The sequence below is a fragment of the Zeus faber genome, assembly GCF_960531495.2.
Source record: "Zeus faber genome assembly, chromosome: 4".
In the NCBI taxonomy this organism is placed as follows: domain Eukaryota; kingdom Metazoa; phylum Chordata; class Actinopteri; order Zeiformes; family Zeidae; genus Zeus; species Zeus faber.
In genome coordinates this window covers 22,976,246-23,048,334 of record NC_137191.1, presented here as the reverse complement: position 1 = coordinate 23,048,334, position 72,089 = coordinate 22,976,246, and the positions used below count along the sequence as shown (strand labels likewise).

The 72,089-nt window shown below is 44.6% G+C and overlaps 5 protein-coding genes across 5 annotated transcripts in view; 4 read left to right on the top strand and 1 right to left on the bottom strand.

Annotated features, from left to right (window-relative positions):
• Nucleotides 1–13,984, bottom strand: part of pds5a (PDS5 cohesin associated factor A) — a 39,049-nt gene extending 25,065 nt beyond the window's left edge. The window contains 2 exon segments of the mRNA XM_079999790.1: nucleotides 12,957–13,112; nucleotides 13,871–13,984. Coding sequence (XP_079855916.1) covers nucleotides 12,957–13,082 — 126 coding nt within the window. The 5' untranslated portion in view covers nucleotides 13,083–13,112; nucleotides 13,871–13,984.
• Nucleotides 13,985–21,293: 7,309 nt separating this feature from the next.
• On the top strand, nucleotides 21,294–35,494 carry n4bp2 (NEDD4 binding protein 2; the record flags this gene model as incomplete). The annotated part of the gene is made up of 16 exons (XM_079998807.1): nucleotides 21,294–21,528; nucleotides 22,842–23,862; nucleotides 23,968–24,092; nucleotides 24,225–24,313; nucleotides 24,820–24,896; nucleotides 25,012–25,134; nucleotides 25,401–28,231; nucleotides 28,375–28,460; nucleotides 28,548–28,593; nucleotides 28,754–28,959; nucleotides 30,633–30,757; nucleotides 31,050–31,176; nucleotides 31,294–31,470; nucleotides 31,987–32,155; nucleotides 32,746–32,869; nucleotides 34,624–35,494. The coding sequence occupies 16 exons, from the start codon at nucleotides 21,294–21,296 to the stop codon at nucleotides 34,667–34,669; spliced, it is 5,607 nt and encodes a 1,868-aa protein (XP_079854933.1). The 3' UTR covers nucleotides 34,670–35,494.
• A 7,504-nt stretch (nucleotides 35,495–42,998) lies between these two features.
• On the top strand, nucleotides 42,999–47,586 carry rhoh (ras homolog family member H). The gene is made up of 2 exons (XM_079998540.1): nucleotides 42,999–43,112; nucleotides 45,973–47,586. Exon 2 carries the CDS (start codon nucleotides 46,442–46,444, stop codon nucleotides 47,027–47,029), a length of 588 nt encoding a protein of 195 aa, XP_079854666.1. The 5' UTR covers nucleotides 42,999–43,112; nucleotides 45,973–46,441; the 3' UTR covers nucleotides 47,030–47,586.
• Nucleotides 47,587–50,271: 2,685 nt separating this feature from the next.
• chrna9a (cholinergic receptor, nicotinic, alpha 9a) lies at nucleotides 50,272–53,762 on the top strand (the record flags this gene model as incomplete). Its single annotated transcript, XM_079998469.1, has 7 exons — nucleotides 50,272–50,317; nucleotides 50,577–50,722; nucleotides 51,285–51,439; nucleotides 51,730–51,910; nucleotides 52,184–52,535; nucleotides 52,650–53,272; nucleotides 53,592–53,762. 7 exons carry the CDS (start codon nucleotides 50,272–50,274, stop codon nucleotides 53,760–53,762), a joined length of 1,674 nt encoding a protein of 557 aa, XP_079854595.1.
• A 13,365-nt stretch (nucleotides 53,763–67,127) lies between these two features.
• On the top strand, nucleotides 67,128–68,845 carry LOC307229495 (D(1) dopamine receptor-like; the record flags this gene model as incomplete). The annotated part of the gene is made up of 2 exons (XM_079999493.1): nucleotides 67,128–68,403; nucleotides 68,721–68,845. The coding sequence occupies exons 1-2, from the start codon at nucleotides 67,305–67,307 to the stop codon at nucleotides 68,843–68,845; spliced, it is 1,224 nt and encodes a 407-aa protein (XP_079855619.1). The 5' UTR covers nucleotides 67,128–67,304.
• Nucleotides 68,846–72,089: the final 3,244 nt, after the last annotated feature.

The window sequence follows — 72,089 nt, the reverse complement described above, 5'->3', positions numbered from 1 at the left end:
GTGTTCAGTCTGGGACATATTGTGTGTAATCACTTGACATTTCACTACATATATGTATGAAAGTATGTATATGTATGTGACGAATAAATCGCTTGAATCAAATGGACACACAAAGCCGATGGCCCAGCTAGCTTTTAAAGACGGGCCGAGGTTAAAAACCTACTGTGTGTGCGTGTGTGTGTTTATATATGGCGGGTGAGTTATACAGGGTGAGGGCGGCCTGCCAAGCACAGCGGTGCTCCCTCAGCAGCCAGCCAGGCTGGCTGGGTGGGGGATGGGCGCAGCTCCAGCAGGCTGCAGAATTGCACTACACCCTCCTCCTCAACCCACACCTCCTCCCCACTAGCATGTGCTCCGTCATGCTCCACAGAAACATCCCCAATCCAGTCGGGGAAAGCTCCCTACACAGAGACGTGTCTGTGTGGGCCAGCTTTTGCCGATTAGAATTGCTCAATAAGGTGTGTGTCTTCCAATCCCTCCACCGCTCACACAAAAACACACACACACAGACCCCCCCCCCCTATTCTATTACTTTGAGAAGCACCCAGTTGCAATTTTTCCTCAAGTTTTCAATAACAATAGTCATCTCGATCATTTTTCCACCTACGTGAAAATAAAATGAGTTTGACAATTTTCAGCTGCAGTGCGCCTCTCCCATTTCTAATGCGTGAGCAAATAAATTTGTCTGACTGAGGCTGATCTTTTCCCACCAGCCAATCGGTTAAGTTCAGGTGTTAGATTGATGAGTTTAAAGCAGGGGTGGGCAATTAATTTTTACGAAGGGTCACATGAGAAACCTGAGCTGTGTTGGAGGGCCGAACCAACAATAACTTGATTCTGCTCAATATTAATTTTCTCCCATTGTAAAAAGCAGCAAATTATATATTTTGATTAGCTGCTACTTGTAATCAGAAGAATAAGGATATTCTGTAAATATTTATATAAATATATGAAATAGTGGTATCGGTCAAATAGATTGGTCAGATACTCCTACAGAAGTAATAAACAGTAAAAGGAATTCAGTTTCATTTTATTTTTAATGTTAATCTTTACAAATACTGAAAAGGTGTTTTGCAGTATAAGCCATTGGTCAACTTGATACAAAAAGCTATAATAAGTGCTTTTAATGTTTTTCAGTTCATTTTACTTGTTCAGTAAAATCCAGTCCGTCTTGGGCTTGAACAAGTGCATTAAAATCTGGCTGAAGGTCTGAGGTAGATATAGGAACTGAGAGGTGATCAGTGATAGAGGATCTGTATCTGGATTTGTTGAACTTCATCACTGAGAATGTCTGTTCACATACGTAGGTAGATCCAAAGAGGACTAGTATCTTCTGTGCATGCCTCCTCATGTGTGGAAAGTTCTCCTCTTTGAGGGAAGAGTAAAAATCAAGCAGTGAGACTGATCTAAAGGGCTCTGCCAAAAAAGTGTCAGACTGCAGGTCAATGAGTTCCATCTGAACATCACTGGGTGCATTATCCACACTGCAGGTGAAGAGAGAAGAAGCCATGTGCATTTCACTCTCAACTGTTAAAGTCTTGAAATCGCCTTGAAAACTCAGCATGCAGTGCTTCTAACATGGATGAGTACCAGTGGAGGTGATCAGCTGATGGTGTGGCTTCCTTCGGTGTTGGCAAGTGGGTGAGAATGTTGTCCTCCATTTGGCTTGAGAGAAGCTGCAACTTTCTCATGAAAGGCTTCACTGCGCTGTACATTTCATCCACAAAAAGGCCCTTGCATTGCAGTTTGACATTTAGTTCATTCATTAGTGCAGTCACATCTACAGCAAAACCAAGGTCTGCCATTCAGTCTGCGTCTGAAAGCTGTGGGATGGCATTTCATTTCTTTTCACAGAACTCGTGAATCTCTTCTCTCAGGTCCCAGACACTTTTCAGCACTTTGCCCAGGCTGAGCCACCTGACAGCTGTTTGGTAGCTTATGTCATGATCTAATTTTCCTCCAAAAGTGCAACAAACTGTCTGTGATTCAATGCTCTTGCCCTGATGAAGTTAACTATTTTAGTTACAACATCAACAACATGGTTCATTTTAAACACTGACTTACACAACACTTCCTGATGTATAATACAATGCAAAAATGTCAATATCTGCTCAGGGTTCATTTCTGTCACTTTATCCTGCATTCTCTTCAAAAGTCCAACATTTTTCTCCGTCAGATTTGGACAACCATCCGTTGTTACACCTGCCGGCTTGTCCCATTTCAGTCCTAACTTGTCCAAACATGCATTTACCTCCGTGAACAAATCACTCCCAGTTGTTGTCCCTTTCATTGACTGCATGGCTGCCAGCTCCTCCTTGATTTTAAAGTCTGTAGTTATCCCACGTAAGAAGATGAGTAGCTGGGCAGTGTCACGTACATCACAGCGCTCATCCAAAGCCAGGGAAAAAGTCAAAAGTTGACGGCTCTCTTCTTAAGCTGAAGCTCCAGATTTCGTTGGGAGAGGGCACGTTCTCAAATGCTCCCGTTTTCTCCCGGCATATTAGTGCTGCAGAGTCCAACAAACAGTCCTCAATATACTCTCCGTCAGAAAACGTTTTACTTTTTCTAGCGATTTTGTGGGATATGACATAACTTGTCTTGACAGCTGCATCTCTGGATGTGCAAAGTTTAGTAAAAGGTCCTTGTTGGTTTTGCAGCTTAGCTAGAAAAGCCTCCGACTCCCTTGTACGCTCTTGATCAAACAAGTTATTGTATTTCTCCTCGTGTTTGGTCTGTAGTGGCGATTCAAATTGTAATCCTCGAACACAGCGACCTGTCTACCACAAACTATGCACACGGCTTTACCTTTGACTTCTGTAAATACATTTTTAGCAATCCATGTCTTGTTCAAAACGCGGCATTTGGCATCAATTTTTCTTTTTTTGGCGTGAGCTGACATTTTGAGGGATAGCTGGCCAGCATATACGCAAATAAAAAAAGGCACGCTTTTCAAAATAAAAGCAACACAGTTGTATTGCGTGCACAGCATAAATACTTTTTCATTTATGTTCTAATTTACGATTGACATCACGCGGGCAGGACAGGGACGCCCAAAGGGCCGGATTTGGCCCGCGGGTCGTAAAATTCCCAGGTCTGGTTTAAAGTCAGGGTAAGGTTCTGGGAAACTTCATACAGTGCCTTAAAGACAAACAAGTGATTGATACAGGCAAGACCCCCATCAATCTACAGGGGCGGGGAGGAGGAGGTTTAGCAGCTATACTGAACTGAAGACAGCACCACAGGGAAACCTAAGCAAGCGTAGTCACACAGAAGGGGGATATCAATGTCAATGTACTTGTATTTGTCCTACAAGTAAAAGGACAATCGGCAACAATCCAAGCAGATTTTATATGCATTACAGATAGTACCTTGAACTTTCCTGTGGTCTGATGGCTACTATTAACTTTGGATAGGCTACACAGCGAGGACCAGATATCATTAGTGACCATCTGTGCTTCTTTTTTTTCTACTCAAAATAACTCTGTAAACAATAACTTAATCATTCGGCTGATTCAGTCATAATAATCAATAAACCTTGTTATCAACAAGGAGGTTACGTCACGGTCATTTATTTCTCCAGAGTGAAAACGCACGTTCATGGTGAATGTAGAGAAAACAACAAGCTCTGATTGGAATTAAGACAGTACCGAGTTTGCAGCGAACAAATCTTTTAAATGAGTCAGGATTTGGGAATCACTAGGGCAAAAGAGTTTGTCATTCGTTGGCGACTTTAACCGCAGCCTAGCAACGTTCCCGGACAAGCCCAATTTTCCATTCAGTGAGGGAGCAGGCGAACAAATCTTTGCAAAGTGTCCTCACTGGTAACAACATCTAGAATAAATCAATGCACCAGGATAAGTCATTTTCAGTTTCTAAACACAGCAGTGTACCACTGTGCTTATTGTAACATGAAAGTTTGACAACGGGGCAACCAGATTGCACCAGATGGTTGTCCAGGGCAACCATTATAGTCAAGCCCTGCCTTATTTGCTTTCTCTGCCTTCTAGGGATGCCACGGTAAGGCGCACGGGGCACTATGAATGGGTGTTTAATACAGATAGAGGGATATACCTGATCTAAGGTCTCCTACAGCATTCTCCCCTCTCCTCCCATGATAAGCAGCGTCTCTCTGCTGCAACTCTGCTGTGCGCACACAAGCAGACACTTTCGTCGCGTCAGACTAAGTATTGATAACACGCATAGTATTTTACAGATGAGTTTTTTTTATTTGATAAATGTGAGCGATGATACGCGAAAATTAAATTAAACAAAAATTTTGTTTATATTTAAAAAAAAAAATGCGAAACAAAAGTGAGGGCAGTGGCCAAGTAATATCAGTGTATGCTCTAACAATGCCTAAGACTGGTAACACCAATAACCGCGACAACCCTACCTCTTCCTGTTTTCTAGTGTTCTTATGTAAATATTGGGGAGCACTCTAACCTTTTTCCATGTACTGGAAAATGAAGCAGATTCTGATTCTATTTCAGGTCTGAATCAAAGCAGATGAGTATCCATATTAAAAAGGTATCAAAGCCAGGCACAGGCAAAGACTCGTCTCACCACGTTTCATCAATTGGGATGACAGCACCTAAAACATACTGAAATCTGACACAATGTTTTTCCACAAAAGTTTGTGTGTATCCCCGTTTATATATATTTTTTTTAACGGGGGGGGGGGGGGGGGGTAAAAATTGGTGTTCTCGCTGTTCTTTTTCTGGTGTGTCACCAACACACCTGTAAAAAGGCGTGTCATGTGCCGGTGTGATTGGGAAAACAACAGTAGAGGAGGCAGCAACTTAAACAAAATTAAAACCTGGAGGGGGGGGGGGGGGGGGGGACAGCTCATCACCCAGCGAGACTCTGCTCCCTTCATTCCCACAAAAGAGCTGTTCAAAAGAATCGCACCGTTTGTGATTGACCCAACACTGCAGTAGAAGAAGCCATATCCATGCCCACGCCCGCACACCAGCAGCGGCCAATGCGCACCGGTCCTTCGGCAGCAGGGAGAGGAGGCGCTATGCCATTGAATTATACACGGATGTTCCTGTCTATTTATGCACCAACATCAAGAACTTCAACACGCGTTGCATCGCACCAGTAAGCGAGTGGTGTAACATTTCCCACTAATGACAACTGCCAGATGTTAGTGGGTGTTGCCTTTTTTGTGGTGTGGGAAAGGGGTATCGCAAGGATTGTAGTGTGAGCAAGCTGTCATATATATTCACCCTCCATTGAAGTAAAATGCACTTAGAGGTGTAAAGGTTTGACCAAGTGGGCCTATTTAAAATTTAATTCAAACCTTTTATCTCTGATTAGATTTTTCTGTTACCCAATCAGCTTCTTATTTGTATACTTTTATATAATGCATTTTATGTCTTCAACAAAGCAGTCTGATTTGGACTTGCGTATGAAACGTGTTATACAAATAACCCTGCCTTGCCCCAAGCAATTTAAGAATCAAGGTACCAAATCAAAAGCAAAAAAATAAAAATACAAAACACTTCCTGAGATTCAATCGCCTATCTCGCAAAGTGGCAGGGAGTCCAACTCAGTACATACTACACACAATAAACCTAGGTTTTGCGGGACGGTGAGCAATGTGGGTAGAATTGTGGTGGGTGGCTGTGATCTTGCCCGTCACACTCCTGCCCTTGCAAGCTTCATGTCAGTCCTGAAATTTTACAACTCATATTAGCTTCGAACACATACGCTCCCACACAAGTCTTACTCCAAGCAACACTCCACCAGACCTGGGTCTGTGGGGCAGGAGGGGTGTGAGTGATTTGGTTTTCGACATGATTTAGCTTGGAGGACTCGCACCCCCACGTCCTGCAATTTTAACTGCAATTACCACAGCACACATTGAGCACTGGAGTTTCCGGGTGCTGGTGGGTTGGTGTCCGGGTGTGGTTGGCCAGGGGGCGACACGGTGGGCCCCCGACTGTGTTTTGGTCCTGGCGGATGACGCCGCTTCTCTGCAGCGGGTACCCTGGTGGTGGAGGGCCCACATATCTGGATGTCTGTCATCACGGTGTCCTGCGCCGAGCGCACTTGGCTACATGGGTGGACACTTGGGGGTTGTGGCCGGGTGGGCCATCTGCGGTAGGGTGGGGTTCGCCTTTGTGCGGGGCGTTGGTTGGCATGGGAGATCAGTTGCCAGTCTGTCGGCGCGGGACCTGGTTCCAGACCTGTGGTCCGTGCCTGATGTCCGGGGCCTGGGTGCTGCGGGTCCCTCTTATGCCTGCACGTGGGGGTGGGTTGTACGTGTGTGCTTTGGGAGTGCAGGGTAACCTCGCGCTCTCTGGGACCCTTATATGCTTCCGGGGGCCGTGCGTGGGTCTTGCTCTGTGGGTTGGAGCCCTGGGGGGCTCTTCTCTGGCTGCGGGGCATGGTGCCCGGGGCTTCCCTGTGGTCGTGGAGTCTCTATAGAGTTGTGGGGCTCAGAGGTGGCTGCAGGGCCATTTCCGCTGCTTGGAAGCGCCACGATATTAATTCCAACCTCATACACCAGAACTAATTGGGACAAGTCCTGTGCACTCATCGACGGATACACACACACACGGACACATACACACCCCTCCTTTTCTCCCTCATTTTACTGCCATAGCTATCACAGAAAAAGGCCTAATGTAAAAGTGAGTTCCGACTTTGGTTGCCGTGCTCCACGCTTGTGGCGCCGCCCCTTGCGGCCGCCTGCACAAGCACTGCGTGCGCACATTAGAATATTGTTTGAGCTTATAGAGCTTGTGCGTAATCACCGGGTGTCATGACATTTCACTGCATATATGTACGACCGTATGTGTATGTATGTATGTGACAAATAATCTCTTGAACTTGTGGGAGACATCAGGGCGCAGCAGGACTCTCACACGCGGGGATTTTGTTTCGTGTAAACGTTGGAAAATAAAATTTATAAATACATCCACAGTCAGAAGCCTGAGTGTTTTGCTCACAGAGATTACTTAGTATCTCGTGATTCGACATTTTGGCCACGTCTAATATGAACATCCATAAAACTTTATGTCAAACACCACAGAAGAACATTAGGAGCTTGCACATTGATGCCACAGCATGAGGTACTTTGAACCCCGGACAGAGTGGTGGACTGAAAACTATTGGGCGCAGTGTATTTCGTCAAGCTGGGGGATGTTTAACCATACTGGACCGTTCACCTCATCTGTCTTGTCGATCTTCTTTTCACTGCAACTCTGCATCGAGATTTATGGAATTATTACTTTAAAAACAACAGCGGCATTAAAACTGTATTTCACTTAGATTTTACTTTTATTAATTAATTAATCCACGAGTTCACATGCATGCCCAACCGTGGGGTGCAAGCCGTATGGATCACGGATCATCTACGTTCCGTTACACCTCTACTACCCAACTATCTATACCACAGCCGTCAACCCTTACACTTTTCTGGGGATTCTCCCGTATTTTACCCTTCTTTCCCGCTGTCCTCCCGTTTTTTTTATTTTCCTGTAAATATCCCATATTTTTAACCTTTCAAAAATAAAAAAATTAAAAAAGGGGGTCGGCAGCATAACCCATCTCCGCTGACCGCTGCGCAATCCGCTGTGCGTTTCCGCTCCCTCTTTCTCCAAACAAAACCAATAGTGACTGTATTTAATAACAGCTGTATTTCTTCTTCTAGCTTGACAGGTATGAAAAAACCAAACAGTGCAAGCCACACGTATACACAATACAAACAATGGCAGTAGTCCGCCATTGTTTGTAGGTTTCTGGCGGATGCTCAATGTGTGAAATAACACTTGCCATGTGTAAATTGAGGTGAAGACCGGTCCACACGAATACACTGAAAATAAGTTTTGAAAAATCTCCACCCTGGAAGGAGTTGTCGAATGCTTAGTTTTCAGTGACCTGAACCGCCGTTTTGTGCGGACTGGAGGTCAAAACGCAGAGAAAATACTCAGTTTTATAAATAGCCATATACGTGTGGTAGAGGCCTTAAAGACGTTCTCAGGTAACTCTGCAAGGCCTTGAAATGACTGTTGGAGATCCACGGATCGACTATTTTTCAGTTCCAATCCCAATACGTATACCACTCACAAAAAGTTAGGGATATTCGGCTTTCGGGCGAAATTTCAGGATGAATCTAAAATGCACTATAACCTTTACAGGTGAACTTTATTTTACCTTCTTTAAACTTTTGAATGCACATGTCTAACTGTTCAATGTTTCAGTACTTTTTGCACAACTTGCTGTTCTCTAACAAGACGCTGAACGGCAAAATTCACAACAGGTGTTTGATCCATGAATCAACCAATACATTTCCTGGTTCAATTAGAATTGGTATTTAAACAGTCCTCTTCATCATGCTGTTCACATTTTGACATCAGAATCAGAAATACTTTAATAATCCCAGGGGGAAATTACTTTTGTTACAACTCCAAATCTACATACAACATATCATGAGACCAAGACGACACCTAACAATTAATCAACAGTACCTCACCATTGTGAGGCTTCAAACAGGATGTTCTCAGAGGGAAGTGGCCACTGAGCTTAGAGTGTCACAGAGTGTCATCAGCAGATTGCAACAGAGATACAGAGACTGGAAGAGTCACAGAAGGGCATAGAAGTGGACGTCCTTCGGCCACATCCCACACTGATGACCGCTTCATTGTGAACAGTGCCCTGCGGAACCGGATGATGAATGCCACTCAACTCCAGGCACATTTAAGGGAGGTGAGAGGCACCCAAGTGTCACGTCAGACCATTCAAAACCGTTTACATCAGCGTGGTCTGCGTGCTAGACGACATGCAAGGGTACCTGACCACACCACCAGGCACAGGCATCATCGTCTTGCACGGTACCAGGGATGATTTACGCTGGACGAGGGGCTGGTGGGCCTCAGTGCTGTTCTCTGATGAAAGTCGATTCACGTTGAGCAGAAATTATGGCCACCATCGATGTTGGAGACGTCAAGGAGAGCGCTATGCATTAGCCGCTGTTGTCACCAGCCGAGCCTTTGGTGGTGGTGTTACAGTGTTGGCAGTTGTGTCTAGTCAATACAGAACTGCCCTACACTTTGTGAATGGTACAGTGACAAGCCCATACTACCGGAATAACATCATTAATCCAGTCATTGTGCTCCTGCATGAACAACACAGGCCTCATTTCATCTTCATGGACGACAATGCTCCAGCTCATCGAGGTCGCATCATTAGGGAATGGCTGCTGGAGACTGGGGCACCTCAAATGGAGTGGCCTGCCATTCTCCAGACCTGAATCCCATAGAAAACCTATGGGATCAGCTGAATCGCCGTACAGAGGCTTGTAACTCTGTACCCCTGAACCTCAATGACCTGAGGGCCTCCCTTCAAGAAGAGTGGGGTGCCATGCCTCAGCAGACAATAAGTCAACTTGTGAACAGCATGAGACGTCGTTGTCAAGCTGTAATTGATGCTCAAGGGCACATGACAAGTTATTGAGACGTTGACATTTTTTGTTGTGGTATATCCACCACTGTTGTTGGCTTTTGTTTCAATAAATTGTTTGAGATGAGGAAATCACCATTGCATGCTTCTACTTAAATGCCCTACTTTCACGATATAATATCACTGTAGCGTGAACTATTTACAATTTCCATCAATTTCACAAGAAAGCCAAATATCCCTAACTTTTTGTGAGTAGTGTATGTGCAGATACCAACACTGATTCTGATACTGGAGCTCTTTTTTCTTTTTATTGTTATTCGGGCTGCAGATATTCCTCTAAAATCCCATCCCATCCTTTATTATTTTTAATATTGAAATATATTTGCATTTTTAATGCTCCATTAAACGTACGGTTTTGGAATCTCAGAGCGACGTTTTCTCCAAACAAAGCAAATAAAAACTCGTATTTAATTAACTCTGTTTCCTGCTGCTCCGCTGCAGAGCAGATCACCCCTGGAAAAATTCACGCCTGTGTTCTCACGGCCCAGTAGAAAATGCCCCACAGCTCGGCACCGACCGGGAGCCGGTGGCACATCTGCGTAATTACTGGACATTCTGGTCAAGGGTGCACTCTCCCTTGTACACACAGTGAAACGCTGGACAAGAGGGAGACACACGGGAAGTTCTCTGTCGACGCGGACTATGCACACAATAATGGGAACATATTTCTCTCTAATGTGTGCTGTGCAACTAACTGGGTGAACTTTTATTGAACTTTATTGCTCATTACATGCAAATTGATTTGCTAATGTTTGCCAAAACATTAATTTATTATATACACAACCAAATTTCAGCTTTGAATAACAGCTAAATGGCTGCTGTGCAGTGATGGTTTGCCCAACTCCAACTGCCAGTTCCTATTCACGTTTACGGGTTAATTTTTTGCCAAGTTGAATTCTCGAGGAGGCAGACCATTCAATTATCAAAATAAAACGCCGGATTCATGGTCTAGCTCAAGCTATGGAATGAAATTTGGATTGGCCGGTGGATCTGCGACGTCAGTCCGATATGTCGTGACTTAATGACGTTAGTATTGGTACCCGATACCAATATTGGATCGGTTCCATCTCTCATGACTGCATCTATCTAGTATGCAAATTAATTTGGTTCAAATAGCTAGGACGAAGCCTTTTATCAATTAGTATTAGATCCAGCCAAAAAATAAAAAAATAAAAAAGCCAGGAAAAAAAAGTAATTAAAACATATCCTGGCTCCGAACAACATGAGCTATAAGCATCATAGAATAGCGTGACGCATTATTGTTTATCCTGTGATTATTACATTCTTTCTAACAAGGGTGGATCACTTTTTGTCAGGTCATATTGCCATGGAAATGCATGATGAATGAATGAACCTCGCTGGTTCAGGAGTACAGATCTAAAACAGCTTTTAGACCACCATTATGCAAGGAATAAATATACTCCATGTATAACAATCAAATAGACATTCTAGGTATTCATTATTAGTCCCAACCCCTATCGTCATCTTTTTAGAATGCTATTTTTTAAAAGTTCTTTACCTTCTGTATTTTTCATGAAACAAAAGCAATAAATCATTGTATAGTATGACCAACACAACAATGGATACAGTCAACATACAAACTGCTCTTTCCTGTAGGCCAGGCCGATGTGTTATGATGAAATGAGATTAATTGATGCATGAATTGATATGAATAAAATATCTTCATTTAACTACTGAATTGTAAAAAGAAAGCCCTTCAATCACAGTAGAACATTGACTGACTGACTTAACCATCGCCTTGTGATTGTTCGAATCTCAAAATTGACAATCGAAAAATATGCAGTGTTTCAGCAGAAGGTTTTTTTGGGGTTTTTTTTATAAAAATGTGGACGTGCATACGCCCAACATACACAGAGCTCACTCCATGTGCTTAGGGACAGCTTTATGCTCATTAAATATATATATTAAAAAAAAAAAACCTTAAAAAAAATAAAAATAAATTAAAAAGGCCGTGTTCTGGATGAGGCTCTGCCAGCGGAACACGCTGGCAGAGCGTCTAATTGTAACAATATAACTAGGTCATTAATATAATAGTAATGTGCCCACTTATTGTAAAGATTTACCATATTTTGTAAATATAGATATACAGTACATATATTAGATGAGATTTAACTAATTGTCATTGCACAGAGTACAAGTACCGAGGCAACAAAATGCATTTCTCTGTATTTTACCCATCCTAGTAACTGACGTATCTAGGAGCAGTGGGCTGCCATATAGTGGCGCCCAGGTAGCAGTTAGGGCGTAAAGTGTCTTGCTCAAGGACACATCAGCACACTACCACGAGGAGCCGGAGATAAAACCAGCAATCTTCCAATTACTAGACGACCTGCTCTACAGGATGTCCTTGGTCTGCAACAATGTTTAGGTTGTTGGTACGTGTCAAGGTAACATCCACATGAATGCCAGGACCCAAGGTGCGTGTTCTGACACCTTTCTATCACAGCAAGCCTTAACGTTTTCACCAATTTGTGCTACAGTAGTTTTTCTGTGGGATCGGACCAGATGAGTCAGACTCCTCACGCACATTAATGAGCCTTGGGCGCCCATGAACTTGTTACCGGTTCACCAGTTGTTCCTCCTTGGACCACTTTTGGTAGGTACTAACCACTGCATACCGGGAATACCCCACAAGACATGCATTTTGGAGATGCTAGTCGTCTAGCCATCACAATTTGGCCCTTGGCAAAGTCACTCAGATCCATACGCTTGACCATTTGTCCTGCTTCCAACACATCACCTTCAAGAACTGACTGTTCACTTGCTGCCTAATATATCCCCCCCCCTTGACAGGTGCCATCGGAACATCAAAATTAACTTGCGCATTCACTATTCTAGCAGTTTTCCCGGCACTAGTTGTTTTTTAAAAATAAACCAATATCATTGTGCCTGTATGTTAAGAAATCCTGTCAAATCAAAGAATGCTTTCGTGCTTCAGATGTTGAGGCACCCCCAGCATCATACACATTTGATGTTTTTGTAAATTATCGGCATTTCCTTTAGCGCAATTGCCACGGGCCCATATCGGGCTCCCTTGTTAGCATATTCAGCTGTACAAACAGTACTCCCTGTTAACCTTGTGGACAGATGTGTACATATATCATGTTTATTTAATCATATTTTTCCATCTCTTTCAATAATTGCACATTTTTTGCAGCTGTAATACCGAAATTCCCCCCATGGATTAATAAAGTATTATCTCAATTCTCTGCTTCCTGCACAGTAGGGCCTCCAACAATCCATGTCATAATATATTATCAGCACACTAACGTTGTGTTCAATGAGTCATTGAATAATGTTCAGTGCAATTAAATATCAATTTTTCTTCTGGAATAGCAATTAATCCACAGAAAATGGGAGCGGGTCTCCCCTACAGGGCGGCTGACAAAGTTGGGACGCTTTGGGTGCCGCGTCTGGACCCGCTGAACACAGACCGGGGTTGTGTTTTTAGGGAGATCCGTACACACCTTTAACCGCTTGACCACCTCGTCGTTGCTTATCTTGTCCGTGATCTCCTTCACTCCCGGCGGGTAGACTATCTTTCCATCCCCCGCCGCTTTCTGCTGCTGCTGCTGCTGTTGCTGGAACTCCATGCTGGTTTCGGTGTGATCCACTACTGGCCTCTATGGGGCACAAAACAACAGTTCAACACAACAACCCCGCCGCACTTGACTAATTCCCAATTAAAAATCCACGCCCCGGTCTCGGATGATTACTTTGCCAAAACATCACAAAAAAAAGCAATTCTGAGATTCTGCGACCACAGAAAGTTCTTTTTTCACAAGAGCCTAAATAAATCCAATACAGTGCGCATTGGTTCACGCTAGCATAGGGAGCGGGATATGTACTCAATGCTCACGTACATTTCCCCCTCAAAAAAAACACGCATATGTGGAAACAATCCAACGTCCACAGCGGACGGTCCTTAAATGTACTCGAGGAATAAACGAGCGTAAACTATACATGTGTACCACATCTCCAGCAGCTGAGATGCTAGTGAGCTAGCGGCTAGCTGGTTAGCACACCGCTCGCTGGTTAGCACACGGCTAACTTGTTAGCACACGGCTGGCCTAGGCCACAAACTACCACAGATACCCATCACACCAAGTCCAGCCGGATCTAAAAGACACCCAGAGGAGGAGTACAACTGTATTTACGCTCGAAACACTCTTCTGGTTGACAGTTCACGCAGTTTCGGACGAACAGAACAACTTTATGAGGCAGGGCATCGGAGCTAATTTACTTGTTTCTATCTTTCTGCCCCCCCCCAACTCAGGCACATCGCTTCCTCCTCCGCTCTCCCACCGCCAAGCCGCCCCCAGCGGATCCTTCTGCACAACCACACCTGCCAGCTAGCGCCGAACCCCCGCTTGCTATTTACCTCTGGAGCGGGCCGTTTTAATTCATTTGTCCGGCACAGGTTTAGGTCTCAGATTTCGGCACAAAGCTCTCTCTCCGTGTGTGTGTGTTTGTGTGTTGGTGTGTGTGTGTGTTTAGACGGGGAGAGCACCGCCCCGTCAGGCCGCTGGTAGAACTGCACCCACAACATGGAGATGGCGGGAGTCCCATACGGTGCGACTCGGATGAAATGCTGCGTTCATGTCGTGTGGGAGAGACTGTGACATGTCAACCACCAAAAAAAAAAAAAAAAAATCTGACAAATAAAAAAGAACCAAATAAATTCAATTCACCGATAAATAGAATGTGCAGGCTATACTATAAAGTCAGACGAATGTTCCAGGATGCAAGATTGTTTGTTTGTCACATGCAGTCATACAAGTACGGGGAAGTGAAATGATAAAAGGATAATCTGCTGTGCAAAACAAGTAGGAGGAATAACAAATAAAATATCAAAATCAGAAAAAGACACACACACACACACACACACACACACACGCGTGTGTTTGGGGTCATTATCTTGCCGAGGATAAACCCCTGACCAACTCGGCGTAAATAAGTAACGTTTATTTATAAAGCACCTTTCACAGACACCAGTCACAAAGTGCTGGACAAGCAAATAATACCAAAGATAAAAACAGATAAAACACACACGTAAATACAATCAATTGAATAAAATCAAGATAAAAACACGTAAGTAAATACAATCAATTGAATAAAATCAAGGAAAAAAAACACAAGTAAATACAATCAAATGAATAAAATCAAGATAAAAACAGATAAAACACACAAGTAAATACAATCAATTGAATAAAATCAAGATAAAAACACACAAGTAAATACAATCAGATGAATAAAATCAAGATAAAAACAGATAAAACACACACGTAAATACAATCAATTGAATAAATCAAGATAAAAACAGATAAAACACAAGTAAATACAATCAATTGAATAAAATCAAGATAAAAACACACAAGTAAATACACTCAATTGAATAAAATCAAGATAAAAACACAAGTAAATACAATCAAATGAATAAAATCAAGATAAAAACAGATAAAACACACAAGTAAATACAATCAATTGAATAAAATCAAGATAAAAACAGATAAAACACACAAGTAAATACAATCAAATTAATAAAATCAGAGATTAAAAAAAAGATAAAACACACAAGTAATTACAATCAAATGAATAAAAAGAAAGATAAAAACAAAGCTAAAACACACAAGGGAGACAGACAAGTTTAAACATTAAAAAAAACATACTACCTAAAAGCCTGTCTGAACAGATAGATCTTTTGAACTGCTTTTGAAAAGAGGCCAGTGCAGAGACCTCAGATTCATTGAGAAACCGTCCCAAAGTTTAGGTGCTGCCGACTGGAAAGCACCATCTCCTGAGTCTTAAAGCATGTCGGAGGGACACTTAGAAGACCCTGGTCAGGGGACCTAAGAGATGGGCTCCTGATGTGTGGGTAACTGCAGGAGGTCCATGATGTAATGTGGCGCCTGGCCCTGTAGGGCTCTATACGTGAGCACCAAGATTTTAAAATGAACTCTTAAATTAACTGGAAGCCAGTGCAGAGAGGTTAAAATAGGTGTAATGTGTGACTATCTGTTGGATGAAAATACAAACCGAGCAGCAGCATTTTGGGCGGTTTGTAAACGGTCCAGGGAAGATTTATTAAGGCAGATAAAAAGATAATTACAGTAGTCAAGACGTGATGAGATAAAAGCAGGATTTTGCATCTCCATTTCAGATCTTAACACAAGTTTGGCTGTGTTTCTTTGTTGAAAGAAACATGATTGTGTCAGCGTCCTAATATGGGCATCAAAACTCATGGAACGGTGAAAAATCACACCAACATTACGTAGACTAGACCGAGAAGACAAGGATAAGGCATCGAGGTTTGGCTTGATCACTGAGTGAAGGTTATAAGGATCAATAATCAAGACATCAGTTGTATCTGCATTTAGCTGCAGGAAATTATTTGCCATCCAGTTCACAATTTAAATCAAACAGTCAATCAGTCAATCAAGAAAGTCTATCACATTCATCAGGTTTGAAGGAGAAATATAACTGGATGTCATCATCATGCGAATGATAGGAGATTTTGCTGAAACTACTGATAATCTATCCTAGTGGAACCATGGATATGTATATGGAGAATAAAATTGGCCCCGAAACCGAACCCTGGAGGACGCCACATGACAGCAGCAGTGTCCAAAGAGACAGAGAGTGTCCTATCTGTGAGATAGGAGGAGGACCACTCCAATGCAGTCCCAGAAATGCTCACCTGGTGTTTTAGCCTGTGGATTAATATGTGGTGGTCAACAGTACCGAATGCTGCGCTAAGGTCTAACAGAGAGCGTTTGTGTGTATATATACACAACTCACAAAAAGTTAGGGATATTTGGCTTTCGGGTGAAATTTATTTCCTCATCTCAAACAATTTATTGAAACAAAAGCCAACAACAGTGGTGGATATACCACAACAAAAAATGTCCACGTCTCAATAACTTGTCATGTGCCCTTGAGCATCAATTACAGCTTGACAACGACGTCTCATGCTGTTCACAAGTCGACTTATTGTCTGCTGAGGCCTGGCCCCCCACTCTTCTTGAAGGGCGGCCCTCACGTCATTGAGGTTCTGGGGTACAGAGTTACGAGCCTCTACACAGCGACTCAGCTGATCCCATAGGTTTTCTATGGGATTCAGGTCTGGAGAAAGTGCAGGCCACTCCATTTGAGGTGCCCCAGTCTCCAGCAGCCGTTCCCTAATGATGCGACCTCGATGAGCTGGAGCATTGTCGTCCATGAAGATGAAATGAGGCCTGTGTTGTTCATGCAGGGGCACAATGACTTGATTATTGATGTTATTCAGGTAGTATGGGCTGTACCATTCACAAAGTGTAGGGCAGGTATGTATTGACTAGACACACCTGCCCACAGTGTAACACCACCACCAAAGGCTCGTCTGGAGACAACAGTGGCTGATGCATAGCGCTCTCCTTGACATCCTCAACATCGTTGGCGGCCATGATTTCTGCTCAACGTGAATAGACTTTCATCAGAGAACAGCACTGAGGCCACTGGTCCCTCGTCCAGCGTAAATGCTCCCTGGTACTGTGCAAGACGATGATGCCTGTGCCTGGTGGTGTGGTCAGGTACCCTTGCAGGTCGTCTAGCATGCAGACCACGCTGATGGAACCAGTTTTGAATGGTCTGACGTGACACTTGGGTGCCTCTCACCTCCCTTAAATGTGCCTGGAGTTGAGTGGCATTCATCATCCGGTTCCGCAGGGCACTGTTCACAATGAAGCGCTCATCAGTGTGGGATGTGGCCAAAGGACGTCCACTTCCATACCTTTCTGTGACTCTTCCAGTCTCTCTATATCTGTTGCAACCTGCCGGTGACACTCTGTGACACTCTAAGCTCACTAGCCACTTCCCTCTGAGAACATCCTGTTTGAAGCCTCAATGGCGAGGTACTGTTGATCTGTTGTTAGGTGTCGTCTTGGTCTCATGACGTCAAAATGTGAACAGCATGATGAAGAGGACTGTTTAAATACCAATTCTAGTTGAACCAGAAATGTATTGGTCGATTCATGGATCAAACACCTGTTGTGAATTTTGCCGTTCAGCGTCTTGTTAGAGAACAGCAAGTTGTGCAAAAAGTACTGAAACATTGAACAGTTGGACATGTGCATTCAAAAGTTTAAAGAAGGTAAAATAAAGTTCACCTGTAAAGGTTATAGTGCATTTAAGGTTCATCCTGAAATTTCACCCGAAAGCCGAATATCCCTAACTTTTTGTTAGTATATATATATATATATATATATATATATATAAGGTCTATCCAGAGGGTATTGCATCGAGCGGCAAAATGCTGTGGTAGCCCTTTTGGTTCAGGGTGCCGGTCACTCTGTGCATGTCGACGACTCTGGATCCAACAAAAGTGCCTCGGAGCATCACGCTTCGTCCGCCATGTTTGATAGTTGGTGTCACACAGAGGAACCACCCTTTTGCCGACTTGAGGGCGTACAAAAACCCTGCGTGATGAACCAGAGATTTAAAATTTAGATTAATCGGTCCATAAGACCTTCTACTCCTCAGTAGTGACTGACGGTGCTTCATGCCTCAGACAAGCCTCTTTCTTATTTTGCTGTCTTAGCAGTGGTTTTCTTACTGCCACTCCACCTGTCAAACCTGCAGCTCCAAGTCTCTTCACAGTTGAAACTGAGACTTGCTTACTTGGAGCAGTGTTGAGCTGTGCTTGAAGCTGTTGTCCTGTGAGCTGCCTCTCACGCAAGCTGTTCACTCTCAGAAACTTGTCCTCTGATTCTGTTATGGCTTTGGGTCTGCCAGACATCTTCCTGTCAAGAGTTTCCTCCAGTTTCCAAGTGCCTTTTGATGGTGTAGGAAACTGTACTGACTGACACCTTGGCTTTCTTTGCAAATTCTCTCAAGGAAAGACCTACACTTTTAAGGGTTATGATGGTCTGTCTGTCTTCGCCAATCATTTTATGATGAATTGTGATCGCAATGTACTACTTCCTGCTGTGCGATATTGTCCAAATAATGCTTCAGAGGGTGTAATAACAGTCTGTTCCAACACTGCTTTTATATGGCCAGAGTGTTTGTAAGTAATCAACAAAAGTTGGGATGCCTGTAGGAATTGTTTATATCAACTTTTAAACCTTAATTTACTTCCATTGCTGCAGAAAAGCTGTAAGTTGTTAACCCATTACTTGTTCCCTGAAAAAGGCATTTTCTATAACTCTGAAATTTACATTATCTTTCAGTTTTCGGTAACCAAAACCTTTAAAACTGTATTTTATCTTTTTAACCTCTGGCAGTTTACTGCTTTCCTTCATACCATATCAGGTTATTGTTGGGATCCTAACGGCGGATGCCTCCCAGAATGGTTGATGTGTGGAGCTGATGTGAGGCAGAATAGATTCCTTTATTGGTGATACTGCCGATATAAGTGCAGGCTCAGTTCGCAAAGTCTGAGCCTGGTCTCCAGGAGCCGAGCTCAGCCAAGTCGGAGGGCCAAGTCTGAGCCCGGCCAGTGGAAGCCCCGATCCTTCTTCCCTGGATCCTTATATAGTCAATTGTACACAAGTGGTCACAAAAGGACATATGGATCACAAAGAACTATGTACGTGCAAAAAAGAGTATGAGCAACATGCACGCAATAGGAAAAGTACTGGAAACAATACATGTGCGACTGGTCACAAAGAACTGTTTTCAACCAGAGGCGCCATATTATTTTAACAAGCACCATGTTATTTCTAACAATCCCCCTTTTGACCTCATTAAACATGAGGTCAATCTAAAACAGTAATCAAAAAGTACAATACAATGACAATGCATGGCTCCAGGAGTGATTGGCAGGGAAAACCCCATTTGTCTTGGCAGGAAAACCTGCCAACATCCGTATTACTGAACGTGCGGATGGCATTCACTCACCACCTGGACCATTTACAATAAAAGAGCAAACAAAAGTACAGAGTAATTTCTTAGGAACAATGTCTCCCTGGGTGTGGTACTGGATCTCGCAGCTTTTTAGCTCTTAACCTCATGCGAGGTGTGCTGACTTTGCTGTTTAGATCTTTCTCTCTTGAACCCTGGTCAACTAGATGCAGTCATCGTGGACGAGCAAAGCAACACATTGGTTAATACAGAGTGGGTGGTCGTCTGGACCACTCGGAACGGTCCGGTCCACCTGGCCTCCGTCCACTTCCTTTTCACCGCTTTCAGCCAGACCCAGTCGGAGACTCTTACAGCCTTACCCGAGGGTTGATTTGCTTCTCCAGCGTGGTCCTGTATCTGTGAGGAGGGTGAGGCTACCAGGACAGTTAGGGTACCATAGTACGATGCGTGGTCCACGCAGGTAAGATCCAGGGAAAGTAAAGGGATATCATTTACACATACACACGAATATTACACAGACACATACACATGAACACTACACAGTCATTTACACATAACTAACTATGACAGACAGATGACAGTCCTGTACTGACTGTCTAAAGGCGAGAGCGCCAAGAGAGAGAGAGGAGAAGGGTAATGGACAAGTTGAGGAGGGGGAGAGAAAACATTTATGCCATTTTTGATTCTGCCTTTTATTTAAAAACATCTGTTCCTTTCCAGACATATTGTTGAACTCAACCTTTTTATCCACGTTACAGAAAATTTGGGGTCTCTCAATTCCCCGGGACTCGAACCCAGTTCTCCACGAGGGACTCTAACCCTCGTGTAATATATTTCCGTCAAAATATACTTGGCCGAACCACTGCTAGATTTTTACAGAAAATTAGGGGTCTCTCAATTCCCCGGGATTCGAACCCAGCTCTCCATGAGGGACTCTAACCCTCGTGTAATATATTTCCGTCAAAATATACTTGGCCGAACCACTGCTAGATTTTTACAGAAAATTAGGTTTCCTGAAACCCATTTTACCTTTTACTTATGTCACCTATACATTATATTTACATCACATCCATCTCAATCTTTTCTTACTTTTTCTCCCGGACCCATTATCTACTTCCGACTCTAAATTTGAATATGTTCAATTTGCACAGATTCGATGTAACAGGCCCGTGCTTACCTTTAGATGTGGTCGACCAGAGTCATCAGTAGGCGGAGTCCGGGGCGGCTTTCTGTCCGTCAATCTCTAGAATATCCGACACATCCCGGACGAGCCCCCAAAACTGTTGGGATCCTAACGGCGGATCCCTCCCAGGATGGTTGACGTGTGGAGCTTCTTCACAAAAGACGGAGACGGATGTGAGGCAAAATACAGTCCTTTATTGGTGATACTGCCGATATAAGTGCAGGCTCAGTTCGCGAAGTCTGAGCCTGGGCTCCAGGAGCCGAGCTCAGCCAAGTCCGAGCCAAGTCCGAGGGCCAAGTCTGAGCCCGGCCAGTGGAAGCCCCGATCCTTCTTCCCTGGATCCTTATATAGTCTATTGTACACAAGTGGTCACAAAAGGACATATGGATCACAAAGAACTATGTACGTGCAAAAGAGCATGAGCAACATGCACGCAATAGGAAAAGTACCGGGAATACGTGTGCGACTGGTCACAAAGAACTGTTTTCAACCAGAGGCGCCATATTATTTTAACAAGCGCCATATTATTTCTAACATTATTCACTGTACTTGAACTGTTTAAATTTCAAAAAAAAAAAATTGGGAAAATGGGCGTGTCCTTAAACTTTTGACCGTTAGTCGTAGAAGAGGCAGTTCTCCAGGCCGCCGGTCGGGGCGCTGCGCTCTAAAGTAACCTTCAAGATTTGGGCTCTTCCTGCAGATCCAACAGCATGTTTTTAAGCCTCCAGACGTTCCTCCGCCTGCCCATGGATCCGCTGACCCGCTGATCAGAACCCATGAGATGCCACGGAAAAAGAGAAGCGGACAGAGTCCAGCCAGAGTACCCGGGCTGTCAGAGCAGGCTGCCGGTGGCTCCAGGCTACACGGACCCGAGGGAGCCATGGCTGGTAGCTTTCCCCACGGACCCTCCATGCCGAGCTCCGCCAAGGAGGCGATCGTCAGGAACATGCAGGAGATGTTCTCCCACTTGGACCCCGAAGTGATTTACATCGTGCTTTCCGAGTGTGATTTTAAAGGTAACAACAACACGGCAGCTAGCCAACTTGCTAACCGACTTGTCTGGAAGCTAGTGGGCTAACCAGCTAGCATAGTTCAGGGCAACAAGTTCGACTGGCGGCCCGGGGGACAAACGTGATCCACTCACCAATGTGTATTAACCCATTTGAATAAGCGAAATTAGCAATAAACTTACGAAAGAACACCACAGACATAACGGAATGTCTTCCGGTAAAAAGAGGCATTTTTCCCTCTCGGCCAATCATAATTTGTGCCCCAACTGTTGTACATTTGGCTTGTAAACAAAACACCAAGTTGGACAAGTTGCAAAAGTATTCTCCTTCATAGTTAGATTAATGTGGGAAATAGCTCAAAGTAATTTATAAAAAAGAATGAAAAGCCACAGAATGTAGAATGCAGAATGGAGTTGAATAGACATGGTTGGTAGCATTGAAGTGTGGGGGGAGTAGTGTATTTGACTCAGGTACATCCTGTCGCTGAGACGTGATCCATCCCTCTATTAACTAGATCATATGATTGTCAAAACACAACAATACTGATAATAGTAATCAGAAAGTAAACCGTTTGGAAGTGTCTGAAAAGTTCTCGTAAACGTTGGTCCATCAGGTCATGCAACTCCATCCATCCATCCTCCATCAACAGAAGTCAAAAGAGCCTAAATGTTCAAAGTGGTAATCTACACGCTTATTCTGTTTGCAATCAAATATATGATCCCATATTTGATGCTTTTATTTAAGATGCTGCTTTTTAACATCCATTCAATGTATTTGCGTGAGGCATGAGCTCCCCTAAATGCTTTTTCTGTGGTTGGTGGCGGGGTCCGCCGTTCCTGGCAAGAATGCAAAGATCGGGCAACGATTAAATCAGTCGATCAGATGGTGGCTGGCTTTCAAGAAAATAAAATGAGCTTTATGCGGTGACGACAAGGGTAAACCCACATGTTAAAAAAACCAAACCATTGTGGTTTCCAATGTAATTCTGAGACTTTGGTGTAAATCACCCAATACACACAGTGTTTTCATTTTTAAGCGCCCCCACTTGAAACCATGAGGTCATTACAAGACGGGCATGTGCAGGGCCTTTATGCAGCCAGTTTATTATATAAGCATTCAGTTTATTATATAATTCATCCCTAGTGCTTGTTGTGTCATTGTATTACCTCATGCAATACACATTGGCTACTAAGGACAGCCTCCTTCTAAATTCCAACCTCCGAAGAATAATAGAATGATTGTTAACTCTATGTCGTTTGTCTCTGACGCATGCTATCTCTTCCTCTTTCTTTTCTTCCCTTTGTGTTTTTCTAATCTAGCTGAAAATGCTATGGACTCCCTTTTGGAGCTCTCAGTTGCTGCTGAAGTTGCAGGCCCCCAACCCCCTGATGTCTCTGGCTTTGAGCTCACCGCCGCAGCCCTCCTCGCTCCCCACCACTCCGAACCCAGCGCACACCCAGACCACCCTAAACCATTTCGGTCTTCCTTGTCCCCTCTGACGGTGGAGTTAGACCTTCTAATTGATGAAGGGCTAAAGACACTGACATCACAACCAATGGATAAAAAGAACCTGAGTAAGGGGGTAGTTGCTGACTATGCTGGCCCCCTCTCTTCTTTCCCGACACCCCCAGTTGTGCAGCAGGCCCTCCCTGAGCTGCTCCAGTCAAGCCTGGATCCGGGAGCTAGAGGGATCTCTGACAAGCGGCAATCCCCGGGAGGAATAGCCTTGGGTGAACAGACACCTGGGACTTCCTCCCCACTTGACAAGCTGAGTTCTTGGGAAGGAGAGGACTTCAAGGCAAAGGAATCTGTGCTAGACTTCACCCATCTGATCTCAGAAACGGCTTCCACCAAGCCGAACCCTCCTCTGGACCTTGCAGCTTCTGGTCGCCCCTCAGCATTCCAGGTTTATAAGAAGCAAGACCAGCCTCGCGCAGCTTCAGAAAGCCCAGGGGCCATGTCCCCTGGAGAGATGGCAGGGGGGACAAGATCAAAGAAAGGTGCACAATCCTGGCAGCCACCTGGCAATATGTCACCCTCTTGGAACCTCGAGGCACCAGCATTCTTACCCCAAATCCGCGGAAACCAGCCAACTTTTATCACTCCCGTGGCTATCCTTCCATCACCGTGGGACACTCAAACCAGGCCTGTCTCACACTGGATGACCCACCAACCAGCCAGTCAAACACCTCACAAACTGACCGCTACATTTCCCCAGTCCTGGGCCCTGCCCCCTCCTCCTGCACAGGGCTTCATCCCACACAGCAGGCTGCGTCTTGAAGGGAAGGTCCTCGTGCTGCTACGTGGTGCTCCAGGATCTGGCAAGTCAACGTTGGCCAGGTAATTATTTTTATAGTGTTCATGCTGTTCTGTTGTTTCCTCCATAAGCATATATCCACAAAAAATGCATTCAATAAGCACGTTGCGTGGTGTCTGTCTGTGCAGGGCCATGTTGGAGCAAAACCCAGGTGGAGTTGTATTGAGTACCGACGACTATTTTAACCGCCATGGAGAATATCGTTATGACCCTTCTGTTTTGGGAGAGGCTCATGAGTGGAATCATAAGAGAGGTTAACACGCAACAGACGTCTCAATCTAATAAGAAATATAAAAAAATCATTGAAAGCCTTGCACAAGAATACACTCACAGTCAGATATGTCATGTTTCAAGCTATCTATCTCCTGTCATCTCCATTTCATAGCTAAAGAAGCTTTTGAGAATGGTGCGAACCCAATCATCATCGACAATACCAACATGCATGGCTGGGAGATGAAGGCTTATGTAGCCCAGGTGAGTCAACTATCGAGGAAAACAGCATGTTTTCGGTTGCATCCGATCTTGACTAATTCCCCTGTACCAGATATAAAACAGAATAACTACCATTATGTTTCTGTGCATTAACTAACAACTTTGGCATACCATCTGCAGCTAGGATATATAATTGGAAATTATTTCTGGTACCTAATATAGCGCCTTTTGTATGTTGATTAAACAACCTTCTTCTGGCATACATTATATAAATATCTGGCTAGTGGTAAACATATTGGGTATTTGTAGGACCCTCCCCTGTCTTTAAAATCCAAACAAAAGTTGTGTTATTACATTGTTATTGCAAAGGAAATTGTTGTCAGATCGCATCTTGTGACCATACTGTCCCTGTAGACAGCAAGATGTTTTGAGGCGCTGTATAGCAGTTACACTACATATTCACGTCCAAGAGACTCTTGGTCACAGCGCGTGTCATTTAAGCGTACAAAATCAGGTCGTACAGACCTTGATCAGTGTATCTTTCCTAGGCGCTAAAACACCACTACAAGGTGTTGTTCCGAGAGCCCGACACCTGGTGGAAAAGAAAGCCCAGGGAACTGGTGAGGTGAGAATCTAGTTGATATTGGGAAGACATTTTATATATATATATCTTTAATCATTAATTAACATTTTGTAACACCTAATGTCTGTTTTATCCACCTGTCTGTCCGTGTGCACAGACGCACCAAGCACAGTGTGCCATTAGAGAAGATTCGACACATGTTAGAATACTATGAACGTTTCGTCTCAGTGCAGTCCATCATGGATTCCCACCCCGTCCATCAGGAGAGCAGACCGTTACAGTGAGTGTTATCAGTCTATATTCAGTTTATTAAGGTCACCTCTGCCCCTATCACTTCTGTATCCAACTTAACACAGTGAAAAACAAAAGACACAGTATCTTAAATGTTTACTGTTCCCGTTTACAGCCTTTGAGTAAGCGTCATGTAATGGCTGAGCTATGAATTTCAACCTAAATTTAGCAGATGGATTTGTGCACTCTGACCACGTAATGCAAAAGATCCCCAAACGAAATGCTCCAGCATGATTTTAATTTATTTTTCCTTAGGCCAAGACCCTCAGGGACACCTTGCCCTGACCTGGTGGGGCAGCATGGATTAGCTCAGGCTACAGAGAAGTCCCGCCCCCCTGTGTTGTCCTCACTTCCTGATGTGTCATCCATCAGACTTTCAGAGGATATGGGAATGGCAGAACACGGCATACAAAACACCCCAGAGACTCTCAATAACCTTACATGTGAAGATGAGCAAGAAAACTGTGTGGTTCTTAATAAAGATGATGATGAGATGGATTTGCTGGAGTTGGATACTGAACTGGATGCCCATTTAGAACTTCACCCTCTAAGCACCGATCAGGGAATCCCAGACTGTATTGTGGAATCGGTACTGAACGAAGATCTCTACTGCGATGAAGTGCCCGTGGCTTTCTCAGAATCGATTGGACAGAGGGTTAAGAGGGAGAGGCAAAGGAGGAAGCCTGACCATGACGGGCCTGAGCCAGTCGACTTAGTGAAGGATACTAACCAATCGGGAAGAGAGGAAGAGGGTGTGGAGGAGCATGGACGAAAAGAGGTTGAGGGAGCAGTTGGGGGAGGGAAGCAAAGGCCTGAGCTTTTGGACTTTGTGGGGGACTGGCCCTCTGAAGGGCAGATGGAGCAGCGACAGGTGCGGAGGAGAGAAAGGCAAGAAGACAAAAAAGTGGAGGGAGGGAGTAGCGCGGAAGCAGAGAACAACGCAAAGGAAAAAAAAGCCAGACGGGGACTGGAAGTGACAGAGTTACAGAAACTACTTGATCTCATTCAGACTGGTGTGGATTTAACCCACACTGGTTCCTCCCCTGAATTTATTCTCTCCTCCAGCTCTGCCGAAAAATCGGACGACGAAGAAGGTGAAGGGGGTAGATCTCAAGGCTCCCATGGCAATGGATTTAAAAGAAAGCAGAGAGAACAAAGCAGTAACAGGGGTGACAGTGGTAGATCTGATTTGCCGGACTGTGTGTTAGACTGGACGGAAGACAACTCTTCTTTATCAAGGGAACCTTCTCAATCTGTGATTGCTGAATCTGGAGGGGAAGAAATTGTAGAGAATGTGGACAGTCGTACCCGAGAAGGTACAGCTGGAGGTTCAGAGTCTAATGACCACAATGCCTGTTTTTCTTATCTTGTAGTAGATTCACTCATTACCTCAGAGATTGTAGGGGAAAAGGTAAGCCGTGATGAAGAGGGACTTAATTTCAGAGGTGAGCCCGGCTCAGGGGCTGATGCCGGCCTTTCGGATAAAGACCAGCATTGCACAGACGCGGACTCTCACCCTAAATTCAGTTCTGAAGCTGATGGCATTGATGTTGTATTCAGTCATAGTCCGCTTGGTGAGGGCAGTGTGGAATCGGAAAGCGGCTCGTTTAGTGGAGGTTCTCAGGAGCACAAGCGGCGCCATAGTCGCAGGTCAGGGAAGCAGTGCAAACTGGCGCTCACCTTCACTCAAAACTGCCCGCTCTCCTCACTCCAAAGTCCACAAGCCACGGGCCAAAACCGAAACGTTGGTGAGGGTAGCACTGATTTAAACATTAACTCTAACATCAACATAAACATTAACTCTCCTCCTGACTGTGACCTGAGCCTTGATCTCCAAACAACCCCTGACCCTTGCCCAATCCTGAATCCTGTACCCAACACTGGCTCCCAGCTGCCGTCACACTCCCTTAACGCGATGGTGGAGACTGGCTGCTACACCCAAACAGAACCGCAAGACTTTGCCCTCCTTTGGCGTGTCTGTCTCCAAAATACTGATGACACAGTTGCCACTCTGGGCGACTTTTCCAGCGACATCGCTATCTTGCCCACTGACCCTTTCCGCTTCCTTCCAGCAATGTCTGGCTCGGTTTCTGCAGAAGCTGCGGCACACCCATCTGCCACCAGCGAGGTCCCATATCGCATGGTGCACGAGAAAGGAACGCAGGTGGAGGAGAAAGAGCTTGGCGTTGCTCGAAGCAGAGTGGAAGACATGCGCATCCTCAGCCGCCATTTTAAACTGGTGAGTTTCGACACATTGGAGGACCTGTATGATAAGTGCCATCAGGACTTGGATTGGACCACTAACCTGCTGTTGGACTCTGGAGAAAGGTTCTTTCGGGAGGATGTGGAGGGCGGGGAAGGTGGCTTGGAGGAAGACTCTCACAATACATCTGCACTCAAAGTGGACGCATCAGAGAGTGCTGTCCACATCGAGGTGTCCTCTAATGCAGATTGTCCACAAGCAGGCCCAGCCTTTGGTGTGAAGATGTGTGAGGAGTTAGCCACTGGAGAGGGGTCTAGTCAAGCAGTTACAACAGCAAGTGAGTCTGGTGACGGCGTTTGTACCAACCCTGGTTCAACAGGAGTGGGAGTGGAGAATATGAGTGCATCAAATACTCAAGACATCAGTGAGAAGGTCACAGGAGGTATTGAAGGTGCATTGTCTCAAGTTGGAAGCACAAATGAGGATCGACCTGATGAAAGATCCCACTCAGTTCAATTGCCTCAACCACTACTTGGTTTACAAAAAGCAGTAGAAGAAGAGGGGGCACTAAAAACTAAAAACAAAAGCACACCAAAGGCTGTTGGCGGGAGGTTGGATGATGGGAGATTGTTTGAGGACCTGAGAGTTAAGTATGGTGTGGAAGAGGTTTCCGACATCGATGACGCCACCCTGCTCCTCCTTGCCGAGCTGGAGGAGATGGACAAAAGAGAGGGAGACCAGATGAGCGAGGAGGTTAAATCAAGGAGGGACTTCCAGGAGAGAAGTAGCAGCAACCTGGTCATTCAAAGTCTGGAGCTGAATCTGCCCACGGAGCTGGCCTTACAACTCACTGAACTCTTTGGTCCAGTGGGAATAGACCCAGGTAACTCAGCGACCGATTCAGGTTCATATACACAATAAAAGTTAAGAGTGCAACAAATAACATGCATAATACCAGCCCAAAAAATAAACTATATAAAAATTCACAATGTCTTCTGTACCGTGAATGACTGTTTTAAAATTTAGGTGCATGTTCTGGTGCTGATCGTGCGGTGCAGATGGACCTGCACCTGGCCAAGCTGCTCCACCAGAAGTGGAAGGACACGATCAAGGTGAACTGTAGAACAATTACCAGTAATGTGCAGTAATGTCTGCCCTGCCTGTTGAACTGTTTTGGGACTAACTGTTTTGTTTAACAGGAGAGGCAGAGACAAGTAGCACTCTCCTACCACTTGCTTCAGGAAAGTGAGTACACATAGAATAATGACATCTGTCATTAGAGGACATTAGAATCACACACCTTCATCACAAAATGTTTTCAGACAAAAAAAATGCCCATTAATCGAAGCCCATAAATGATTGCGTTGTCCTAACAGCATGATCCTTCTTTTCAATGTGTGTGAAGGTTCTGTTCACTGGGGCGACGCGGCCAGCACGCGGACATCGTCAGCAGACTTTCTGATTGATGCGGATGGTTTTGCGTCGCTGGTCAACCAACTAGACGCCCAGGACGAGTTGCCATTCATGGACCACTGGAGTGTTTACCGTCCTTGTGTCTCCCTCAGGGACATTATGTCAGAGGAGCAGGTTCGGCAGCAGAACCTGGAGAAGGTATTGCACGCACGCTGGGCTTGGGAGATTGTGTAAAATTACTATTGGCGATCGCTGGGAGGCAGCGATCGCCAATTGACAATTTTATGCGCGTGCCAGCGGGAGACGTACAACTTTATTTTCTTTTGGAACGGGACAGTCCCTTTACTTAGTTGTGTGAAAAGAAAAGAAGTTTCATACATGTAGGAAACAAACGGAAATAAATATATCTAAAATAATAACACAATTACAGGAGCCCGGAACCAGCATGCATGCACAGTGCGCTGTCTGGAGAGGATTTACGACCAGCTCTCCAACCAGTCTGTATTGTATGCTGCGTATAGTACCGCGGCTTGCGCGCTGCGTGCGGTCTCAGCGTCAACCATCAAGCATCTCATCGCGCATCACCCTTTATACACTATATACACTGAATACACTATATACTGTACACTCTATATACTATATACACTATATATACTATATAGTGTACATCTCATCACCGTTGTCAGTCTCACTCGTTCCTGCAGTCTGTCAGTATTCACTAGACTAGCGTTCGCAATGGCCACGCCCCCTTAACCGTGAAAAAACACGGGTCCTCGCTTATCGACCAATTCGCCTAACGACCTGGTCCTAGGAAATTGTCTGAGGAGGTCAGACAGAAGATCGTAGCCAACCATGCACAATCTCAAGGCTACAAATCCATCTCCAGAGACCTTGACGTTCCTGTGTCCACCGTGCGCAATGTTATCAAGAACTTTAAGGACCATGGTGCTGTCTGTAGCCAACCTCCCTGGAAGAGGACGCAGGAGTAAAGTTGATTGAAGACTGCAGCGAATGCTTGTTTGAATGTAGGAGAAAGGACCTCAAAACAGATTCAAGCTGACCTTCAGACCCACGGTACAACCGTTAGACTTGCACCACCACCAAAAGAACACTGTCCCAACAATCAAACATGGAGGAGGTTCACTGATGGTTTGGGGTTGCCTTGCTGCTTCTGGTACTGGGTGCCTTGAATCTGTGCGTGGCTTCATGAAATCTGGAGATTACCAAGGTATTTTGGAGCACAATGTTCTACCCAGTGTCACAAAGCTGGGTCTCCGTCGAGGGTCATGGGTCCTCCAGCAGGACAATGACCCAAAACACACCTCAAAAAGCACCCAGGAATGGTTCAAAACAAAACGTGTTTTAAAGTGGCCAGCAACGAGTCCAGATCGAAATCCCATTGAGCACCTGTGGAGAGATCTGAAAACAGCAGATGGAAGAAGGCACCCTTCGGAGAAAACTGGAGCAGTTTGGGCCAAACTGCCAGGAGAGGGGCATAGGAATCTCACTGAAGTCTATAGGAAGCCCTTGACAGAAGTTATTTTCAAGGCTGTGCTAGCAAATATCAAATCTCGGGTGTCAATTATGTTGTCAATGCCATTTCTGTTTATTTTATGATTTCAAAGGATATGTTAAGTCTTCTGTACTATTCACAGTGAAATAAAGAATTGTGGAGACCAAGTACTTTTTTGAATTTCAACTTATTTGCGAGACAATTGTGAGGTTTTTTAAATAATTTTATTTAATTTTTTTTATATATGTGTAAGGGTGCCAATATTTCTGGCCATGACCATATTTATACATCCCTTGTCCAGCATGGTGGACAGTCTTGCAGAGAGTGACCTCCTATATCCTGATCTCTCTTCCTCCAGACAAGGCAAAGTAGAGCAGACCTGGACCGGCGTGATGGGGCCACGCTGATGAAAGAGAACCAGCTCTACTCCCTGTTCCCCACCATCGACAGACACTTCCTTCAGGACATCTTCAGGGACCACAAGTAAGAAAGAGAGGGGAAAAATGATACAAGAATCCTGCAAATTGTCTTTTGAATATTTGTTTGTCAATAAATAGGTTGTTTTTTACGCATATGGATTTGAACACAGATAAACACCAGCGGTTACTGGTCGGTTCACAGGACTTACTTTTTTTTTTTTTTTGTCTCCAACTTGTCTCAGAAATAGTTTTGATTGTTGAAGTTGTTATATTTTTCAATTTTACACCTATAGGAGTAGAAGTGTCAGTATGTAAGAGGTAAGATCCTGACTTGGTGCATGTGTGTCTTTGTTCAGCTACTCTCTAAGAGAGACAGAGCTGTTCCTTCACTCTCTGCTGGATGAGGGCCCCGTCAAGACTGTTGTGGCCCCGGAGACCCCTCGAACTGAACCGCCCAGAACACCCAGCAAGGAGAGGGATAAGGTGTGTAGGTGCACACACACACACACACACACACACACACACACACACACACACACACACACACACACACACACACACGCACGCAAACTGTTTGTCCTTTCGCCGTTATCACATCAGAGGCAGAATCGCTCGGAGCCGGCGGTCCCGCAGTACCAAGAAATGGAGGACCCAGAGTACGAGGACTTCAGGGCAGAGGCCAGGCTGCAGAAAAGCCGGCAGCTGGAAAACCTTGCCAAGGCTGCAGAGGCCTTCAAGCAGGGCAGAAAGGACGTGGCTTCCTTCTACGCTCAGCAGGTGAAGCACGTCTCAGCACCATGACTCAAGTGTGTGTTAGAGAAGATTTTAAATTGGGATATGTAAAGTCTATTTTTTTTATTAGCCTGTTTGATTAGTCCATCAACTATTTGATTAGTGGATTGTCTGATCAAAAATTGAGATATAAAAGAAACCGAGGTTAATAGGTTTATCTCAACCTATTGATAACATAAATAAGGTGGGGGGGAAAGTAGATGCACTGAAGAATTCATTGTAGGTGTATAACCGTGGTTAGACATCATATTTTCAGAGTCCAAAATAGTTGAATGCCTTAATTTTGACAACGTAATGTAGTATATGTAAAATGACACCTACGGTTATTGGGACTTTGGATTTAGGTCGTGGGCTTATCCTAGAGAAATGTAAAAACTTAACAGATTGTGTTTCTGAATCCAGAGGTGCTATTTCAGTGTTCCTCATGAAGGGTCATATTTATTCTGCTTCAAAATATAAGCGTTACCTCTGTTCTCCCTTTCCCCACCCGCGCTCCTGCAGGGCCACCTCCACAGCCAGCGGATGCACGAGGCCAACCACCGCGCCGCCATTCAGATCTTTGAGCGTGTCAACTCGTCGCTGCTGCCCAAGAACATCCTGGACCTCCATGGGCTGCACGTTGATGAGGCCCTGCAGCACCTGGAGCGAGTCCTGCACGACAAAATCACCGGTACTGGACCTGGTCAAAGTGTTCTGTGTGAACACTTTCTCTTGGCAATGGATTACAATTAGGGCTGTGTAATGGCGATGAATTGCATGAATGGCAGGTAATGCAATGATATATTGTAATTTTAACTTGAGACAGTCATCAATAAATTATCCAAAGACACACAGTAATTCATGAATTCAATTTCAATATTGAAATTCGATTAGATAGTGTATTGGATAAAAATGGTTATATTCAAAATCCCAATTTGATGAATCCAACTGAGGTCAATCACACCAGCAATGGTTAGATAATTTAACTTCCAAAGTGGACTACATAAGCTGGGTGTGGTGACATTAATAATTTCACTACAATACGATACACTATGCCGATCTTTATAGAACAAGACTCAAAATGTGCACGTGTGTGTGTGTGTGTGTGTGTGTATGTGTGTGTGTGTGTGTGTGTGTCTGTGTCTGTGTCTGTGTCTGTGTCTGTCTGTGTGTGTGTGTGTGTGTGTGTGTGTGTGTGTGTGTGTGTGTGTGTGTGTGTGTGTGTGTGTGTGTGTGTGTGTGTGTGTGTGTGTGTGTGTGTGTGTGTGTGTGTGTGTGTAGAGTATCAGCAGGGTCTGTGTCGACCTCAGCTCTCTGTCATCACAGGAAGAGGGAACCACAGCCAGGGGGGGGTGGCTCGCATCCGCCCCGCCGTCATCGACTACCTCACCAACAAGCACTACAGGTACACACACTCTAACTAGGAATAGGAGGAAAGAAAAATCCAGGCCTTATTAAAATGTTTCCGATCATTTTTAATTGTTCTGTTGCAGCTTCAGTGCTCAACGCGGCAAATGTCTGTAAAAAAAAAAAACCCATTATATTTCCTCTTCGGGGACTAGAAACAGGAAGTGCCGTCCCGTAAACCATCGTCGCTAAATAGAGATTCTCTCGATGTACTGCGGCAGTTGCAACAATGCCCCGGGTTACAAAAAAATAAAAAAATGTAAAGAAAATATATTTTTTTTACATTTTTTATTTTTTATTCTTTTAATCTTTGGATCAAAATGTACATTGTATGTGTTCATCTGTTGTATTTATTTATTACATTGCTGTTTCTGTAATGATGATTTATGATATGGAAGTACTATTACATACCCTTTCGAAATTTAAGTCCTGTGTCCAGCATGCCCGTTCAAAATGGCACAGTTTAACAAAAGATAAGGACAATTTTGCAATAAAAAATAAGCACCAAATGGGAAAATATGGGCATATTACAACTTCAGGTGAGTCAGTCGAGTCCGGGTTTCTTCAGTCAATGTTTTAGTCGCCTCTATGTGGACTGCTGGGCGCTCTGCTCGCCACGCAGGGGCCTCCTCCTCTCGCGTGTGTGTGGTGACGTTGAAGGTCACGCGCCCGGCGCTCGGCTCGCATCTCCAGCGCTTTCACTACAATAATTACACACACAATAAATGTGTGTGTAATTATTGTAGTGAAAGCGACACGTGTCCAAATTGCACCAAAACCGTCACACTGCATATCCCTGGGTCCCCAGCAATAGACCCGCCAAGTGCAAATTAGATTGGATGAACGATTGTCGGGATAATCGAGGGACGGACATACAGAGATTCCTAGAATTATAGAAATATGACTCATGATGCCTGTATTATGTGGAAGAATGATTTAATTGGTTTGGATTGCCCCCCTTAAAAAAAACAATTCAAATAATTGCATTGGAAAAAAATGACAGTTGAGTTTTCCCCCCAGAATTTTAAGAAGTGGAATACAGTCCCATTTGTGCTGAAGTGCTTGAAAAGTTTTTGAAAATAAATGCGGTCATTAAAAACCTGTGATATTCCCCCTGTTTTTTTTATTCAAATCGTAACATAATACCATTTTAGATTATGCCAGGGGAATTTAAATTGAATCCAGCATGGTTGGAAGAAGACACGCATTATGTATACTAGTGCAGTGCCTGTTCAAAACATGCCTGTTTGTGAAAGTCGCAGTGAAAAAAACCCACCAGGGAAATGCACTCTTTCTCATGGGAAAAAACACAGCCAAGTTGCGCTTTTTTGATAAACTGGCTGTTCGCTTGTTTATTCAAGGTTTATTAATATTGCACATGTCGCGCGCACCGCGTCTGTTAGGAACGGGCGGATAGCTTTGACAGGAAGCCCGCCCCGCGCTGGCTCGCTGTTTACTGAAAGTTTATTAATGTTACACACGTCCAAGTGTCCAAATTGCACCAAATTCAACACTGCACGTCCTTGGGTCCCCAGAAATACACCATTTTTCCTTCCTTCCTTTATAGTAAGATATATACAGTATATATATAGCTTTTTTTTTTTTATTAATAGATGAAATGAAAAAGAAATTGTGCTTAAAATATTTTTCTCATTTTGTCATCCCAGAATGAACACTATAACACATACAAGCAAAGCCCATTTCCAGGATATTCATCGCTCCCTCTTCCTTCTTTTTTTGTCTTTCTTTCAGGTTTAATGAGCCAACGCAGGGTCTAGTTTTGGTGTCCCTGAACTGAACGGAACCAAGTGCAACGGAACACAAAATGGCGACCGCTGTGATACAAAATAATCGGAAAAGGGCAGCTCTTCCCATCCTGTTGTGCCTCTGCCAAAAAAGGTCTTATCTCTCTCACTCTTTCACAGACCCCCCCCCCCCCCCTTTTTTTTTTAATTTTTTTTTTCACAGACATGCTCCCTCGTGTTCCTCTGTGCCTCGTGGTCTAGCTGGCTCTTTTCAGTGCTGTTATTCTACATGAGAGCTTTTTTTTCCATGTGTGTATATTTACTATTGGATATAGTTTAATAAGGATTTGTACAATTGGAAGGAATTTAGATTATCGACTTTTGTATTTGTATATGTTGATTTACATTTTCACTGTCTGCCTTTTAAATATAATGGAGAGAGATCCCACATTTAATTGGCTGCGTCATAACCTATAATGGGTTGAAAATTAATGTCACGACTAGGTTTTTAAATTACGCCAAACCCATTTTTGAGACAAAGGTAAGAAACTAGCTGCTGTATTTTTTTTACTCGGGTACAATAATTAACGTTGTTGTTTTTCTATTCTCTTTGAGGCCAAATATTTTCTCGTACCATTTGGTGTTGCTGCTTTTTAAAATCCATTGTAAAATACAATGGTTCCAGCCACGGGCGATCCTCAGGTTTTCTTCAACTTTACACTTTTACAAGACCGTTGGAGAAAGTTTTATTTTTGATAATATAGATATAGACAATTCCACAACGAGAGACAGTATGAAGACAAATGTGTATTTTAGTACTTGCTTTTTCTCATCGTGGTTTTAAAATGTATATATTATTGTAAAATAAAAATGATATTTGTTTACATTTGTGTGTGTGTGTGTGTGTGTGTGTGTGTGTGTGTGTGTGTGTGTGTGTGTGTGTGTGTGTGTGTGTGTGTGTGTGTGTGTGTGTGTGTGTGTGTGTGTGTGTGTGTGTGTGTGTGTGTGTGTGGCGTTGCTAAAAACAACTTCAGGGCGTTAAAATCGAAACATAGTGTTTAATTCTATGAATCTAATTTTGTTTTATGAATAACATGGGCTGTAATATCCTCAGAGGGGATCAGAGGTGGCCTCAACTCAATGGCAATTGAGTCCGGTGTATACATAATAATTGCACACATATTGATAATAACCGAATGTGAATATTTAAAATAGGACATATACTGTACATTATTGTTGATGCAAGGGATTATGGGTCCGGAGATGTTATGTGTCTCCATTGTGTTTCATTACGTGTTTTCAATCGTTGAGGATATTCTGTTGGTGTCAGGCTGTGTTGTTTGCGTTGACTGCTGTTGCTGACTTGGAAAGGACCGTAACGTTGACTGACGTAGCCGGTTATGGCCTCAGGGGTTCTGTGTTATTGTTGTCTATAAAAAAATAAATGGAAGCTGCCCCTGCTGGTCGTGCGCTGTATGGGACGCAGGCGGTGGCTTATAAAAAGAACGCTCTGTCTTGACCGAATTAATTCGTTCCACGTCGCAAGCTCGCTACATTGCTGTCAGAAGTGGGGTATGGAACAAATTAATTGACAGCTCCGCGAAATAGCAGAGGCTATACAGGAGATGGACCAGCTGACGGGTCGCCCTGCCCAACCCGATGGCGCCAGTGCAACGTGACTGAGTAAGAAGGAGTTTCTGGTGCAAGATGGAAGCCAAACCGAGATCGACCCGAGGAACCCACCTAACACCTGGGGTTCCGTCAACCATGGCTGCGCCTCAAACACCTGCTAGGCTGTCACGGTACGTTGGAGGGGCACCATGGGAGCCCAATCTCCCCCAGGTACGGCTTTCAGCACGGTACAGCTGATGGGGAGACGAAGAGGCCACCGTCCACCTGGCCCTGGCATTAGAGGGAAAGACGCTGCAGGTTCTGCTTGACCTTGCACTCGCCCTGCCCTCAACAGCGATCTTCTGGAGCCAAGCAACTCCACCCCGGGCACCCTTGTCCCGACCACGCGTCAGAGCAGCAGACTGCAAGGGCAACGAGCTGGAGGACGATGATGGAGGGCCTGTCTGCCGGGAAACAACAGGGGAGCAGCCCAGTGAGGGTAACCCCCACTCCCAAACCGTCTCCCCTCCAAAGCCGATGCACCCTGGTGGGCAGCTTTGGCCACACCAGGGGCCTCTACATGGACTGTGAACTCGATGGACAGGTTTCCAAAGCCCTTGTGGACACTGGGTCCACCATCACCCTCGTCCAGCCAGGAATCCCGCAGGTCACCAAGGGGGTACCCTCTTCAGCCTGGGCCCCTACCGCTGTCCAGATGAGGACAGTGACAGGGGAAAAGGCCGGTGTGAAGGGCACAAAACCAGTACAGATTTGCATTGGAGACCAGAAGATGGTGCATGAGTTCTGGTTAGCCCACATCCAAGACCCATGCATCATCGTTCTGGACCTCCTGACCTGTGGGGGCGCCCAGGTCGACCTGTCCCGGGCCAGGCTCACCATCGGACCACCGGCGGACAGCTGCTGCCCGAGCTGCACAAGCCACCAAAAGGCCCTCTATATTGCCGCCAACAGCCAACTCCCTTCTCTCTACTGAGACCTGTGCGGCAGTCTGGGAGCTGTGGGAACGTAGCCGTGAGGGATTGATCACCAACAGCGTTGGAGGCTAAACGAGATCCTCGACGACAACGTCAACCCGGTGGGCAGTGCCAGCCATTCTGGTGAGAAAGGATGACAGCTGGAGGTTCTGCGTGGACTATAGGCGTCTGAATGCTGTCACCACCAAGGACTCCTACACCCTACCCCGCATCGACGACACCCTGGACTACACCGCAGGCTCCAGCTGGCGCCAGCCGCGTTCGAGAGGCTGATGGAGAGCCGTTCCCCGCCGTCACTGTGTGGTGTACCTGGACAACCTGCTGGTACACGCCCACAGTTTCGAGGGGACCTTGGCCAACCTGCGGGAGGTTTCCGCTGCCATTCGACAGGCTGGGTTGAGGCTTAATCTGGAAAAAGCGCCATCTGCTCCGGAGAGAGACAACGTTCCCGTGGAATGTGGTCAGCGCACAGGGGGCGGCCACCATCCTTATGTGTCTCTGTGTATGGGATGGTAGCTCAGGAGGTAGAGCTGGTGGTCTAGTGATCCAAAGGTTGCTGGTTCGATCCCAGGCTCCTCCTGCTAGCATGCTGTAGTGTCCTTGAGCAAGACACTTAACCCCTAATTGCTCCTGATGGCTGCGTCCGTCGGTGTTTGAACAATTGTAAATCGATTTGGATAAAAGCGTCTGCTAAATGACTAAATGTAATGTAATGTAATGTAATGTCTCCATAGTGATTTATGTGTTTTCAATCGTTCGGGATATTCTGTTGGTATTGGGCTGTGTTGTTTGTGTTGGGGGGGGGTGACCCAGACTGAGTTGACGGTTTTTGCTGAATAGGACAGGACCATGACGTTGACTGACGTAGCCGGTTGTGGCCTCAGGGGTTCTGTGTTATGGTTGTCTGAAAAAAAGAAATGGAAGCTTGCCACTGCTGGTCGTGCAGTGTATGGGACGCAGGCGGTGGCTTATAAAGGAACGCTCTGTCTCGACCTAATTAATTTCTTTCAGGCTAGCTCACCACATTATTTTCATCTATCTATGAGAGAGAGAGAGAGAGAGGTTAGGGATATTCGGCTTTCGGGCGAAATTTCAGGATGAACCTAAAATGCACTATAACCTTTACAGGTGAACTTCATTTGACCTTCCCTAAACTTTTGAATGCATATAACATCACTACTTCCTATGTGATATCATATAACATCGCTACTTCCTGTGTGACAATAAGATTTTGTCTCCTGGCCCCGATCTGAGACGACCTGTATTGTAACAGCAGATATACTATACTCTGTGAGGTAAGTGCTGGACGTAAGTAAGTTCAGGTAAGTTTAATGTAGGAGGATTTAAATGTATATTTAATACAACACACTCGATTAATTCTATTCTATAATTATAGAACCCAGAATCGCGATTGTGGCGCCTCGCCTTGCGGCTGCCTGCGCGAGCGCCTTGTGTCGATTACGCACATTTTTGGTATTTTTTTTTTGCATTTTTAGAGCTTGTAGAGCTTATTGTGCGCAATCACCGGGTGTCCTGACATTTCACTACATATATGAATGACCGTATGTATATGTATGTGACAAATAATCTCTTGAACTTGAACAATGCTCCAGCTCATGGAGGTGGCATCGTTAGGGAACGGCTGCTGGAGACCGGGGCACCTCAAATGGAGTGGCCTGCACTTTCTCCGGACCTGAATCCCATAGAAAACCTATGGGATCAGCTGAGTCACCGTGTAAAAAAAAAAGTAGTAATGTTTACTTTGAAACATAAAGGAGTGAAACAGAAACACTGAACAGTCATCACGCCCACACTGACACTTGAAGAACATGCTAATGTGCAGTCAGGAGCGCTCCGTTGGTGCGGGACCAGAAAACCAAAAACTTCACACAACAGTAGAACTACACACGACAACAAAAACAGAATAACTATACACAACAACAGAAGAACTACACACAACAGAAGAATTACCCACAACAGAAGAACTTCACACAACAGTAGAACTACACACGACAACAACAGAATAACTACACACAACAGAAGAATTACCCACAACAGAAGAACTACACACAACAGTAGAACTACACACGACAACAACAACAGAAGAACTATACACAACAACAGAAGAACTACACACAACAACAGAAGAACTACACACAACAGAAGAACTACACACAACAGTAGAACAACATACAACAGTAGAACTACACACAACAGCAGTAGAACTACACACAACAGAAGAAGTACACACAACTACAGTAGAAGTACACACAACAGTAGAACTACACACAACAGTAGAACGACACACAACAGCAGTAGAACTACACACAACAGCAGTAGAACCACACAACAACAGAAGAAGTACACACAACAGCAGAACTACATACAACAGAAGAAGTACACACAGCAACAGAAGAAGTACACACAGCAACAGAAGAACTACACACAACAACAGTAGAACTACACACAGCAACAGTAGAACTCCACACAGCAACAGAAGAACTACACACAACAACAGTAGAGCTACACACAACAACAGAAGAAGTACACACAGCAACAGTAGAACTACACACAACAGGAGAACTACACACAACAGGAGAACTACACACAACAGTAGAGCTACACACAACAACAGAAGAAGTACACACAGCAACAGAAGAACTACACACAACAGTAGAACTACACACAACAGAAGAACTACACACAACAGTAGAACTACACACAACAGAAGAACTACACACAGCAACAGAAGAACTACACACAACAGCAGTAGAACTACACACAACAACAGTAGAAGTACACACAACAACAGTAGAACTACACACAACAGAAGAAGTACACACAACAACAGTAGAAGTACACACAACAACAGTAGAACCACACAACAACAGAAGAAGTACACACAACAGCAGTAGAACTACATACAACAACAGAAGAAGTACACACAGCAACAGAAGAAGAAGAAGTACACACAGCAACAGAAGAAGTACACACAGCAACAGAAGAAGTACACACAGCAACAGAAGAACTACACACAACAACAGAAGAACTACACACAACAACAGTAGAACTACACACAGCAACAGTAGAACTCCACACAGCAACAGAAGAACTACACACAACAGTAGAGCTACACACAACAACAGAAGAAGTACACACAGCAACAGAAGAACTACACACAACAGTAGAACTACACACAACAGTAGAACTACACACAACAGAAGAACTACACACAACAGTAGAACTACACACAACAGAAGAACTACACACAGCAACAGAAGAACTACACACAACAGCAGTAGAACTACACACAACAGAAGAAGTACACACAACAACAGTAGAAGTACACACAACAACAGTAGAACTACACACAACAGCAGTAGAACTACACACAACAGCAGTAGAACCACACAACAACAGAAGAAGTACACACAACAGCAGTAGAACTACATACAACAACAGAAGAAGTACACACAGCAACAGAAGAAGTACACACAGCAACAGAAGAACTACACACAACAACAGTAGAAGTACACACAGCAACAGTAGAACTCCACACAGCAACAGAAGAACTACACACAACAACAGTAGAGCTACACACAACAACAGAAGAAGTACACACAGCAACAGAAGAACTACACACAACAGAAGAACTACACACAACAGTAGAACTACACACAACCGAAGAACTACACACAGCAACAGAAGAACTACACACAACAACAGTAGAACTACACACAACAACAGTAGAACTACACACAACAACAGTAGAATTACACACAACAGTAGAACTATACACAACAGAAGAACTACACACAGCAACAGAAGAACTACACACAACAGAAGAAGTACACACAGCAACAGAAGAACTACACACAACAACAGTAGAACTACACACAACAACAGAAGAAGTACACACAGCAACAGAAGAACTACACACAACAGTAGAACTACACACAACAGAAGAACTACACACACAACAGAAGAACTACACACAACAGTAGAACTACACACAACAGTAGAACTACACACAGCAACAGTAGAACTACACACAACAACAGTAGAACTACACACAACAGTAGAACTATACACAACAGAAGAACTACACACAACAGAAGAAGTACACACAGCAACAGTAGAACTTCACACAGCAACAGAAGAACTACACACAACAGTAGAACTACACACAACAACAGAAGAAGTACACACAGCAACAGAAGAACTACACACAACAGTAGAACTACACACAACAGAAGAACTACACACACAACAGAAGAACTACACACACAACAGAAGAACTACACACAACAGTAGAACTACACACAACAGTAGAACTACACACAGCAACAGTAGAACTACACACAACAACAGTAGAACTACACACAACAACAGTAGAACTACACACAACAGTAGAACTATACACAACAGAAGAACTACACACAGCAACAGAAGAACTACACACAACAGAAGAAGTACACACAGCAACAGTAGAACTCCACACAGCAACAGAAGAACTATACACAACAACAGTAGAACTACACACAACAACAGAAGAAGTACACACAGCAACAGAAGAACTACACACAACAGTAGAACTACACACAACAGAAGAACTACACACACAACAGAAGAACTACACACAACAGTAGAACTACACACAACAGTAGAACTATACACAACAGAAGAACTACACACAGCAACAGAAGAACTACACACAACAGAAGAAGTACACACAGCAACAGTAGAACTCCACACAGCAACAGAAGAACTATACACAACAACAGTAGAACTACACACAACAGAAGAAGTACACACAGCAACAGAAGAACTACACACAACAGTAGAACTACACACAACAGAAGAACTACACACACAACAGAAGAACTACACACAACAGTAGAACTACACACAGCAACAGTAGAACTACACACAACAACAGTAGAACTACACACAGCAACAGTAGAACTACACACAGCAACAGTAGAACTACACACAACAACAGTAGAACTACACACAGCAACAGTAGAACTACACACAACAGAAGAACTACACACAGCAACAGTAGAACGACACACAACAACAGTAGAACTACACACAGCAACAGTAGAACTACACACAGCAACAGTAGAACTACACACAACAGAAGAACTACACACAGCAACAGTAGAACTACACACAGCAACAGTAGAACTACACACAGCAACAGTAGAACTACACACAGCAACAGTAGAACTACACACAACAGAAGAACTACACACAGCAACAGTAGAACTACACACAGCAACAGTAGAACTACACACAGCAACAGTAGAACTACACACAGCAACAGTAGAACTACACACAACAGAAGAAGTACACACAGCAACAGTAGAACTACACACAGCAACAGTAGAACTACACACAGCAACAGTAGAACTACACACAGCAACAGTAGAACTACACACAACAGAAGAAGTACACACAGCAACAGTAGAACTACACACAGCAACAGTAGAACTACACACAGCAACAGTAGAACTACACACAACAGAAGAAGTACACACAGCAACAGTAGAACTACACACAGCAACAGTAGAACTACACACAACAGAAGAAGTACACACAGCAACAGTAGAACTACACACAGCAACAGTAGAACTACACACAGCAACGCGCCCGGGGGTGGAGGGAGACGTGGAGCCGCACGCGCCAAGTCAAACGAAGCGGATGCTGCGCGTCGCGCGGAGGCGGAACAAGCTGGGGAAGCGGTGGCGGCGTCGCTCCGCCGGGACCGTGCAGCCGCCCCACGGTGCCGCTCACACACCCACGTAACGTCCACGGTTCGTGTCGTTCTCGGGAAACCGTCCCACTGATGGTGCCAGAGAGGGGCTCCAGTCCGCACCCGCAAACGGTGAGTCTTTTAAGGGTTTACGCGGTTTAAATTCGGTCGTGAGAGCCGACAGGAAGCCTTTAAACCTCCGTAATGTTGACTTGATCCGAAGTAAACCAGGGCCAGCGAGTGTTTTATTTCAACTTAAACCGAAGTACAGAGTTCAGTACAGTGATTATGGATGCTCATGTTAGTTGTTTATATGTTGTGAATGTTTTTATATATATATATATATATATATATATATATATATATATATATATATATATATATATATAATGCGCACCCACACATCCATATATTTTTGGGCTGTGCTGCTAGGTTGTTTTTTTTTTTGAGAGGGCCTTCTTGAAAAAAGTCATCCAATGTCAACGTGCCTACCCTCAATCAACCAAACTGTATTTGAATAACACCTTCCAAAGAAATCAAATGCAATTCAAAGTGCTTTACAAGCGACTGACCAAACGTAGGATGTTAAAAATGGATTTAGAGACGAATGCAAAACAGCCAACAAAACAGCCAACAAAACAGCCAACAAAAAGAAAACCCCCCACAGTGAATTGAATAGGACGAAAATAAAATATGCGTAGTTAAAATAAGTATGAATACTAAAACCATAAAATTGTAAAACACACGACATTAAAGCCGGACCGAATAGATGGGTTTTTAGTTTACGTTAAAAAATATCAGTATTTCAATAATGGTTCAATAATGGTTAAATAAAAACATTAAAAAAATAAATAAAAGATTCTGGTCTAATCTATTCCCGTCAATTAAATTTTCCCTCAAGCAATCAAGGGGCATGTATCAGCATTACAACTAGTTTATATGTATATATCTAAAAGCTGATAATGTAGTCTATAAAGTTTGGTTTTAAGTCTCCAAGCTCTGGATGCTCCCTAGAGGGGAGCTTGTAGATAAATAGTCACACCTGATGGTACAACAGATGATGGTGATGAAGGTATAATGGATGTGAATACACTTAGTTATTGAATAAGAATCATCCAATCTGTGCTGTTCTTCGATATAGTTGCTCTGAAGCCTGTAACGTTGGAGTCACTAAGTATTAAGGGCTGCTTAAAACTAATATTATATTATATCATATTATGGTATTCTGGTCTATTCCAGGACAATATAGCTGTATTGTCCACCTCCGATTACTCTTCTCTTCAATGTTGCAGCTCTTTTTTTGTAGAAACAAGCAACATTATATCAGTTATTTACAAATAGTTATATAACATTAGATCATAGCCAAATATCATTGGATAAACGGTACTTAAATGCCATAACTGCACAGTAACAGTGAGACTTTGGGAGGAAAAATGTCCATTTATTCACTTGTAATGCTGTGCATTGTGAGAAGACCTAGCTAAAGGTGTTTCCTAGGAATCCTTTATGAGTGATGGAAAGTCATGTCAAAGGGAGTCTTGACGCCCAATACTTCAAGGCCATGGACTTAGAAGTTATTTCGGATTCTTGAATTTGAAGACACTCGAAGTGTTTAAAATTTGACAAAAAACTGAAAGCAAGAAGTGTTTTAAATTAAAAGCTTCCAGGAAATAGTCAAATGTTTAAGCAAGGTTTGATTTGGTAAAACCATGGACCGCAAAGACATTTTAACCCATTAATCAGTCAGCTCGGGTGAAAACTGTAAAACCAACATGGCTTTTGCGAGACCGCTTAGATGAACAAGCCGATACAATAAATAAATGACATCAATAAGCCTTGTTTAAAGTACACTATGCAAAGATTGGGATATAAACGATTTTGTGATGATTTGGAAACACCCAAAAAGTCAGATCTTACTTCCGCATCGAGTCTTTACTACATAATCAAATATAATCATGTTTTTTTAAACCTGTTATTTCTTTAATCTAAGAATTCTAGGCAATTTTCTTACACTAATATACGTCCAGTGTGATTTGACCGTTCCTTCTTTCCATGTCATAACTTTTATCAAGAAAAGTGAAAGAAAATGAACCTTGATTACTTAACAAAGGTTTTTTTTTACTAATCCCTAACAATTCCTGTACATATGAAGATAATATAATTATTTTCTGTGAGAATAAACCGTAAAGCGGCATAGAAAAAAAAATGATTGACGGGTGAGGGGAGGCACTTTTACTTCTCACAAGTATGTCCTTTTTGAACATGAGGAAATAAGAACTAAAGGTGCAAGAGACAACTTTTTTGCTTTTACCTATCATTATGAAGTTAATGTTGATTGCTCAGTGTAATGGCTATAGAATAATGACACCATCAGCATTTGGATTGGTTCCCTATAAGCCTTCATTTCACTATGCATTCGAACTGCCACCGGGTACGAACTCCCGGGAAAATGATGGATTTACAGCGGTGCGTCTCAGGAAGTGCATCAACCAATACGTGACCATTAGTGGAACTGGCGGAGGGTGGAGCAACTTACTACATGTAGATCATAACCCTTGAATATAAAGAACACTCATTGAAATCGGTTGGGAAATGTAAACGTTATAGTGCTTTTTATCCAGAAGAACCCCTGCTCCCCCGTTGACTTGTATTGGTTTACAGGCCAGTCTTGCCCGTTTCAATACGGCGGCGACGTTGACGTATCGCAGCTACGAGCCGAAGCAGTTAATGCAGCGTCTGTGTATATGTGTCTATGATTGCACAACCAAAAAAAATACAATTAAACCAAAATATGACAATTTTAATTAACCTCTTCAGTGAACACGCTTCTTTCTCCTCTTATTTCCAAAGTGATGTTGATCATTTACATCGCAAAGCGATCCGGTTGTCTTTGCGACAGCGGCGCTGAAGTTGCCTATTGCACCTTTAAAATAGATGTCCGAGTTGAAATTGCATTTTGCACTATTGACCTTTTACATCTCTCTCTTTTCAGTAAATTACCACTTCCACCCATGAGGCACCTGGCATTGGGGTGAACGAATTGAACCTGATCCGAGAGATGTAGACAAGCAGGGAGGAGTCAAGGAACTGTAGGACTTGTTCCATAAAGCATAGGTGAAACTTAGACGTGCATAACCCAACATTGTATCAGAAGAGTTTGTCAATCAACAAATGAGACAGGGAAAAGAGGAATAGTTTGTTTCTACTGTACGTGCCGCTGGACGACGATGGAGCCCTTCCGGTATTATTATGTCAATGGAAGACAGCAAAATCAGGGCTGTGAAAACTGCTACCACGACATCGCGCCTTAAAACCCGCGCATCAAACGCAACATTGAAGCTGCCTTCCTCGCACAAGCTTCTCCAGAGCGCCACTTCCACCAAGAATTACACAGAGGACTCTTTGAAAGACTTAACTCCACTTTTACAAAGAGTTGAACTGCTGGTACTGTAGCAGCGACCATGAATGGCTTGGAAGGCATGTCTGTGAAGTGCGTCCTGGTGGGCGACTGCGCAGTGGGCAAGACGTCCCTCCTCGTACGCTTCACCACAGAGACTTTCCCCGACAGCTACAAGCCCACGGTGTACGAGAACACGGGCGTGGAGGTGTACATGGACGGGGTTCAGATAAGCCTCGGCCTCTGGGACACGGCGGGCAACGACACCTTCAGGCAGATCCGGCCGATGTCCTACCAGCAGGCCGACGTGGTCCTCCTCTGCTTCTCTGTGGCCAACCCCAACTCCCTGGCAAGCGTGCGGCACAAGTGGATCGCCGAGGTCCGCGAGCACCTTCCTCAGATACCGGTGCTGGTGGTGGGAACCCAGACGGACCTGCGGGAGATGGGGTCACATCGCGTCAGCTGCATTGCGGCAACGGAGGGCAGGGAGGTAGCGCACGAGGTTCGGGCTAAAGGCTACCTGGAGTGCTCGTCCCTGAGTAACCGGGGTGTGCAGCAGGTGTTTGAGTACGCAGTGCGGACTGCCGTCAACCAGTCACGGAAGCGGGCGAGGCGACAGCGGTTCAGCATCAACCAGTGCACGGTGTTTTAATGCTCGGCCACTGCACGGACAGGGGGGTTGTCTGGGTGGTGGGGGATGGTGTCCTCAGACATTTTACAGCAATATGTTGAATACTGTATGGAGTGAAGGGTAGCGTAAACTTGTTGGTATCTAGAGCAGGGACCGAGCACCAGATACCTCGGAGCACAGAGGTAAAAATGGAAGTTGCCCAGAAGATGAGACCGTACCTTTTCCTCAACCTGTAGGCAAATAATGGCCTCTCAATAAAAATATTTGCTGACGATACCCATGTTAGAATTGCCCTTTGTACCCAATTAACGTCAATCCAGACCAATTTAATAATTGGTCTGGGTTGACGTCTGGGTTACACCAACACTCTGGTTTATTAAAATAAAATAAAATGACATATCAAGTGGGGTTATCAACAATGTTTTGTTTATAAACTAAATAAAATTGGACTGAATGCAAGACTGGTTACACAGTAAGAAATTGGGTTAAGTTGTACTTCGGTTTTTACTTTTATTAAAGCGGCATCACCCCATTTTACCAGATGTTTTGAGAACAAAGGTCCTGGTTATAATGCAATTTAGTGTATTCATAGACTATGAATTTCTGTTGCGCCTTTCAAACTGATTTGGAAATTACCTCATTTTGTATTGGGCTGCTGGGCGTTTTAAATACAGTATATTGTGTATTTTAATTTGTCAATTAAAATAATTCCAATTACTACAAAATGCGTGAAATAAAATGCACTCGTGACTAAATTTAACACATTTAATACCTCCATGTATGTCAATGTAAGTGCATTTTCTATTCGTCTTTGCCTTTCATTTTTGGCTAATGCAAATTACCGAAAAGATCCCCAATTACGCCTTGTGTAGAGAACGGACAGATATGGCATCAAGTTGAAACGCATCAAGTTGCGTGCGGCCTCGCGACTTCTCTTCCCGCTGCCACCTTACGACAGGCCAAGATGAATATGTACTTTCTATGCCGAGTGTGTATCTGTGTGAAGAAGAGAGTTCTACGTCAAAAAACATCCACGGTTCGTGTCCAAGTGTGTGTGAGAGATTTCAAGTCACCCCGGTGTGATTGTGAGAATTGGACTACCAGGAACGTGCATAGGAACCTCCAAACCTCCGACGCCCTCGCTTTGTTTGCTGCTCGCTCGCTCTCTCTCTCTCTCTCCTATCTCTCCCTCATGTGGCGCTGGAGTCGCTGCGAGGATGGCAGGTACAATGAAGCCCACTCTAGGATCGACTGAAACCCAAATAACCACATCCCAACAACCACCCTCAAACACACACCAGCATCAACTCCCTTTAATCATTTGCGATATTCACGTTCAGTCGTCTTCCCTCACTCACTCAAGAAGTTACATACATTTGAAAAGATCGTTTTGTGGATTAATAAAGTGTTAATACACAAGTGCGCATACATACATAGACTGTGCAAAGTTTTCTTTGCATCTTTCCACTCGCTTCTGGTATAAATATTTCCAATCTTGAGAATCTGAAGTCATCAATAGGTTTTACAGTTATGTTCCAACTGACTTTACCACAAACACACACACTCTTGCTTCCTCTCCTCCTCTGACTCGATCCCCCACTCTTTCTCTCTCTCCCCCACTCGACCATGTCTCTGTTTATCTCACAATCTGCAAACAGAGTTGCCCTGATTACCGTTAGGAAAGACGTTTTCAATCCTTTCAACGCTTTCTCTTTTCCCCCTTTTACAAAGCGTACGGCATAGTGTCGGCTTCTCTTTTGATCTCTCTCTCTCACCCCCCATGTGCTGATGTAATTAAGAACGTTCTCTTTGATAGGCTTGTCCTTGTATATTCAATGTAGTACTGACATCATTGTACCTCTCATCTCTCTCCCTCTCTCTCTCTCTGTCTCTCTGTCTCTCTCTCTCTCTCTCTCTCTCTCTTTCTCTCTCGCTCTCTCTCTCTCTCTCACTTTACTGAGTTCATTCTCTCTCGCTCAGAAAATGCGCATACACAGGAAACACCTGTGAGAGCCCTACACCACAGAAACTTGGGTGACATTAGAGCCTCGATTGGTCACAATATACGCTATAATACTCCACATCACGACAGAGAAACATTTATTTTGTATCATTGTTATAGTAAAGAATATAAATATAAATATAAAACAGAGCAGCAACAAAGTTGCAGCTCTGTTTTATATTCTTATCAAATTATACCATTTATTTTTCAATCTTCCATCATATTCAAAGGACTTATATGATTCTAAAATACCATATGCCTAATGTGTAGATTGAGATTCATTTTAATGATTAGGTTTTACTATTATATTTTATTCTACTACTACTTATTTTGAAAGATCTTGTTGATTAAGAATGGAAAGTTGTCTTGAAATTAATTTGCTTTTTATTATATATACATATGTATACTGTATATATATAATATATATGTATATATAGAGTGTGTGTATATATATATACACGTATATACACATATATTCACACACACTATACACTCTATATGTGTGTGAATATACACACACACACACACACACACAATCAAAAACAACATTTGCATATATTTTTTAGCAATAGAACTTCCTGTCCTTTGTATGTATATACAGTTACATATATTTTTCTCCAGCCAGCACCTCCAGTGTTTTACTTCTCTTAATACAAAGGTCCTGTTCATAGTGACCTCTGACACTGGATCTGTGTCTTTATTCACTGCCACATGGAGCATGTGTGGCCTCGCATGGTCGGTGACATCTGTGGTCTTCTTACATGTCCTCGCTCTGGTTCAGACCATGTCACGGTGCATGTGACCGACACCTGTCAGTGTTGTGTGCGTGTGTGTGTGTGTGTGTGTGTGTGTGTGTGTGTGTTCAATACCACTTGTTGTGGTCATGTACACAGGCACGCAGGCATTGGATTTCATTCACATCTTATGGGGAATGTGATACTGTAGTGTACCTGTTGTGTGTGTGTGTGTGTGTGTGTGGGTGTGGGTGTGGGTGCGCATGTGTGAGTGATAGCCTCAGGTCCTGTTCCAGTGCAGCGATCAAAGACACAGGGAAGACTGTGACGAAGTAGAACGGACAAAGAGCAACGAGTGAAGCTTTCTGACACGTTCACCTTGTAGACGTTTCTTCCTGGCTGCAGAAGGTGCGGTCTGGAACTGCGATGGAACCCAAATGAAAGTGACATTTTCTGTTTTTAAATCGTGTCTGTCCTGGCCGCCGGTTCATTGAATAATTGATCTATCCACTTGTCACTGGTTGAAAATGAGGAAAGCAGTTCTGGTGGTTTGGATCAGCCTGTTGGTACAAGGTCAGTTTGCCTGATCATGATTTCTCCGTCATTATTCGTTGCTCTTTACTTTGTGAAACTACCCACGTCTTCTCTTCGCTACTGGCCCTGCTGTTGTTTCTCTTTTATTCTCCACCTTCCTTGTCTTCCTTGTTCTTGACGTCACCTTCTGCCAAACCCCTCTGCCTGTGTATTTATTTCTTCCTATCTGCCTTTCTCCCTGATTCTCTGTCGATTGTGTGCATGTACATCTATCTTTCTGTCTATCTGTCCCTGCCAGTGTCTCACGGAGCCCAGGGTCATTATGCCCAGAGGCTTTTGAACGACTTGATGGAGAACTACTCCAACGCCCTCAGACCCGTGGAGGACACAGACAAGACCCTCAATGTCACCCTGCAGGTCACCCTGTCACAGATCAAAGATATGGTACGTAGAGGACCTACGGAACCCCATTTTATTGACCTACCGCAGGTTTGGTGAGCCCAAATCATCTAAGTTATATGTCTAATAATGAACTTCAGAACCTCTGTGGCTATTATCCTCAACCATAATGCGCTGGCAGTGAGATTCTGCAATTCCAATAGGGTCCAGTGGAGGTCGGCAGTGAGTAGCAAGTATCCAGTATTGGCTTTCCCAGTTATTGTGAAGTAGGACTTTTAGAATCTTTTACTTTCACTTGAATGACTGAATAAGTGGCTGGTGATTTGATTCCATGTATACATTATGTCTCAATGTCTCTGATCACGTCCTTTTGTAAACCTGTTTATAAACTTTGTGACGTGGCGCCGCCCGTTAGCGGCAGCCCGCACAGGCGCTCCTCGTTGAAATTTGGACATTTCACGGCATATATGTATGAAAGTATGTATATGTATGTGACAAATAAACGTCTTGAATCTTGAATCTTGAATCTAGTTTGTGCCACTATATGTATATATGTGTGGGTGGGGGGGGTGTGATTGTGTGTGTGATTGTGTGTGTGTGTCTGCAGGATGAGAGGAACCAGGTGCTGACCACGTACCTGTGGATCAGACAGATCTGGCACGACGCCTACCTCAAGTGGGATAAGGAGGACTACGATGGCCTGGAGGTTATCCGCATCCCCAGCGGCCTCGTCTGGAGGCCGGACATCGTCCTCTACAACAAGTCAGTCACCGGGAGAGAGAGGAAGAGGGAGCAGCAAACACAACGCAATACAAAATTGTCTTTTCCCAACTTGCATGTAAAAATATAAAAAATGAAACTCAATCTGTATCCGCGCCATTAAGATAAAGAAATAGGCAAAGAAGATCTGAAATGGCACAGTAAACAAAACCAAAGCATAAAAAAAAAATGGGAAAAATATGAAAGTACTGTACACTTTTTGAGAATGTTTTACCCTAATGTATGAATCTAAGTATGCCGATGGATTAGCTCCCCTCTCCTCGTCTCTACAGAGCAGATGAGGAGTCCTCCGGTCCGGCAGACACCAACGTGGTGCTGCGCTACAACGGGGAGATCACCTGGGACTCTCCGGCCATCACCAAGAGTTCCTGCGTTGTGGACGTCTCCTACTTCCCCTTTGACTGGCAGCAGTGCAACCTGACCTTCGGCTCCTGGACCTACAACGGTAACCAGGTGTGTAAACCAGTTACAATACAAGATTGATATGGGGTCAACATGCTGCAGTGGTTGGCAGGTAGGCACCATCAGTTAAGGGAAAAATAAACCTCCGTTGTTTGGTTCAGAAACAATTGTGGCGCATTGCGTAGCCAAACCAGAACTTGTTGCAGGTCCCTAAATGTGTGATAGGGTTTGTGCGTGGGTATGGTGTGTCCACATGTCCAATAAAGACATACCTTCCTTAGCTTCCATAGATCTACCGATACGTCTCTGTGTGTCTTTTCTCAGGTGGACATATCTATGGGAATGGACAGCGGCGACCTGTCGGACTTTGTGGAGAACGTGGAGTGGGAGTGCCACGGCATGCCGGCGGTCCGGAACGTCATCATGTACGGCTGCTGCTCGGACCCGTACCCGGACATCACCTACACCCTGCTGCTGAAACGCCGCTCCTCCTTCTACATCTTCAACCTGCTCCTGCCCTGCTTCCTCATCTCCTTTCTGGCCCCGCTGGGCTTCTACCTCCCGGCGGACTCCGGGGAGAAGGTGTCCCTCGGCGTCACTGTCCTGCTGGCCCTCACCGTCTTCCAGCTCATGGTGGCAGAGAGCATGCCGCCCTCCGAGAACGTACCTTACATAGGTGAGGATCAAGGGCTTGTCTTAGGTCTTGTCAGACCCTAGATTCCAACCTTCATTGTGATTTACTCTTTCTTCCAATGTCTAACTACAGTCTTTGCGCCGTCCAAACATTTAGGAAAGTACTACATCGCCACCATGACTATGATCACAGCGTCCACCTCGCTCACCATCTTCATCATGAACATCCATTTCTGCGGTGCTGAGGCCAAGCCGGTCCCCCACTGGGCCAAGGTGCTCATCATCGATTACATGTCAAAGATCTTCTTTGTTTACGAGGTGGGCGAGAACTGCACCACGCCAGAGAGCGAGAGAACCCCGCTCTACTCCGAGGAACCGATGGGCGACACGAGTGCGTATGGGGACGACCCCATCCAGGACAGCCTCTACCACGTGGATGCAGAGCTGTACCAGTACAGCAACGGCCACGGCCCGCACCACCACAGCCACAATGGCAAGCATCAGCAGCACCACAGCAACCTCCACCAGGCGAACGGCCACGCCAACCGGAGCCACCACTACAACAACCACAACAACCACGCGTCCAGAGGCGAGAGGAGAGAGCCGCCACGGCGATACCATCACATCGGGCGTGATGAGCTGGACTACGAGGCGGTGCCTGGACTGCAGAGCTTCCAGCACCTAAACGGGGGGCTGAAGGAAGACCAGCGCCACTCCTCTGAGAAACAGCTCTACATGACGTCCTGTCCGTGCAGCTGCCCCTGTCCCCAGCACAAACAGGTGGGCCAAGGAGGCTTCTTGTTTGGATGTATCGTCAAAGGTTTACCTGCCTGGTCACAGTTGGTAGGAATCCCTCTGGGTCAGAATGGTGCCTAATATGCTTGTCAGGAGAGGATCAGGACAACCATGAGGGTAGTTGTCATGTCATATGTACTGTTTTAGCGCTTTATACGTTACCGGGTTAGGGCTAGAATGGGATTACCTTAACCCCATTCTCAAAGGACTTTATATGGTACCCACTGACTTAGACGTGGCACTAAACGGTCTTTCCAGGATGGACAGGCCATTTTGAATCTCTCTCTCTCTCTCTCTCTCTCAGGTGGTGAAGAACATCCAGTACATAGCCAACTGCTTCCGTGAGCAGCGGTCTACTTGCGCCAAAGGAGCGGAGTGGAAGAAAGTTGCCAAGGTGATGGACAGATTTTTCATGTGGATTTTCTTCATCATGGTCTTCCTCATGAGCATCCTCATCATCGCCAAGGCAACCTGAGAGCCACGTCATGAGACTGATTTATATTGTAACTGCATTCCTCCTCAGATTTATTGGTTGGATCCCAGTGTTAAGACTCACCTCGGTGCATGTCCGATGTACTGTGATTTCAAGTGACTGGATCGCGACAGTTTTGGTCACTTTATTTTTTTCTGCGCACTGAATTTTCTGTGTGAGCGAAGTTGGTTTGTGTACGGACTTGGTGATAAAGCAAATCGGTGTATTGAGTTTCGATAATTGCAAAGATTTATGCCACATATAGGCCTATATATAGACAAAGAGATTTCTTTGAAAGGTTATGGAAAGCTAATGTCAGGTGTCGTTGAACAATGGAACTAATAGCGGAACAGTAAGACAATCTGGGCCTTGCCTTGCACATGCATAGATTTCATTATTGATGAGACATCCAGCTCAGTATGTGTATTATATTACTTATATTCTAAGCATCATGCTCTGACCCGAAAAGTTGAAAGAAAATCAATTCAGAACTAGTGAATATAGCAAGAATTTCATAAATAAATGGCTAAAACTTCTGCCTGACCACAAACCTAAGCCACAGGAAATTATTTTTTTTTTTTTTTCATAATGAATTTCACATATGAATACACCATTCATTTCCTTGATACAACATCAACAAATATTCCACAAGGCAACTGTAATAATAATTTCTCAGAGGCTTTTTAATGAACAATTTATTATCCATGATTTAAACAGGCAACAGGACATCCCCCTAGTTATAGTTATACATAAATCATCATCCATTCAGTAATCCATCCATTCCTATAAGCTAGTATTCAATATTCACTTTGCTGATTTACAAAAGAGGGTCGTCCAAAGTAGACAGCTTTTTTTAGTACAAATAAAATGTAATTTATTAAAACACATTTATTGAAACTCCTCTCATTTATTTTGTTGGATAGTCAAACTGTAAAACAGCATCTCACAGGAGAAAATGTAAGGTTTGGCTTGAATATGTTCAGGCTCAAAAGTCATGCAAATAGGGGGTTTAGGAATTTTCGAATTACTACAAACATAAAATGTCTTACAGCGGTGCTGGAAGGTCGGCGTATGAGCGTCACATCAAGACCAGACACCGGGCGGTTAGGTGGGACACTCGTTTAGAAGATGGTGGCAGACTAAGGCTCTGCTTCCCAGCTGAGATCGCATCAACCAAGCTCCGAAGGGACCTTGTGCTAGGGTTGACCTCACTGCATTTTGTTTACATCATCAAGCTCACAGCGCCCTGGGAGGATGCAGTGGGGGAGCGCAAGAACCTGAGGTTACGCTGAGCTTGCAGCCAATGCGCAACAACGTGGCCGGAAAGCGAAGTTCCAGCCAGTCGAGGTAGGCTGCAGAGGGTTTGAAGCCACATCAATGTCAAAGGGAAGGCCCACATGCAAGCAGTCATAGACCTCTCCAGAACTGCTGAAAAGAGTAGTCAGTGGCTCTGGATGAAGAGAAAAGACTCCATCTGGGCCCTCACTTAAGTAAATGAGGTTCTTCCAATATATGTGAGCTACTTAGGGACCAAGCTCCCTCTTCATCTTTACCAGGTGGTAAGAGGAGGGAGGGGGAGTGGAAGGAAGCCCAGACAGGCGGGGGAGTAGCGTGCCACAGTCACGGCCACCACCCTCTATACTCCACTTCCTGTATGCTCTGGATGAAGAAAACGGATTTGACTTGCCAAAAGAGGCAGGAGGGATACCTACCAACATGTTCCAAGACAGGCCCAAGACCTCTCCTGAACTGCTGAAAAGGGTGAGAAAGGACACCACCTGGGCCCTCAAGTGAGTAGATGTCATATAGGGGGTGAGCTCGGGACGCTGGGATTCACCGCTGAACCCTCTGGAGGTGCCTTGGGCCGGTCAGCGAAACATCGGTGAAAGACGACACCCACTTGAGAATCCAGAAGATGCCATCCCTTACTTGACCCTCCCGCAGAGTCCAGGCAGCATGTCTCATGTGTGCAATTAAGGGATATTAACATCTAGTCCTACAATACAGACGCCCATATGTGGTAATTCCTTTGTAATGTTTGATTGCAACTTAAAAGGCCAATACTCAGTAATACCCCGTTTAGTGTTGATACACTGTAGGGCCTTCTGTAAAACAGCTGAAAACCTCTGTCATCCAGCCCACAGTAAACTGGCCTACTTTGAATGATTTATATTATTATTATTTTACAGTGGATTGAAATAAGTTATGTAAAACCAGTTTAAATAAATGCGAAATACAAAAATCCTTCATCTATTAAAGGGAGTATTGTTAAACCAAAGAATGGCACAATTTCCCGATGAGGTACAACTGATCCGAGGCAGTGGATTCGGCCATGCCCACAGGCCCCCCAGCTGCAGGTGAGCATCCAGTAATAAGTGTATATAAACAGTATATGCTTGTGGCAGATTTGCCTTCCACGCGCCACTCAATTGGCGTGTTCAGGGACCTCCGGCACAGAGACACAGAAGACGGGGTTGTAGACACAGTTTATTGTTTGAGAGTTGGGCCAGCTGGAATTATCCCAGGAGCAGATAGACATGTCATGACACAGGCTCCTCTCCTGCGTGAGTGTGGGGATGGAGGTTTTTCCTTCTGCTTGTTAAACCAACCAAAGAGCAACAGGTATGCAGCCACTCTGATCCTAGAATCCACCATTTAACTAGATACAGGTCAGGTGTGGCTGCTCAAACCACACCATCCCCCCACCACAATACTCAATTGTAAATCTTTGCCCAGTATCAATTTTGGGGGGAGACGGCGGCAGTCAGTATATTGATGAATGTCTCCTTCAATGGTAGTACATCCCACGACCGTATGGCCTATTTTATTATTTTTTTGCATATCAAGTCACTCTGCATTCATTAGCTCGTATTTCAATACTCAAAAAAATTTGCCCATGTCAATGGATGACCATGGAAATCATTTGGATAGTTGACGATCTTGGTGGCAACAGGAAGAGTTTGAGCAGACGCTATACTTGACAAAAGGATCGCAATTATCTCAACATTTGCTTAGAGTAGTCGGGATGCAAATCTCGGTATTACCAAAACTGTACCAAAACTAACTTTAGAAGCACCAAAAACGAACTGGAGGTCAGTAGCATAGCACTAGGCAGGGCCACCAATTCAGCTTCGCCACCTGCTTGATCGAGACAAGCAGCCAGGACCTGAATGTGGATTGCTGCCACCTACAGGTGGCAGCTACCTGCAGTCCTACCTCAACTTCAACTTGAATCAGACAAGCAAAGAAATGCCATCAACGTTCTAACAGCGGTGAGACTTTTCAACCCCTTGCGGATATTTGATTCTATACAACTTGACCAATTTGAGGTGGATGAAAAAGCAGCTCTGAACCTAACAGGTGTGCTCCAGATGTACAAGTGTGTCATTTGAGTCATTTGAGTCCAATCATTTTACCTGAAAAAGCAGTGTAGCCCCGTGCCTTTCGAGGTAGATGTTGAATGACACGGGAACGGACTGCACATGCGCCAACCTGCTTATTAACCAGCTTCTATGGAGGCAAAGGCAGAGAGACTCGCTGCCCTGTGACGCAAGCTGCCGGTCAAACTGTCTGACTCGCCCAGTGCTCCATGGGGGGCAGACAGCTGCTGCAATTATTTCAGGCATAAATGAACATATGTATTAGATTAGATTTTTGAAATTGAAGATGATGTTAAAATCGAATGTAAGTATGCTGCATAAATCCAATGTTCTTTTTACACCCCTTTACCACTGCACCAAAAACCCGGTAACACCAGCTAACATCTGGCATTTGTCACCAGTTGGAAAGGAAGAACCCGAGTCAAATGACACGGCAATAGGCTCCACCCCCGATCGGCTCTGATGTGAACAGGACTCGCGTCGACCCACTAATTTTGGCGCCTTTACCTGAGCTCCCTTTACTTTTTTATTGTTTGCGGTCTCCTCTAGTGTTTGGTTCCCAATCACACTGCAACCATAACACTCCCCTTTTTCCGACATGTTGGTGACGTCGAACGTGACGCAGCAGAAAAAAAAAAAATTCTCCTGGCAATGGGAAAGGTGTAAATCGCCTATTTTTTAACGGGTTGACCTGGTGTGGCAGTTTCTCCTACCTCCCGCCACCCAAGTAGCGTTTCAGGGCGCTCCGGCACAGAGACGCAGAAGAAGAGGGGTTGTAAACACCAGTTTATTGTAGAGAGTTGGCCAGCTGGAATTAGCCAGGAGCAGATAGACATGTGTCATGACAGGGCTCCTCTCCTGAGTGTGTGTGGGGATGGGGGTTTTACCCGCTGCTTGTTAGACCAACCAACAAGCAACAGGTATGCAGCCAGTCTGTTCTCCATTACTTAGATCCAGGTCAGGTGTGGCTGCTCAAACCACGCCATCCCCACACCACACCCGGGTCTCAAAAATCCTGGGTAAAGCCGCTAATTTAGGTGTAAAAAGGGTATTATCACAGGGCATGCGTAGGAGGGTATGCTAAATTATTTCACATATTAAAGTAGAAACTCTCCATGTAAATGGGCATTTCTATTTGCTGTTTTTTTTTGTGTAAGGAAAAAATCATTAGGCATAACATGATGTTAATATTTTATATTTTGTTCTCATACAAAGCTGTTAATCTTACTTTGTCAGGTCATTTTTGACAGGCATAGTTGCACGGGCAGCAATCTTAGTGCTGTACCCGTAAAGATCTAGCTATTTTGTTTTTGGATTTATAACAACATCTGGAAAAAACAAGTTGTTTAGTTGTAGAGCCGGATAACGGTTGCTCCGATCTTTATTGAGCTTGCTCTTTACTGTAAAAAAGCCCAAACAACAGACAAGTGATGCTCAGACATGTCAATTTCTGTTTATTTTCGAGTTCTGTTATATATGTGACTTATTCTCTCCATTGTGGACCAACAAACAAAACATGTTCAAATTGTTTCCCTTGAAAATGATGTACATGAATCACACAACCTTTAAATATAAATTAGCAGGGGCACGAATAAAAACACATCTCTTACATCCAAAGCCTTGCTGCTCTGACTTGACCACCCCGATCGGTAGAGGACGCACCGTGGCATCCCCTGTCCGACCACGGTCAGGGTTTCAGTGGAGCAGGCGTAATCCCCTTCGATGGAGGAGGCCCCGCTTTGCCAGAGTGCCAGCATGTTTGTGGAGAGCGCCAGCTGTCTGACTCTCCAGCTTCTGGCCCTGAAGGATCTGTGGCTGCCATGGCTCCATTGCACAAGGACCATTTGTCCCCCGTGATAGTGAGAGAGCCTGGAGTCCGCCATCTTCCAACTGGAGGCAGAGACAGCGAGAGAACTGGTACAGCAGATTCAACACTGGAAGGAAAAACATTTTTATCTCATCCTCTATGTTTGGAGCATTAAAAACCCTGTTTGTCTTGTTTCCTAACACTTTTATCAGAATCAGAATCAGAATCAGAAATACTTTAATAATCCCAGGGGGAAATGACTTTTATATAGAGAGAGACGGTAAGAAACTCCTCCCCTGGGAGTGTAGGGGCTGATGATGTGTGCATCACAAAAAGGGTACTTTCTAATTCCACATTACACTACACCAAAACAGGAAGGAAATGATCAACACGTACACACGCACACACCTTCCCACATTTATTTAGTTATTTATTTATTAATCAGTCACAAATCAATCAGATGTTTTTGTACTAATCAATAGTTTCTTGGGTTTCAAGCCTCTTAATTAAACTTTTACTATATTTGTTAACTTCTGTTTATAGAAGTGCACATATTCTATTTTTATGTTGTTATTTTTCTCTCTTTTTGCTTTCACTATTCTGTCTCTTATCTTTATTGCAGCATGCATTTAAAAACAAGTATAACATAGTGTGGCAATCGATTTATGAAAAAATAAACAGAACTAATATACATTAAGATTAAGCATACTTTCAATTGAAAATAAATGTATTTTTTCATGAAGATTATTAACCTGCTTAATGTAAAACTATTGAGTATTACATTTTCAGGAAATGGGAATAAAACCATATGTTTATTGAAAATAAAAAATAACATTATTATTATTATTATTATTATTATTATTATTCATAATAACAATAATAATAATAATAATAATAATTATTATTATTATTAATAATAACAATAACAATAATAATAATAATAATAATAATAATAACGATGATAATAATAATAATGTTCATTTTTTCCTGTATACTACAGGAAACACATTATACTCTGTTCAACACGTAACATGTATTCAATAAATGTGTAATTTGTTTGTGTTTTTGAAAAATAATAGTCCAATCATCCCTTTGGCTTAGTCACCCAGTTCCTTAGAAAGGGTTGTCTTTACTGTAAGTATGGTGATCTGGTCTGATCAGATTTGATTGAAAGTGAAAGTATTTCTTGGAATGACTCACCTTCTGAAAATAGCAATACATGCCTACATGCAATACAGACACCTTTGTCTTTTTATTTTCCAGAATTAAAAAAAAAAGTGAAATACTTGTTATAAGTGTTGCTATGTACAATACGGTTGCATGTAAACAACTCATTGAGTATCATACACTTGCTCTCCCTATAAAACTTTGACTATTTACTCAAACGCTGTTCTGTGTATTGCATTACTCATGACCGTAAGTCTTTGCACACACTGTTCAGTGTGGTTTATAATGGTTAAAATGTCCCACTTTTAAAGTTTAATAATGAGTTGTTAAATGAAACAATACGGCTTATAGCTTTACTCTTGTGCATTCCGTGGTGGTAATTCAACGGTGCGTGCGGCAATTACTATACATATCACAGTAATAGAAGTTGTAGTTTTTTCTCTTCTGTGGCCGTTCGGGAATGATTTCATTTCCCCAAAAAAGGAGCTCAACGCTGAGTTCACTTTGCCCTTAGCATTGATTACTGCTAGGTCTCGGGTGACAGATGATAACTGAAGAAAACACCAGATGGACTTTGTACATGATTACGTAATTGAACAAAGTAATGAAACTTCTTTCACTTCTTTCCCAATTTGCCTCTACCTGACCATGCTGCCATTCTCCAGCGTGTTCAGTCAGAGGAATGATCTGTGGAGTTGGACTATTGGGCCACTCCTCGTACGGCAGATTGACATGGATTCACAGTGGTGATGATGTCCATGGGGGTCACAGTTCAGAGGGGGATGGGTTGTTGTGCATCTTTTCAGCTGACCCCCCAGTAGACACACCCCCCCCCCCCCAACTCTAGGATCTAAATAGTGACAGCAAAGCAGAATAGCAGCCACGACACTACTGAAGTGCAGTGACCACAGCATGTCTTCCATTACAGCAACAGTGGACACAGCAAGCTGCAGGTGCAAACAGCAGTCCACCAACTCTTTATTTACAGCTAAGGGTAAGTTCAAATTCTTTCTTCATAATAATATTAGCAATGCTTTTGACAGTCTATGCTAACTCTATATGGGTTGCGATCCCGGTCCAATTTCTCATGGTTTTATCTAGCAGGTAGAAAGGAGTCTACCCACCTCTCCTCTGTTGAGCTCAGGCTGGTTCTCCTGGGGAAAGCTGGCAGTGGGAAGAGCTCCACTGGCAACTCCATCTTGGGTCGTGTGGCCTTCGGGCCACGGACCAGCAGCTCCTCTGCGACCCAGCGCTGCCGCCGAGCCTGCGGAGAATTCCGCGGCCGCTACCTCATGCTCCTGGACACTCCAGGTTTGCTGGACACGCATCAGACTCCCAAGGAGGTGCAGAGGGAGCTGAAGAGAAGTGTCACTCTGGTGTTCCCTGGCCCCCATGCCTTCCTTCTTGTTGTGCATATTGGAAGGTTCACAAAGGACGAGGAGGATGCCTTGTGCCAGATCCAGCAAGCGCTAGGGCCCCAGGTTTTATCCTTCAGCGTGGTGGTGTTCACCTATGGGGACACTGTGGAAGAGGAGACAAAGGTAAGAGACTGCCTAATAAAGGGGAATGAGGCTCTGGCTGGGCTGGTGGCCAGGTGTGGGGGAAGGTACTGTCTCTTCAACAACAATACCTCCAAGATCAAGGAACAAGTGTCCGATCTGCTGGCCCTGGTGAACACCATGATGGAGGCCAACGGGGGAAGCTGCTACACCAGCGTGATGCTAATGGAGATGGAGGATGAGACGGAGAGGCTGGTGAAAGAGGAGATGAGGCCGGGGAGAGAGAAACAGGAGCTGATGAAGTGGGAGCAGGAGGAGGCCGTTCGACGGCGGTACCAGGTAGAGCTTCAAAGGGTTCAGATTAAGTGCAACATGGAGATAGAGGCGATGAAAATAACCCATGGGTCAGAGAGGGAGAAGACAGAGAAACTTCTAAGAGAAAAAGAGGAGCTTCTGAGAAGAGAGAGGGCGGACAACGAGAAAACGGAGAAGGACAGAAAGATTCACGAGATGGTGCAAGTGATGGCGATAAGGCGGGAGGAAGAGAAAAAGAGAGTCGCTCTTCAAGAAAAACTCAACAGAGTGGCCAAAACGCTGGAGGAGGTGACGGATCGGGAAAAAACCAGCAGGAGGGACACGGAGATGATGACCCGGGTGGAGAGAGCGGAGAACCAGAGGAAGGAGGGAGAGAGAGAACTTCAGCTACTACTGTGGGAGCAGACCATCAGGCGACGAGAGGAGAAGAAGAGGGAGGCTCTGCAGAAAGAACTGGACGGACTCAAGCTGGTCCTGGAGGAACAGGGCAGGCGGGAGCAGGGGGAGGAGGAGGGGGAGAAAACACGAGAAGAGCCGCTCAAAAGCGAGAGGGAGGACAGCCAGATGGAGCGGGAACGAGGGTTAGAAAACCAACGAGTGGGGAAAAAGGGAAACGGCGCAATGAGGACGGAGGAATACAAAGCCAACAAAGAGAGAGTGAAGCTGGAGAGGGATGGGAGGAAGCTGGCGAGGAATGACAGATGTGATCCAGAAATGAGCAAAGGGAGAAACCAGAGTCACAAGATGCGTCCAGAGAGCTGTTGTAAAGATTTAGTGAAGAAGCCTCCGGAGGTCCATAGCGGTTTGATCAGACGAGTCAGACCTGTGAGTGGGTACGCTCAGGAGATGGGACTGGTGGTGCTGAACGCAGCTCTGGAGACCATTGGAGCCCCCTGCTGTATACAGTAAATGAATAAAAATGCAACTTCTGGGCCTATTTATTACATTGTGTACTTTTCAGTCATTCTGAACGTGTTATACAGTATGTGTTGGGCCTATATTTATATTTAAATTACTTATGGAAACACCCCCAGCTAGATTATATATTACCTACCACTAAATCACATATGATTTATAACAACACACTGTGTAGTGTAGTATGTACTGGCTCTCGGATTTAATGAAAGTCTATTCTTTGTTCAAGCATTTTTACTCAACAAATGCATATAATTTAGATGTTGCGGGTCGGACAAATGACAGAAACGGTTGAAAAATAATTCAAGTTATTTAAAATCAGCCGTTCAAAAAGTTTTAGTTATTAATAAAGGGAATTTTTTAAATTTGTCGTTTTTACAACTCATTTGGTTCAGGCCTATACCAGTGTGTGGGTGTGTGTGTGTGTATGTTTGTCTGTGTGTATACAGCTGCTGTAAACGATTCAAGCCTCCAGGATTACCCAGTGGTGATGGGAGCGTAAAGCAGGAACAATTCAATTGAAATTCAAAATTTGCCTTCATGTAATTTACCTTTTGAAATACCCGTTCCAAGAGATAGATCCGTTTTTTTTCCCCCCACACACAACATGCAAATATGCTTCCTTAAAGGAATAGAGGTCCGTAATATTTTACGCTTAGACCAAGGTACCATGTCTGATCCATTACCAAGCTAAGGACTAAATGAAGGAGTGATGCAGCACTCCCGGTCTTTTGACCAAGGCGGTAAGTGCAAAATAACCAACATTTGGATCATCACTTCTGGAGAGACTCCACGGTCCAAGACCAGGACTCTGGATGCAGAGCCCAGTGCAATTGAAGGTGAAATAACGCGACACAAGATCATTGCTGTCAAGTCTTGAAGAAACGACATTTCAGCTGTGTTGTTCCTTTTCCATACCGTGCCATTTGATCGTTGGCTACTAACCCTGGACAGACATTCCAGAGTGGTCCTTCCCCCGGGAGAGGGACGGGGTCCCCATTGAATTGTGCCCTTGGTGCTGTGTGAGGTGCTGGAGGGTCACTGTTTGCTCAAGGGCATGGCTGGAAACAGTAAAGTTCAGGATGTTTCAGAATCATAATCAGAAAGGTTTTTGTATGGGGATAAATGATCATACATAATTCTGTATGGGAACGTTTTGTATCATTTCACATCGTATTGCATCATTTAGCAGCATTAAGAATTGTTTTGCATCATTTAACATAGGTTATATAAAAGTTGCAGAGTCATTGCCGTCAGGTGCTTTTTGCATTGTTTTTTTTTACGAGAGAATTTGTAATTATATTATATATATATTCTTATTTTAATTTGAGTTTTTATTTTAAAATGCTGATTTGTGCTTGTCAAAATAAACAAAAGCATTTTGTTAATTTCAAACAAAAAAACCCCATTATGAAATAAATAAATTATGATAATTTTTTGGCAACTAATAATGGTAATGTACAACAAATGGTCATTAGTAAAGCTTTTCTTTCTGAAAAGGATTAAACACAATAAAGGCCTTCTGAATATAATTTGTTATGATTAATAAAGTGTTATCTTATCTTAAAATGATAGTGATGAATGTTGTGATCATTTAATTTCTGTTCATAAGTTTAACTGCGCCATGTTCACATCTACGTCTAGAAGTTAACTGAAGTTAACAGTGCTGAAGTCATGGAGAAGGTGAGAGGATTTGAGCCCTGGTTCGGCATGGGATCGGAATACACGCCGTTTGGAAAGCACGGAAGGCCGTTGGGTTGGCCCCCTGAAGGACTCCTCTTCATCCAAACCTCTATATGGATTTGCCATAAATACTGCATGTGTAAGCCATACAGTATATTCTGTAGCTCGGGGGTTTCCTTCTAAATGCACCATGCCATGATGATGAGAAGCCCACAAGCTGCTTTCCTGGTGATTTCATCCCCAGAGTCGTGCGTGGTGGGCTCTGACAATGCTTTTGGAAGAGACATTTCCATCTGTCACTGCAGCGCTTGTCTTAAGCTGGTTTGGAAACAGGCGGCGGGAAAACACGCCAATGTCAAGAACAAAAAAAAGGACATATAGGAGGGTCGAAGGGAATTTGCAAATATTTAGTAGTCAGTTAAAATAGTATTCTTAGTCAGAATAGGTAAAATCAAAATGCTCAAAATGACATGGATTTGCCTTGACCTGGATTCACAAATGACATATTTATAATCCCTAAATGTTACAGTATTAGCCGTTTGCATAATAAACGCTTGAAATGCTTTGTTTTGTGCGCCCACTCGATGGACGAGACCTTGTTATCTGCGGGGATTATGCGATTATTATTGAAGTCATTTCCACCGCACTCTGATGTGTGATTTGACCAACCTGTGTGTGATTAGTGGCAGTTCCAGGTGGGCCCGTGCGACGGGGTGGAAACAGGCGATCACGTGTGGGTGGCCCGGCACGTTCTGCACCACATCTGCGAGGACGTCGAGGAAGGAGGGTGGGTGTGAGCACATTGAGGGTTAACACTTGTTCATTTTCTCTGGCATTTCCCTTTAAGGAAACAGGTGCATGCACAGAAGTGTCCAATACACAACACAGCTTTTTACAGTATGCATAAAACCATGCATTCATTGGACATAAACATCCTCTTTTAAATAAAAGCCTGACTAAAACCTATTCCTTGACGGATACATCCAAGGAGCCATGGAGAGGCTGAGAGGGCGTCGCCTCCAGCAACGTACACCGCCTTACCGGGGGTCGTTCTACCTCCGATTTCCATTTGTGTTCTCTGCCTGAGTGGTGCGGCAAAAACGTCAGCGTCAGTATCCCAATCTGTGTCGGTCAGGTCGGCCGTGGCTGCCCGGAGGGACAGACGTCCGGCTGCCAACCGTGACCCCCTACGCCTCCATGACGGCCCCGGCTTTAAGCGGCCTGTTGGGGGTCACGGAGGAGGACGGCGGGCAGAACGTGGGAAGCTGATCCGAGAAGAAGATGGGGCACGTCTCTCTAATCGCCTTATTTTCTGTCAATAAATCAAACAATCCAATTCATGACAGTTAAAATCACCAGTCATGATGTGGGGCGAAAATTTGATCACATTTTTATTTGTAGTCTTTGTTTCAGCATCGAGGCCGACTCCAGCACATCCGTCGCAAAATCCACATTTTCCTGCCTTCTCGCATTTTTTTCCTTCGACTAGTTTGTCGACTTTTGAAGCTCATCATATTTATTATTATGTGAATAATTCCCCCAAATAAATGCCTCTTAGCACCAAATAGATTCTATAGTTGTTATTTATGAACATCTGGACTGACGTTGGAGCACTGAGCACTGTTGGAAATGAGAAGGTGGTGGGTGGGTGGTGCGCGCGAGGGGCAACCACTGAACTTGCACTCTCTAGGACGTGGCCGGGGTTCAGGAGGGTCAGGGTTTCATTTGCTGACCAAAATATTCCTTCACCAATCCCCGACGATAGATCTCCATTCGAATCTCTGACACTGAAAACGTCCGAATGGTCATTTCTCTTGAACATACGGCGCTTGATCTCGAAGCGAGACGTTAACGCACCCCGGTGTGGCCGTAAGAGCTGGGTGAACATTTTAAGTATTTATACCGTAGACATGGGTCGCCATGGTAACACTTTGAAACAACATCTGTTTCCATGTCGCACTCAACTTCGCATTCAAATACAAAAACAAAAACATGGCGTTGTCGCGCGTTCAGGGGATGAGTGTTTTTCAAAACCACGCGAAAGAAGAAAAGAAAACAAAAAAAAAAAAACACCCAAAAAACTACCAACAATCAATTTCTGTGTTTCTATGCACAGGGCAGAGCAACAGTTATATGGAGCATTGCTAATTGGATGTCACGTCCGTATGGTTTACTGTCGCGTTCTCGTCGAATCGTTGGGGTTTGACGTAACAGGGATTGCGAATCAGTGATTGCAGGCTGAAAGTGGAGCTTTTTTCTTAATCCCACATGGCCAACTCTGCCCAGTCCTGTGCTGTGGGCTGGCTGTGTTTTAACAGTAATTACCAGCTGGTGGTGCACATGTCCTCTGGTAAATCTGCTCTGCGCTCTGGAGCACAGATTAGTCCAGAGGAGGAGGAGGAGGAGGCGCACTCCAATCTGCCCGGATGAGTTGGCCAGACCTACATTTCCTCCAAAAGGGACATTTGCTCCTTTTATTGATATTAGTTGTCGTTTTTTTCAAGTGGAAACCTCCTTATTTCCGTACTCCATCATTTGACATGAGTTTATTTAGGTCCGGGCGATGAATACCACCACCCTGCCAGGGGCCGGACGGGATGGAGACCTGGTGAAACGGGCGGTGACGGGGTCCGTGCTCACCCTCCTCATCGTTTGGACTTTGCTGGGGAACTTCGTGGTCTGCGCCGCCGTGTTCCGCTACCGGCACCTGCGGGTGAAGGTGACGAACATCTTCATCGTGTCCCTCGCCTTCTCGGACCTGCTGGTGGCGGCTCTCGTGATGCCGTGGAAAGCCGTGTCCGAGGTGGCGGGGTCCTGGCCCTTCGGGTCCTCCTTCTGCACCACCTGGGTGGCCTGCGACATCATGTGCTCCACGGCCTCCATCCTCAACCTGTGCGTCATCAGCGTGGACCGCTACTGGGCCATCTCCAGCCCCTTCCAGTACGAGAGGACCATGAGCAAGAGGCTGGCCTGCGTGATGATCGGACTGACGTGGACCGTGTCCGTGATCATCTCCTTCGTGCCCGTGCACCTGGACTGGCACCGGGCGGAGTTCAGCGACCCCGGTTCTTATAACTCCTCGTTTGACTTAGGGGGAAACTGCGACTCCAGCCTGAGCCGCACCTACGCCATCTCCTCCTCCCTGATCAGCTTCTACATCCCCGTGGCCGTCATGATCGTCACGTACACGCGCATCTACCGGATTGCCCACCGGCAGATTGGGAGGATCTCGTCCCTGGAGCGCGCCGCGGAGCGCGCACGGAGCTCCCGCTCCGACGCGCCGGGAAACTTTCCTGGAGTTAGGGATTCCCCAAAACACCACCACCGGACTCGCGGTCGAAGCTGGCCCGGCGATCCCAGCCCCCACCCTCACCCCCACCCCCACCCCCACCCGCACCCGCACCCGTACCCGTACCGGGCCCTCGGGGTTTCCCTCAGGAAGGAAACCAAGGTCCTGAAGACGCTCAGCATCATCATGGGGGTCTTCGTCTGCTGCTGGACCCCTTTCTTCGTCCTCAACTGCGCCCTGCCCTTCTGCCCGGACCACCGCGGTCCGTACTGCGTCAGCAGGAAGACGTTCGACGTGTTCGTGTGGTTCGGCTGGAGCAACTCGTCCCTCAACCCCGTCATCTACGCGTTCAACGCCGATTTTCGCGACGCCTTCCTGCGCCTGCTGGGCTGCCGCTGCGGCAGGTGCGTCCGGTGCGTCGCGGAGAGCGCAGGGAGCTGCAACACGCACGGGTCCCCCAAGCGGGACAGCAACACGGAGCCGTGCGTGTCCTACGGCGTCCGCACCAACACCAGGGGAAGCGAGGACAGCGGCAACACGACCGTCACTCTGTTTTACCACAGAGGCTCGGGGGCGGACACTGTCGAAAGTAAAACTGATGTGATTTATGACGTCATTGGCATGACGCAAATTCCTTTATGAGTTAAAGGACACTTTGCTTATTACAAAGCGGCAAACCGATGGAAAAAGAGCTTTAAGAGTGTAAATAGTTTGTTGATGGGTGCTCAGAAGGAAGAAAGTGAGGCAGTATTGGTGGAGTTTGAAGGAGAAGTGCTGCACTAAAGAAAGTTTTTTGTTTTTTTATCGATTGGTTTATTTTAGTACAAGAGAGTAATGGCTTCATGGCATGGACCTTTGCGGTACTATGATTTCCAACTTTTTGGACATATTGCGACGTTTTGTCAGTAAGAAAGGTGATGTGCAAGGTGTGGAGGTGGATCACCAGTACAGGACGTGTGAGGGTGCACAACCACCAAAGTGTTGTAATTGTGGAGGAGCTCTTAGTGGAGCTCACCGAGGATCCGAAATGACGAAACAATAAGTAGTTGTGTAATTGTGCAGGTGAAAGCAGGGGGCGGGGACAGCAATTGGGCAGTGGGAAGAAAGACAAACAATGGACACAAGGTATGGATAGAAAGGGGAAAATCCAGTGAGAATTGAGATATGAAGGTGGCTGCTGAGATAAAATCTATAACAGGGAGGAAACAACTGGTGGTGAAGGCAGCAGCACGACATACGGATATGGTGGTGGGACTGTAGGGAATAAGAGATGGCCTCAGCATGCAGCCAGGTCGGGAACCAATATGTACTCCAGGAGGAGGACACAGTGTTCGATCCAAGTGAGGACAGAGAGCAGATAAACTGAAGAGGAGGGCGGTTATACAACAACAGGATGCCAGCCGCCATAATAATCCCAAGATGGACAGTGGTCGATCGAAAGGCTTGTGCCCTCTACTTGTTATTGTGATGATGGAGGGGGGGTGTCAAAATGTAGGATTTCCCTCTGTTTCTGGGATTACATGAGTCGAGTTGCTTAGCAAGTGCCAGTCGCGCACATCAGTAAATTGAGCCCTCATTGATCCTCTATTGCAGCGATTTTCAACATTTTCATACCGAGGACCCTCAATAAGCATTAGACCACAGACCCCATTTGATAAGAGTTTGTCTGTAGGACCCCGATTTTTATTGTTAGATATGATTTTGTCCAAACTTCCATACGTGTCTTCGCTATAGTTAGGGAGATAACAGTGAAACTATGACGAAAACAGTCATTATTGTACATTCTCTATTGGAACTAATGTCTTGTAAATGAAATAATGGCAAAGTTAATCTATTAATCATTTTTGCTGCTCTGTTGTGTCTATTGTGAATGACACATATATTCTGTTATACGTGTCGTATTATCAAACCTTAAAGAGCTCATTTTACATTATTATTATTATTATTTTTTTTTTTATTATTATTATTATTGTTATTTTCAATTCGGCAAATCTGCATCGGTGCAATAATCTAAAAGAAGTGTAATTCCACTGAAAGGCGTTTTCAGTTCTATTTCCAGAGAGCGTATGGCTGAGAGTGTGCGGCTTGTGACATTCCTTGTGTAACTAACAAGCTTTTAACCTACATACGACCCCCCAACCCACTCTAGATCCTGGTTGCCGGATATGTCAGAATAGGATTAATAAAAAAAAAATGTTGCCATGAATCTTTAGACATTGTTATTGGTGGAAAGGCAGGAAAATGTTTTCACTGACTTAACATTCCATTCAGGGCTAATACCTAAAAGAATAACGCTGGGACGCTCATCAGGGATTTTAATGTTTGATGCAACTTAATGTGGTTACAACAATATATATATATATATATATATATATATATATATATATAGACTGACTAATGCTGTCCTGGTTTCATCATTTCTCCATTGAATCCTCCCATCACCTGATGGGCCTCACTCTATTACTTGGTCTCACTGGGTGGTAGAAATGTCTGGGGAAATCCGTTAATAGGTCAGACTTGCCAAAGAAAGCGTGTGAGAGCTGTATGTGCCCCAAGGGCCCCAGACGCTATGCTGAAAATCTGAAAGAAAATTTCAATTGTGCAGCTCTCGGGAATGATGTGATCATTCGGACCGACGGCTGAGGTGTCGGTGTTGACGTCCCTGGTGCGACTGGAGGCATTTAAAAAGGGTAAAAGCAGAGTTTTTTTCCTCTTTACAACCATAAGTTTGTGATCGATTTTGATGCAAAGTGATGTGCTCTCAGTATGTGCATCACATGTTTACAGTGTGCTTTTGACGAAGCCATTGTGCTTCTTTGTACCGTGGGCATTAACCCCCCCAACGAGGCGATAAAATGTCGTTCATTTTTAATCCCTTCAATGTAACTGTGCAATCAGATTAGTCCTGAGTTCACACGGAACCAATCAACCTAAGAGAGAGATTCACTTTAACCCCTGAAACTATAACGTCCTGATTCCCCTCTCTGTCTCCGTCTCCTCTCTCTGGTCAGAGAGCGCAGATGAACCGTAAGACTTTATAATCCTCTTTGTTTCCTTTGGGAATGTCAATTTGGAACATTTTATTGTTTGCGCCCATTAATCCTCCGCTTCATTGGGGAAAGAATGAATGGAACAGAGATTTATGGCAAAGGTATAGATCCATTCCTGCATGGTTTCCGCAGCCACATGTACAGTAACGCCCGCACTACAGCAAGCGTGTTGGCGCAGCACGCAGGCGAGGGGCGGAGCGTGGGTTTTTGTACCAGTGACCGGTGGAGCTGCAACAGTGGATTAACACAGATTTAAAAGGAAGTGTGCTCTTAAGGCACGCTGCGCCGCGCCCCTACGTTGTGCCATGCCATTGTTCCGACGACACCCCAAAAGTCTGAAACACCGACACCCGAAAACTAACCATCTCCAAGCTTATACCTAAACGTAACCGTCTCTCACTCGCCATTATAACAATAAAGGGCTGTCAGAACGTGTAGTTCTACAGTAAGCTCACCCCAAAAGGTCATGTTCTTATTACAGCCGGAAGTTGTCCGTGTGTTTGGGTGGGGGGTCGGCGGGTGCGTTTGTTCATTTTCGTGTCTATATCTAACTACTGGCATTTGCATATGTGGGTTGCAAGCCTCAAATTGGCCTCTTCACCAGGGAAGAGAGAGGCCAGGAGAGAGAGAGAGGCCAGGAGAGAGAGAGAGAGAGAGAGAGAGGCCAGTTTTGAAGGTTCCTTTATTTGCAGTAAGTCATGTCACAGCAGCAGCAACTTGATCACGAAGGAACCAAAAAAACATAACAAAAACCAGAGACAAATCAGTCAACCGGTAAATAGGCAGCAAGAGTATAGACATCGCTCTTCAGAGATAACTATGTATGCAGGGATCTGTTGGTTTCCTCACCAGGTTTGAGACAGCTGTTCACTATAAGGACAGCTCCCTTTGTGGCCCAGGCTTCCTCCTTTGTACAGTTTCTCTCTCTCTCTCTCTCCAAGGAGGGAGAGAGAGAGAGAGATAGAGAGAGAGAAAAAAGATCACAGCTACCATAGGAAAATCACAGGTTAACAATGATGGAATCATCCTGGACTGAGCACAGCACCTCCCCAACACCCCATACACTCCTGAAAGTGTCCAATTTGCCGGTCAGTTTGTAAAACTCAAACTCCACCCTGAGGCGGGCTGAGAGCAGACCAATTGTCATCTGGGCCAGGTCTAGTGACCCCTGACCCGGCACAGCGTTCCTTCTGCTTTTCCAAATGGCCAGCTTGGCCACAGATTT

Excerpts from the sequence above, each read along its gene's own strand:
- rhoh (XM_079998540.1), top strand. The coding sequence starts at position 46,442 with ATGAATGGCTTGGAAGGCATGTCTGTGAAGTGCGTCCTGGTGGGCGAC.